This window comes from Bombina bombina, chromosome 1 (assembly GCF_027579735.1).
Source record: "Bombina bombina isolate aBomBom1 chromosome 1, aBomBom1.pri, whole genome shotgun sequence".
Classification (NCBI taxonomy): domain Eukaryota; kingdom Metazoa; phylum Chordata; class Amphibia; order Anura; family Bombinatoridae; genus Bombina; species Bombina bombina.
The window spans coordinates 872,419,663-872,491,751 of record NC_069499.1 but is presented as its reverse complement, the minus strand read 5'-3'; the positions used below and the strand labels follow the sequence as shown (position 1 = coordinate 872,491,751).

The 72,089-nt window shown below is 36.8% G+C and overlaps 1 long non-coding RNA gene across 1 annotated transcript; it reads left to right on the top strand.

Annotated features, from left to right (window-relative positions):
* The first annotated feature begins 51,536 nt into the window (after positions 1-51,536).
* Positions 51,537-65,324, top strand: LOC128640294 (uncharacterized). The gene is made up of 2 exons (XR_008399323.1): positions 51,537-51,657; positions 65,075-65,324. It is a non-coding gene; the product is annotated as an uncharacterized LOC128640294 (long non-coding RNA).
* The last annotated feature ends 6,765 nt before the right edge of the window (positions 65,325-72,089 follow it).

Here is a 72,089-nt window from a genome sequence, read left to right as displayed (position 1 = left end):
CGGATCAAGTCCGACAGACCTAGATAACTAGAGGCCATAATATCTAGCAACCTAAATGTTTTTTTGTTTTTGTATTTTTCCAGTAAGAGCAATCAGATTGCCTTTTCCTAAGGAGGTAGTGAATGTCAATACCTTAGATACATTTAAAATGTATTTGATGCATTTTTAGCTAAAAACAGAATTTAGGGATATGGTTGCTTGCATTAAATAGGTTAGCTTTTAATTGTATTAATGTAATTTCAATTGGCAGCTTCTTTTCTGTAAATCAGACAGGATCTGTAAAAAATTAACTTCTTTCTTCTTGCAGCCTCAGCTACCATGTTACTATGTTAGATGATCTGTTTAAATTACATTAAATATAGTAGAAATACGTAACTTATGCATAAAAATACAGTACAATAACAAAACACTGAATTAAAAAAAAACAGTAGATCTTTTGTTTTATTTCCCTGTCACCTGTACCCTGTAAAAGCCTTTACCCAATCACAGACACATAGTAGCTGTGAAAGTGTATACATAAAGACTGTGTATATGTTAGTATTGGAAGTAAGCTTCAAAGTGTTTTAAAATTGCATTTTCTACCAGAATTATTAAAGTTTAATTTGACTTACATGTCCCTTTAAGAGAAGGAGACCCTTTGACATTATGTGGTGTGGATGCATTTCAAGGGACATAACACTGTGAATAAATTCTAAATATAATAATATATTCTAAGCAAACATTAGTGTGAGCATAAAATTTAATATTATTTAGTCTTTAACCCCTTAATGATCAGCGACGTACCGCACTATTTTAACAAGCCTGCAGGAGGGAGGGGGTCTAATAGCGCTGTCTTCTTACAACCAGACAAACCCTTAACGACCAGCGATGTACAGGGTACATCACGGTCATTAAGGGGTTAAAATGACATGAGTTGTTTACATGTTGAAGAAATAAGTGTAACATTTTAGTTTCTATAAGATTATGGGTCCGACTATGTGGAAAGTTTACGTTATCTAATTTCTTCTGCTAAGGATAATGAGAGACAGAGAAAGTGTGAAAAATGTCAAAGTAACTGTATGTTTCTGGGTTTAAAGTACCTTTAAAGTGACAATAACACCTTGTAATTACAAGACATTCATATTGTGTTGCTATAAAATAACATTGTTCTAGTCATTTTTAAAATAAATTAACATCTATTTTCCTGAAACTGATTTTCAAAAGTCGAGCTCCACCAATCGTTTGCCTTATTTGGAGGAGCACATTGCTTTGCAGTTGCTATCAGTTACTGCCCATTAGCTATGTAGCAGGGTTAGCTTTGAGAAATCAGCAGGAAATTCTCAAAATTCAGCATTAAATTACATCAAAAAGGGTGGAGAATAATTATTATGGACCATATAAAAATTTACTTCCATTTTTTTAGCATTTCCAGTCATTGAGGGTTCCCATAAGACTAACACAATTTCCAGGATCAGGGCTTAACTTTGAAAAAAGCAGGAAACGTAAATTATAGTTGCCCTTAAAAAAAAAGGAAAAGAAAAAAAAGGCAACGCTTCATAGTACTTAAATTACATTTAAAAAAAAAATGGAGACAAAGAAGTCAGGGCTTGAAATTACTTATTGTAACCTTCTGAAGGCTAAAATTATGTTGCAATGGTTCAAACCTCTTTTACTTTATATTACCTTAGAGAAAAGTTATTCTGGCACAAACCTCCTATAATTTTTGGTAAAAGAAAAGGGGTATAGCTTCTATATTATTTTATTATTATTTTTTTAAGAAAGAACTTGAGAGAATATAGTTTTGGAATTTTCATATTGTTTTATTATACTGTAAACATATTTCTCAGAAAATAAATGTGTATTAGTATCCAAAATACCCAGAGTTAAATCTAATGAAGTTTACTTATAATAAAAAAGTCAGAACATAATATACCAAAGTACGACCTTGTCAGCAACCAAAACTACTTTGAAAGCTAGCCTACATGTCTGTTCAAAGATATACAGTATATACTTCCACATTTTAATCTGATGACATCACTAAGTATAAACAGTTTTTTAACCTTGAGTCTAGGCACAATTCATTACTATATAATTCATACTATATGATTTATTTCTTTTTCTGAAATGATACTTACCTAAAATATGATAATAAAAATAGCATTTTTCTTTCTCTTTCATTTGGTAAACTATTATCTTATATTATAAAGCAATGCAAATGAAAATTCTTTATTCAGAAATACAGAACACTTTTTTTTTTCTTTCTTTTGATAAGAAACTCATAACTAGGGATGGGTGAATGTTGAAAGTGTAATTCATTTGGTAGAATGAATAGTCCTATAGACATTAGTTTTGGACAATCAAATGTTGATAAGAATGAAAATCCATTAAAATTTGATAATCAAATGTTATTTCCGGTTTTCGAAGGTTGCTTTTGCTTTTGAATGTTCATAATTAGTTTGAATATACGCATTCGAATTTTTGAATGTAACATTTGATTTAACAAACACTATTCAGAAATGCAATAGTTTGTGTGGAAGGGAATTTAGTAAATTGATACATAATAGATACAAATATATCTATTTGAATGTTTCTATTTTGAATATTGCATAATTTGAATATAAGATTTAAAGAGAGCATTAGAAATACTATTACAAATATATCAATACAATTTTTTCAAATTTGAATACTGCAGTTTGAATCGAATTATAAGAAAAATTCAAATAGAATATTACATTTAAAGAAAGCATTAGAAATACTAATACATTAAACAAATGTTAGAATGTTGTACAAACATTCAAAATTTGAAACAAACGAATGTGTAAAATTTGTTTCATTTTTCAAATGTTGCAAAACATTCGCCCATCCCTACTCATAACCATTTCCCCTAATAACTAATATCATAGCTAAAGAACAAGAATATATGAAATGCCAGCAACAATGTGAATGGATTTCCAGTATAAGGTTCAAATGGCTGATTCAGAACTACAATATAATTTACAATAATGCAAATTTAAGTTAATGCAGTTACTTGAGGTTATAGATTGTAATTCTAGTAGTAGTTAGATGTAATATGGATTAAATATCAGAGCATCTTTTTTATGACATATACGATGCTGTTATATAACCAGAGAATATTTTAGTGGCAGTAAACATTTACATAAAATATATGTTGTTATAATATTCACATTAAAAAAACCTCCATGATTGGTTATTGTAAGTTATCAATGATCAATTTCCTTTATTGTCTTGTTGCCTATCCAATTTTTCTCCTACCTGTGTTTCTCCAGGTTGTGGCACTACAAAAATTGCCCCAGTGTTGACTGGATACACTGGGATTTCAAAAACAGAGAACGCAGTTCCAGGTTCCTGGCCTTGGCATGTCTCTCTGCTGGTAACAATAATGTCCTATTTGTCAATCAATGCATGAAATAGACAATTATGCAATTATGAAACGATAGACGTCATCAATTATTTTAAGACACAAATTCAGTTAAAATTGAGAGTATTTATTACATTTTTTAAAAATGACATTTATAGTGTTAAAGGGACAGTAAACACCCTCTATAATTCTGTTGTCTTGCTATAAAATAACATCAGTAAAGTCTAAACTTCTGAGAATTAGAAAAGCCACACATTTCAGAGCTAAATTATGATTAATATTAAAATCTCAAGGTGTTTTGTTGTTGTTGGTTTTTTTTTTAGAAAGAAGTCAGTGCTGCCTATGTGGCTTTTTGTAGACATTTTTTTCCCAACCCTGTGCTCACTAATAGTTTAGGAATTGTGTATATCTCTACCTGTGTATGGCTGAAGGAACCATTAATTGATCACCTGTCAGGGATAAGCTTAAACTATGGTCCTACTTATGGATATGGTTGTGAACTAACAGCAGTTAGTTTTGATTATTTGCTAAGAAAACCTATCAGGACTTGGTTACAATTTAAAAACATAAGTTATGATGCCACTGAAATAGATGTAACACAGCAGGTGTAGCTTTTTAAACAAATAAGTGTGTAAGTATAGAAAGCGATTCTGTAAAGAGGTAACAAAGATGAATCATCCTAAACAAGTGAGTTTGGGGTGATTTACAGGTGGGATTACACACAAGAACTCTTGTGAAATGCTACATTTTGATGCTGCGTTGCAAGTGCCAATCTCAGACAGACAGTACTGCTGCATTGAAATTTCCATAATAGGTGGTGATTTGTACAAGAATAGGTACTTCAAGTGACAAAAAAAAGTTAAAGGATCTGTTAAATAACATTTTAATACACTCCAGCAGGTAAAATGAATCACTGGGAACACATTAAAGGGAAGATCATTTTATAGTGTACTGTCCCTTTAACTTATTTATGCATAGAATAATTCAACTGTCAATGATACTGACATCAGAAAAGCTCCTTCAAAACAATATTTAACAAGTAAATTGAAATGTGGGGGAAATATGTCTTCTATAAAAGAGTCTACTATAACATACAGTATGTACAAATGAAAAATGTACAGTTTAATAAAAAGTGAACAATAGACACATTTAACACCCTTAAATTAAAATACCTATATTAGGCAAAGCAATCCAATATCAGTGCTATTGTTCCTATAAGAATTGCTCCCTAGCACGCTACATTAGGATGGTGTATATTTACTCGTTTTGCACAGGCGGTGGGGGGGGGGGGAATTATTCAGTGCTGCTCAAGTCTAAATTCTACTGCATGTGTTGGTCCTTTGAAGCTCTGAGACCAAGACTTTTTGATGTATTTACACATTCATATGGTCGTTAACCAGTTAATGATGTAAGGAAGAGGTAAGGGATTTGCTCTTCCATCCTTTTTAAAACCATAAAAATGTATTTATTCACTTCTTGTCCTGGTTATTTTTATGTTCTCATCAATGATATGTGAATTACATTGATCAAAGGAAATAATATTATTGTTATTTCTCATAGAATTTGTTTTTGATCGGTTGGACACATCTGAAAATGTTACTTTAGCAGATAGATTAATTCACTAATTGAGAGAGCAATCTGTTGTTCTAGGAATACATTATACATAAGTGTGTACATGAATTAGTCTGTGATGTTTTGCAGGATAGGAACGGAGTGCACTTTTGCAGTGGAGCACTCATTAACAGAAGATGGGTGTTAACTGCTGCTAGCTGTTGCGTGTTGTAAGTATCATCAGCCATTTGTGATGACAAGTGAGAGTAAGAAATATATATGTTTATAACTATACCTGTATATCGATTCCTCTAGAGATTTATAGGTATAGATATATATTTTACATTAACGTTATCAGATATATAAAAAAAATATATATTTAATAGTAAAAATGTATATGTGTAGAACCTAGGGCCTAGATTTGGAGTTCGGCGTTAGCCGTGAAAACCAGCGTTAGAGGCTCCTAACGCGGGGTTCTTACGGACTCCGGTATTTAGAGTTCAGTTACCGACACTCAAAAAAAACCTAACGCTCACATTTCTACCGACACCTCACACCCAGTAGTAAACATATACCGACAAAAAAAACATCCACAAATCAAATCAAAAATATTACACAAACTACACTTACAGTCATACAAACACTACACTATGTTTATTTTTAATATTTAATAATTTTTCATCAAAATACAAAGGATTAAAGTTGCGAGATCTCGGGTGTTTGAAAAAAAACAACACAAATCCATTTTCCCATTGACTTACATTGACACACGGGAAAAGACCCTCATATACCTACATCTAACTAATAACATTATCACAAACATACACTCATCGATGCATACAAACAATATACACCACATGACATACACAAAATATTTATTTATTACAAAAAGAACACGATTTAGTTACTTTTTCACAAAAGCTCATGACGTCACTCACTTTACGATGAAAACCAGTCTTAGAAAAAAAAAATGACCAATTTTTAGAGCCTCCATTGACTTCTATTGGGAAGACGTGCTCGTGCACGCGAAACCCTCATTTCCCTAACGCACGCAAATAGCGTAGACAGAAAAACTCCAAATACCAGCGCTAGAAAAGACATGATTTCATGCGTTAGACCCAGCTATGATAAATAGATCAAGAAATGACTATTTCCCTATGGTGGATTTATGGATTTTACTGTTTGAATATTCACAACACCATTAAATTCTTTCAGACTTTTATATTACATCAACTACAAATCAACATCACTAGTAACAACATTTTTGTTTTAAAAATATTACATTTAAACGGACACAAAAATAATGTCAACTTTTCAGGATTCACAAACAATACACAATGGGAAACAATTCTCATTTACCTTTATTATTGCATTTCAGTTATTCAACTCATATGCTTGCAGCAACAGCATATCTACATAGGCTTAACACATGATCACTCATGGATGCACATACATTACTTTTAACATTCACTCATACATGTGCATTCAAATGATGGGGGAAAAACACATTACATTCTCTAGAGGAATCACAAAACACAACATATGGATTTTACTGTACTTTTAACATCATGATTCCATCACCAGAAACCATTAGGAATTACGTACAACAAGAACATCATTACACCAGATTACAGATGTCACTTTATGGGAAGGAACAACAATGCCAGACCGCTATATAGAAGTCAGCATATGTGGGACACAATCACAATATATACGTACATGTACATAACACGCATCACCCATCACGCAACCACAAAGCACACATTTAGATTTTATTCAGCACACAATAAAAATGTAGCACAATACAACAACACAATGAGGATTTCAGAACTACATAGGCAGGTTAATAATATCATGACGTCATTAGAAGATTCAACCATACACATCACAGATTCACCACTGTACCGCCCCTTTCGGAACTTTAACACTCAATACTACAATACAACATATACGTAAACATCAGTTTGGAACAGCATTATTAAGGCGATTTCAATGGGACAATTAATAAATATTGTCAGATCGCAAATCACTTATATATATAATACTACAGATGACAGCCGGAAGTTCTTCAGTATTAGTGCCATTTGAATGGGACGCATACAATATTGACATCTCGGCAATCACTTATATATACAATACTACAGATGGCAGACGGGAAGTTCGGAATTATTATTGCGATTTTAAAGGGACGCATACAATATTGACAGCTCTGCAATCACTTATATATATAATACTACAGATGACAGCCGGAAGTTATTCAGTATTAGTGCCATTTGAAAGGGACGCATACAATATTGACATCTCGGCAATCACTTATATATACAATACTACAGATGACAGCCGGAAGTTATTCAGTATTAGTGCGATTTGAAAGGGACGCATACAATATTGACATCTCGGCAATCACTTATATATACAATACTACAGATGGCAGACGGGAAGTTCTGAATTATTATTGCGATTTTAAAGGGACGCATACAATATTGACAGCTCGGCAATCACTTATATATACAATACTACAGATGACAGCCGGAAGTTATTCAGTATTAGTGCGATTTGAAAGGGACGCATACAATATTGACATCTCGGCAATCACTTATATATACAATACTACAGATGGCAGACGGGAAGTTCGGAATTATTATTGCGATTTGAAAGGGACGCGTACAATATTCACATCTCGGCAATCACTTATATATACAATACTACAGATGGCAGACGGGAAGTTCGGAATTATTATTGCGATTTTAAAGGGACGCATACAATATTTACAGCTCGGCAATCACTTATATATACAATACTACAGATGACAGCCGGAAGTTATTCAGTATTAGTGCGATTTGAAAGGGACGCATACAATATTGACATCTCGGCAATCACTTATATATACAATACTACAGATGGCAGACGGGAAGTTCGGAATTATTATTGCGATTTGAAAGGGACGCGTACAATATTCACATCTCGGCAATCACTTATATATACAATACTACAGATGGCAGACGGGAAGTTCGGAATTATTATTGCGATTTTAAAGGGACGCATACAATATTGACAGCTCGGCAATCACTTATATATACAATACTACAGATGACAGCCGGAAGTTATTCAGTATTAGTGCGATTTGAAAGGGACGCATACAATATTGACATCTCGGCAATCACTTATATATACAATACTACAGATGGCAGACGGGAAGTTCGGAATTATTATTGCGATTTGAAAGGGACGTGTACAATATTCACATCTCGGCAATCACTTATATATACAATACTACAGATGGCAGACGGGAAGTTCGGAATTATTATTGCGATTTTAAAGGGACGCATACAATATTTACAGCTCGGCAATCACTTATATATACAATACTACAGATGGCAGCTGTTACTTTATCGTTTACAAACAATATTGCAGCAACATTGATCGATCACATTCGATGCACATTATACACAACTATGCACTTTCATTCATGTTAGCCTGGACGTGTGCTTGTTACTATAAGATCGCGTTTAAGAAATATTGATTACGCATATGAACAAACATTACAAACATGCACTGTATGTGTGATATTTGACATATTGAGAATCATTGTTTGAAAATAACATTTCAGCAAACAACAAATAAACGCCCACTGTGAAAGCATTCGCGCCGCTCACATACAAACAGGTGAATACAATCAGCAATCATTACAAACTCACTACCATTGGACTAATTGTACTATAAATCCCCCAAACAACATGGCCAATGCATCACTTGTGATCCACATCAGATCAAGTGCTTACCTTGTTACGCTGTTTTGAAAGATGGATGACGATGACATGGTAGACGCTGCTGGTGCTGCTATTGGCGAACTAGCTGTTGGTCGAATCAGGCAGCCTCGGCGGCTCAGACTGAGACGAAGGGGTCATCTGGTTCGAGGTCCTCGTGTCTACAGGGTGAGACCCACCTTGGAAAACATGAGCGACTTTGAGGTTTTTGATAAGTATCAGCTCGATCGCGAACAGCTCATTGGCCTTTACGATCTTCTTAAACCTCATTTGGAGCCACGTATAAGAATAAGGACTGCTGTTCCCGCCATGAGTAGGATGCTAAGCTGTCTATACGTCCTGGCCTCCGGGAGTTTTCAATCCGGAGAACTGTACATGCATGGCCTGGCTCAAGGTACATTCTCTGGGGTGTTTGATAACTTTCTGGACGCCATGGTACGTATCAGTAAGCAATACATAGGATTCCCACAGAATGATGGTGATTGGAGGCGCCTGACGCGGGAATTCTTTGATATTGCTCAAATGCCCAATGTCTTGGGAGCCATAGATTGTACCCACATTGCGCTGCGTGCTCCAATTGATGACTCGCCCTTCAGAAATCGCAAACATTTTCATAGCCTCAACGTGCAGTATGTTTGTGACGCACAGATGAGGATTATGCATGTGTGTGCGAATTTTGGAGGAGCTTGTCATGATGCCCGCATCCTCTCTCTGTCGTCCCTGTGGAGACAGTTTGAGGAAAGACAAATGCCCCCTGGTTATCTCGTTGGTGAGTATTTGTGCACAACATGGTTAATTATTTTGACAATTGCCACTGTAGTTTTAAAATGTTAGCGTAATGTTCAGCTATAGGATGCAATTTAACCATATATTTCCCCCCCGCTAATGTCTACTTTTAGTTCAATGCAGATATGTAGCATGTCTTACCTTAAATGCTCATATAGAGAATGTAATGTAACCATGTAGTTAGCATTTTACACAAGGCTTGATTTAGGAGAAATACGCATATGTAGCATGTCTTAGCTGAAATGTGAAGATATTAGCTAATGCAATTTAACCATGTCATTGTCTCTTTCCGCAAATGTCTTTTAGTTCAATGCAGATATGTAGCATGTCTTACCTTAAATGCTCATATAGAGAATGTAATGTAACCATGTAGTTAGCATTTTACACAAGGCTTGATTTAGGAGAAATACGCATATGTAGCATGTCTTAGCTGAAATGTGAAGATATTAGCTAATGCAATTTAACCATGTCATTGTCTCTTTCCGCAAATGTCTTTTAGTTCAATGCAGATATGTAGCATGTCTTACCTTAAATGCTCAGATAGAGAATGTAATGTAACCATGTGGTTAGCATTTTACACAAGGCTTGATTTAGGAGAAATACGCATATGTAGCATGTCTTAGCTGAAATGGGAAGATATTAGCTAATGCAATTTAACCATGTCATTGTCTCTTTCCGCAAATGTCTTTTAGTTCAATGCAGATATGTAGCATGTCTTACCTTAAATGCTCAGATAGAGAATGTAATGTAACCATGTAGTTAGCATTTTACACAAGGCTTGATTTAGGAGAAATACGCATATGTAGCATGTCTTAGCTGAAATGTGAAGATATTAGCTAATGCAATTTAACCATGTCATTGTCTCTTTCCGCAAATGTCTTTTAGTTCAATGCAGATATGTAGCATGTCTTACCTTAAATGCTCAGATAGAGAATGTAATGTAACCATGTAGTTAGCATTTTACACAAGGCTTGATTTAGGAGAAATACGCATATGTAGCATGTCTTAGCTGAAATGGGAAGATAGAGAATAATATTGAACTAGATATTTTAAAGTTAAAATAAACATTTGTTAATGGATTATCGTGTACAAAACTTTTTATTGTACTACAAATACTATTTTGAGGATTCTGTTGGAATTATGTTCTGTTCATAATTTATAGGTGAATCTGGGTACATGAGCCAGCCTTGGCTCATTACCCCCTTGCGTAGCCCGACTGATGTGTCTGAGGAGCACTACAATAGGGCTCATAAGAGAACCAGGGCGGTGGTTGAATGGATGTTTGGGCTCCTGAAGATGAGGTTCAGGTGCCTGGACAGGTCGGGAGGAGCCCTCCAGTACAACCCAAAGAAGGTGGCTAAGATCGTTGTAGCCTGTAGCGTCCTGCATAATATTGCACAGCGGGCTGGGATGCTGCAGGCCGTCCGGCCGGACAGAAACCTCCTCAGAGATGAGGAGGATGATCCTGTTCTAGAGGGGCCATTCCAGGACGAGGGGCTCAATGTCAGAGCAGACATCATTAACCGCAACTTAAGACGGTAAAGAATAGAAGTTAGACTGGAGTATTATCAATAGATGTGATCTGTAGGGAAATGACAAGTAGAGAATTGTGCAAACATGTTAGGATTGTTCATCAAATGCTAAAAATGTGTTTCATTTATTAATATAGGTGATGCTCTGGCCATTGGGTCCTGTAGCGAGTCTTTGCCACCTGGTTTTTAAAGAGGACATCAGCTGGTAAGTATAAATGTCTGGACTGTTGCTGGCATGAATTGTACACAAAGACATCATATGGCATACATTTTCTAAACTAGTATTTAGTTTACACATTATTTAAAATGAAAATACTCAGAAAGGGATCCTCTAGCATGACTATGGTTCAATGTCACACATTAGAGGTTTGTTATGCTCAATATGACTCATCTTCACACTTGATAGAACATAACACAAGATGCTACACAGTAAGCTAGTGACAGAAATTTCTTATGAAATGGGGGGTGGGAGAGGGCTAGAGAAATGATTCACACACTTGTAGTAATTTTGAATAAACCTTTTATGCCATTAGGGAGCTGACTTAATCTAAAGACTGAAAGGGAAGAATTAGAAGCCTGACAGTGAAGATTGCCCAGACTGACAGTGGAAAAAGCCAAGATTGAAATTGAAGTATACCAATGGGATCATGTCTGGCATTATCTTTCAAATCTGCTGACCTTGAAAAGCATACAAAGACATGTTCACATGGTAAGTGCCAACTATTTAATAGAATAAGGCTGTTGAGGCATCCTATTGGAGACACTTAGATGATGTTCAAATTTTTAGATGGTATTTCACAGTCCTCTATTTTTGAAATGATGAATAAGACACCTATTGAAGATCAACGTTTTACCCCTGAATTGACTTTCAAAGACCATGCATTATCCAGGTTGGTGTACCAATGCATGCTAGTTAAGAATCACAGGAAGAATGTTGAATATTAGTAGCTTCCATACATTAGTCATATTTAGTTCTTAATTAGATATTTAGGGATCACAATCAGACACTTAGATGAATTTCTAATTTTTAGATGGGATTTCAGTCCTCTATTTTTGAGATGATGATTAAGACACCTATTGAAGATCAACTGTTTAGCCCTGAATTGACTTTCAAAGACCATGCATTATCCAGGTTGGTGTACCAATGCATGCTAGTTAATAATCACAGGAAGAATGTTGATTATTGGTAGCTTACATACATTTGTCATACATATTTCATAATTAGATATTTAAGGATCACAATCATAAAAAGGAATACATATTATAGTTGATATAGAGGTATTTGAATGGACATGAAATATGACATTTATGTTCAACATATATATTATTGAAATGTGATATACATATTTATGTATAATACGAAAATCATATTTTTAAAAAAAATATATAATTAATAAATATCTTTAAAAAATGTTGAACAAAGTTAGAGCATAGACACAAGATGATTGTAAATGTATTTTATGATTCTTTGACTACGTGTGTATTAACTTTTGTAAACATTTTTTTTACATTTCAGATTGGCATCTGATGACTTCCAGGAATATATTTTTATTTTTGTTCAGAAACTATTACATTTTAAAATGGTAATAATAAAAAGTTTAGTATTAAATACACTCTTTGGAACAGATTATAATAAATATCCATATAATCTGTCAATAAAAATCAATTTGACTCCCATGACTGGTAGTTGTCTATTTGACAAGCACATGCATAAGATCAAATAATGCATTAATTGTTGAAAATCCACTGATTCAGAGAATATTACATTAAACTATCTTTTTTAACATTCATTGGGGAGTGAGATCCATTGATGCTTTTCTTTTGAAATTCTTAGATGTTAAAATAATTTCGGATATGTAGTCAATTTCACAAAAATTAATTTTTTTCACTTTTAAGAAGGGGAAGTGGTTCAATTACAATAAAGTGACAGTGTTGTTGAATGTAAAATTAATTTTATAAGATCTTGTATCTTCCTTAGGTATCTCAAAACATTATTTGCTAAATTATTTTAATTTTTACATTTATAAATGGTAGGTCATTTAACTTGATATTTTTCACAAGCTAGTTATTGGATGGCAGGTTAATCGATTTGATTTTCTAGTGGAGTCATTTAACTATAGTTAATAATATTATGTAGTTTTTAAAATCTTACCTCTTGGGTTAGACATCACATATCTATATATAATTTTCATTCCCCTTTAGTTTATTTTGACAATGTTAAATCAACATTCCAAATGTTTTGGTCCTTAAAGGGACATTCACAAAGTATATTGTGTATTGATTTTTAAATAATTCATAAAAGAATTTAAACATATTTAGAAAGTACTATAGAATTACATTCAGTCTTTAAATATACTTTGTAACAAAAAAAAACAATGCACATATCTTAGTCAATTACATAAGGTATCTATGTGCAACCAACAATCAGCATCAAAATAGCCTATGTAGATATGTATTTAATCCAAAAATATATATAATTACAATCTAATGATTGAATACCAAAACATATTAAGTTGTTCAAATATTATAATCTTATCCAAAATGCATACATAACATATAGCTTAATGTCCCTCTAAGCTGAAGACTCCGAAATACCTCCTTTACAATATATATTTCAGTCAGTATGTAAAACAATCCAGAAGTTAATCTAAATTTTATTGACTCATATGTTATACTAATTTATCAAAAGGAAGGTGCCTAGGTTTCTGATATTTCAAGCATTATTGTGAAATGTTTATTTAAAGGGACATGAACTAAAAATATACTTAAAGGGAGACAGTTAAAAAATTAATGATTTATACATTCTGAATGAGTATTCTATTTTAAGCAACTTTAAAAATTGTCTCATATTATGAATGCTCCTTGTGATGTTGCTATCATTACTTTAAAAATAAGGCATTAAATAGATAATTTATTAGCTTCAGTACTCTGGACTGAACTTGTTTTTTTGTGGTGGATTAATTTATCCAACAATCATCAAGGACAACCCAGGTTTTTGAAACAATTGTCCGTAATCTCACATATCATTATTGATTTGCAAAGAAAGATAACAAGATAATTGTTAACATTTGAGAATCGGATTAAATTATAACGTTGATTAACATTTCATGCTCAATCTGAATCACCAACGCTAAATTTGTTTGGACAGTGTCCCTTTAAGAGATTTAAAGAGTGTATTTACTTCTCTTCCTATCTTGACATACTTTGCTTGAAAACCATATCGAGATAGGCTCAGTAGATGAAGATTGGTGGATGCACATAGATGCCTTATGTGATTGTCTCAACCATGTGCATTTAAATTTCTTCTGTTGAGGATATCTAAATACTAAGATAAATTGATTTACATTTTAAAGTCTAAACAATTTTCTATCTCTACAGATCATTTGATACAATTGTTTGTTTGTAATGTCTATTTAAAAATAAAGACGCCATTGCACAATAACATATATGAGCACTTCAGACAAATACAAGCTCGAGGTTTATTTACTAATAACAAACAAACCTGTAGTTTAACATTTATAAACAGATTATCCAAGTTACTGACCTTATAACCTGAATTTGAACATTCAGAAATATTGCGTGGGAAACGCATCTTGAAACACCAGATTAGCATCTTTAAACATTAAAGTCTAATGTCACGCAATAGCACACAATCAATGTGCATTATGAAATACATTTAATAGAGCAATATCAATACTTCACAATAAGTCAAGAAATGGATTTTATGAAAAATAAAGACATACAATATTAAATGTGTATTTGTATTAAAGAAACAGACCGTTATTAAACCGATAAATGTCTACAACATTTAATAATGTGACAGTATTAGATTTTAAAGAGAATTTAATCATTAATATTTAACGGATCACGGATATTAAATCTGCGTCACGCATATCCGCGTGACAGGCCCATGAGTTACAAATAAGTCTACATGAAAAATGAAGTTACAGCACCACCATGAGGTATGTGTAAGGAAGTTACTAAGATATGAAACATTAAGGAACGGCCAATCAGAGTTCATCACACAAACACAACTTGAGTCAGGATGGTCTCACAGACATTCTAACAATATTTCAAACTTTTATCCAATCAGATGTACAGATAACTTGTCCCATGGTGCATCTCATGTTTACTTCACCATATAAAAGTCCATTACACGTTGCCATCTTTGTCAGTTCTCTAATGCCTGCAGGCAATATATATATTTATATATTTATATATTATATTAGCAAACCGAGCAGGCATGTCAGCTCCCAGGTTCACCAAGGAGGAGAGCGCTGCACTGGTCCACGCCGTCAAGGACTTTTATCCCCAGCTGTTTGGGAACAAGAGGAGGTTGACAGATGCGCCTGTTAAGAAGGCCCTCTGGGAGTCTATCACCAATGCGGTTAGATTGGTGTGTGACGTCCAGAGGACCCAGGATCAGATCATGAGGAGATTCGGAGATATGAGGTTGCGGTTAACCAAAAAAGTCAACCTCATAAGTGACTGGGTACAAGCCCGTAAAAGAGGTGGCAAAAGAGAGGCCCCGCGGAAACTGTACCTACTCCCTTATGAGGTGACTTTATGCGAGCTCCTCAATCTCCTGGTCCCCAAAAGATTCAGAGACTCGCCATCCTCGGCCTCCTCTTCTTCCCTCCCAGCTGCGGGATCTGAAAGTCCTGACGCGGGGGCCAGGGCAGCTGCTTCTCCGTCCGGTGGCCTGGGAGGAGATGGAGAATCTGAACCAGGTAATTATCCAACTTCATATAATATCTTAATATTTTTTTTTTAATCAAAAAATGTGTATATAGTCAGATACTAAACCTATACAGATCTCACAACATACACTACATATGATGTTTAGATATCTGATTTTAGATTAGTGACACATGAAATAGGAATGATGTGTCTTGCGCTCTACAGAATATGCGTCACAGAGCGAAAATGGAATTGCGCATACACGTTAACATGGCTTTGCTGTAAGTGGCATTGCTTTATACATGTTGGTCAAATGATGGATGCGTAATTCCACTTTGAATCATTGCGCAATGATCGCGAAAATGGAATTGCGCATACACGTTAACATGGCTTTGCTGTAAGTGGCATTGCTTTATACATGTTGGTCAAATGACGGATGCGTAATTCCGCTTTGAATCATTGCGCAATGATCGCGAAAATGGAATTGCGCATACACGTTAACATGGCTTTGCTGTAAGTGGCATTGCTTTATACATGTTGGTCAAATGATGGATGCGTAATTCCGCTTTGAATCATTGCGCAATGATCGCGAAAATGGAATTGCGCATACACGTTAACATGGCTTTGCTGTAAGTGGCATTGCTTTATACATGTTGGTCAAAATGAAATGTGAATTATTATATATGTGAAGAATACAGTATTCTTATTTTCAATATTATACATAATAAAAAAAGAAGAATCCAAATAAATTATAACATATGCACATCAATTGATGAGAATGAAATAACACCAAAAAATAATTAAAGCTACAGTAAACAACACAACTGATTGAAAATAAGAGTACAGGATATATTTATCATGAATTGAATTGAGGAAACAATTAACTCATGGGACTACCAAAGGATTAATAGTTTTAAATTGATTTGCTAATAATGTAAAGATTTTAAACATGGCATGATTTGTATTAATGATATGCAATCCTCATTTAATATATTACAGATATGGATGTTGCTGCTGGATCCTTAAGGCAGGGCTTGTCACAGTATGGTATGTCTCATTTTAATTGACATTTGTCTTAGAAACATGGACAGAACATTACATACTAAATCCACATTGTTCAATATTTATATGTAATGTCCCTTTAATAGATGAAAATTAAAAAATTCTTCGGATATCCTTAAATAACATATTAGATTTGAATTGCATGCTCAATCCCATTCATTACATCAACATATGGAGTAGAGAATTCATTAACACCAACATTGTCAAATCAATATAATTTTATATTAAAGGGATACTGAGCTACAATTATTAATGTTGTCATTCAGATAGAGTATGCAATATTAATAAACATTTAAAAATAATACTATCATCATATGTGAAATATTCTATTGCTAAATGTATTTTAAAATCAAGAATGTATGTTTATCTGCATCTCAATTTTGGTTGAACAACCTGGGTTTTTATTGATGATTGGTGGATACCTTCAACAAACAATATTTATTGAATACAATATTGCTTATCTGCCTTTAAGATTAAAATGTAGCAACATTCAAATTATAATAGGAGTCAATGTTAAATCATTTTGAACAGTTTGAACAGAGAAATCAATGATTTAAATTAATCATGTCAGTGTCCCTTTAATAAACAATAGATTCATTCATCTTTACATTCTTTGGATTAAACAATATTGATATATAATTCACATATTCACTGTTGGAGTTACTTTATAGATATCAGCATACTCTAACAGCACCATGATTACATATTTGTACTAATCAATTTGGTTTTGTATTGTGATAAATATGTTTTGTGTCCTAAACAAGATTACTGTACATTGCACAAATGGCTCGATGTGCCACATGTGTTTGTTTAGATTTGTCAACAGCTGCTCTTCAAAATGTGGTTTGTGTGTATTCTTTTAAGAACATTGATCAATGGGTATATTTAGATATGCAATAGCATCGTATGAGATGAGTTTGATGTCTAATATAGTCTGAAATTAAACATATGTTCAATACATCATTTTTAACAGAATCCCCTTGATTCAATCAAGCATTTTCTGGTTTAATGACTGCTCTATTCTTCACATTTTCAAGTTGATTAATCTTAAAATTCGATACAGATGTGATTTAGTGATATCCCAAATGTGTTTCCTAATATATATCTATATCATTCATAGAGAGAGTTGGTGTGGTGAGCCCACAGGAATCCAGCAGTGACATAGAGCCGCCTTTGCGGTCTCCTGGTAAGTCCATTGACTCATTTATATGTCATTGAAGGTGTATTGGTAATCAATATTATGAGCATGATTCTGATGAAGCATAACATTTGAAACAAACATATAATTTTCTCTTCTGATTATATATTAATTTTCTTTTAATATTGAAAGATTAATAATTAAAACTTTATTAGTCTACACATTTGTTATTCAGAAGATGTATAGCATATGTTTGTTTCCATGTTCATTTTTGACAACAGTCATCAAGTGATACACACACGAGAAATCTTAAATGTTCTATGTACTATGCTTTTATGATTTTTAAATTAATACAAACAATACATCGAAAATATGAATCATTGAGAATAACAAATCTAATGTAATTTGTATGATCCATCAAAATGATGTAAATCATAACTTTGGGTGTGTATATCTTTAATGCAACATTGATGTGTGTCTTTGAACAACAGTAACATATGTTATAATATCTGTTCTTAACGTGTACACAACATGTTATGTTTTACAGAGATTGATTTAACATATGTGACGGAGGAGGAAGAGGCTGCCTTGGAGTCTAATGGTATGTGAAATATATCTATCATGTTTCCAACATGTTGCTTTATTTGAAATCATTTCATTGAAGACATTCAAAGTCTACAGCTTTTGCACTTTAAAAAGGAATATTATTTGTCTGTTCAAATACACTACTGCCCCCTTTCTATATCAGGCAGCATGAATTTTTTTTTTTTTTAAATGTATAATTCATGCCATCATTATGTCACATGCATATTCCAGGCCAAAACACAATAATAATGTTATAATTGTACAGACAGTAATTGATATTCATCTGAGTGCCTATATGCATACCATATCCTCATTTCATAATTGTTTACAAATTCAAACACACTTCTAAGTATATAGAAAACATAATCAATTTGAAATGCGTTGATTTGATTTCATGATGTATGAGATGTTAATATATATTTATTAAATTTTCAGATGGATCCACCACTTCTGGTCATCTGGTTTCCGCCCCTGCCCAGTCCCCTGACCAGTCACAGACCCCTGCCCATGCCCAGACCCCTGCCCAGACCCCTGCCCATGCCCAGACCCCTGCCCATGCCCAGACCCAGACCCCTGCCCATGCCCAGACCACTGCCCATGCCCAGACTCCTGCCCATGCCCAGACCCCTGCCGGCCCTTCCCATTTATCATTTCCTGCCCCTCCCAAAAAACGACCCTACAACCCCCTTCACCGTTCTCCCCGTATTATGGCCCGTACAGCTGCCCAGACCCCAACTCCCCACTCCCCAGCTGTACGGCCTACCCCGGAGCATCAGCTCATCCCTCCCCAAGCCAATCCCATCCCTCCCCAAGCCAATCCCATCCCTCCCCCCTGTCTCAACCTTCATTGTCCTGAGTGTCGGATTGTCCTTCCCAGGCACAGCTGTAAGTATCATTCAAAATCAACATTATAAGATACTTAAAGGTACACTGAATGAAAATATTTTCTATTGTGATTCAAATAGAGCATGCAATGTTAATCAAATTTATAATTTACTACTCTTATGAATTATTCTTCATTCTCTTGATATCTTTATTGAAACAAAGAAATGCCTATAATTATTTTAAAAAATAAAATAATTGTGGACATCATTTCTTTATTGTTGGATGAATGTATCCATCAACCAGCAGGGACAAACAAAGTTGATAAACAAATATGGCTTGCCCTAAAAACCGACATTCTTGCATTCAAAATCTAGCTATAGAATTCAAACATTTAAAGAATATGTGTAATTTTTAAATATTTGTAATGTCATGCTCTATCTGAATCAGTCAATTAAATATTTAGGTTCAGTGTCCCTTTAATTGGATATCACTACATATACCAATCACCACTACTTGGATCCAACAATTAATGTACAAATGTTTATACATTATCTCTTGTCTAACCCAGTGGGAATGTAATTTCTTCAGGTTGCTATGTTTACACAGCTTGTCCTCAATGCCCAAATGTTTAAGGATAGGTGTGCCTACCACAGTATAATTAAAATATTTAAATTGCTAATATCAGTACAATGTAAATCCTTTAACAAGATTTGATACACTCAAGCTGTATAAGTGGATCATCTAAAACCAATTAAAGGGGACAACATGTTTGACTGTCCCTTTAATGATTTCGGTCTGTCTGAATAACATAATTCATGTGTAAAGAATAAATTTAAACTAATTGATGTAAAGAATGATTTGTCTTTATGATGACAATGTATCTTTTCTATTTTTTTCGTCTGTTGTGTAATTATCATTAATATTTAATTTATTCTTTATTTTAGGCTGTGACTCAGCATGGCTCATGCTAGAAGGTATAGCAAGAGTAGAGCAGGCCGTGTTGAGGAACGCAGCTGTCCTGAGAGGGATGAACGACACCATGCAGGCCCAGCTCCGGGTTCAGGACTTGACTCTGCGTGAAATTATGCGATTAAGTTCAAGGCCTGAATCTGGAGCTGGACATGCACAGGACAATGAAGAGGATGACCAGTAAGTGGAGGATCTGGAGATGCTCTAAGGTGGCAGATAAGAATCCTCCGTCCACATGTTGATGTTTTTTTTTATTGTTGCCATTTGGCCTTTTTAAAAGTTTATTGTTGTGCCTGTTGCACTCTTTTACCTTGTCATATGTCTCCAATGGGGCTATGGTGGCCCTTGGCAACTCTCTTCATGCACTGTGATGCACTGTGTTACCTTGTCATATGTCTCCAATGGGGCTATGGTGGCCCTTGGCAACTCTCTTCATGGACTGTGATGCACTGTGTTACCTTGTCATATGTCTCCAATGGGGCTATGGTGGCCCTTGGCAACTCTCTTCATGGACTGTGATGCACTCGTTTACCTTGTCATATGTCTCCAATGGGGCTATGGTGGCCCTTGGCAACTCTCTTCATGGACTGTGATGCACTGTGTTACCTTGTCATATGTCTCCAATGGGGCTATGGTGGCCCTTGGCAACTCTCTTCATGGACTGTGATGCACTCGTTTACCTTGTCATATGTCTCCAATGGGGCTATGGTGGCCCTTGGCAACTCTCTTCATGGACTGTGATGCACTGTGTTACCTTGTCATATGTCTCCAATGGGGCTATGGTGGCCCTTGGCAACTCTCTTCATGGACTGTGATGCACTGTGTTACCTTGTCATATGTCTCCAATGGGGCTATGGTGGCCCTTGGCAACTCTCTTTATGGACTGTGATGCACTGTGTTACCTTGTCATATGTCTCCAATGGGGCTATGGTGGCCTTTGGCAACTCTCTTCATGGACTGTGATGCACTGTGTTACCTTGTCATATGTCTCCAATGGGGCTATGGTGGCCCTTGGCAACTCTCTTCATGGACTGTGATGCACTGTGTTACCTTGTCATATGTCTCCAATGGGGCTATGGTGGCCCTTGGCAACTCTCTTCATGGACTGTGATGCACTGTGTTACCTTGTCATATGTCTCCAATGGGGCTATGGTGGCCCTTGGCAACTCTCTTCATGGACTGTCATGCACTCGTTTACCTTGTCATATGTCTCCAATGGGGCTATGGTGGCCCTTGGCAACTCTCTTCATGGACTGTGATGCACTGTGTTACCTTGTCATATGTCTCCAATGGGGCTATGGTGACCCTTGGCAACTCTCTTCATGGACTGTGATGCACTGTGTTACCTGGTCATATGTCTCCAATGGGGCTATGGTGGCCCTTGGCAACTCTCTTCATGGACTGTGATGCAATGTGTTACCTTGTCATATGTCTCCAATGGGGCTATGGTGGCCCTTGGCAACTCTCTTCATGGACTGTGATGCACTGTGTTACCTTGTCATATGTCTCCAATGGGGCTATGGTGGCCCTTGGCAACTCTCTTCATGGACTGTGATGCACTGTGTTACCTTGTCATATGTCTCCAATGGGGCTATGGTGGCCCTTGGCAACTCTCTTCATGGACTGTGATGCACTGTGTTACCTTGTCATATGTCTCCAATGGGGCTATGGTGGCCCTTGGCAACTCTCTTCATGGACTGTGATGCACTGTGTTACCTTGTCATATGTCTCCAATGGGGCTATGGTGGCCCTTGGCAACTCTCTTCATGGACTGTGATGCACTGTGTTACCTTGTCATATGTCTCCAATAGGGCTATGGTGGCCCTTGGCAACTCTCTTCATGGACTGTGATGCACTGTGTTACCTTGTCATATGTCTCCAATGGGGCTATGGTGGCCCTTGGCAACTCTCTTCATGGACTGTGATGCACTCGTTTACCTTGTCATATGTCTCCAATGGGGCTATGGTGGCCCTTGGCAACTCTCTTCATGGACTGTGATGCACTGTGTTACCTTGTCATATGTCTCCAATGGGGCTATGGTGGCCCTTGGCAACTCTCTTCATGGACTGTGATGCACTGTGTTACCTTGTCATATGTCTCCAATGGGGCTATGGTGGCCCTTGGTAACTCTCTTCATGGACTGTGATGCACTCTGTTACCTTGTCATATGGCTCAAATATTCCTTATTTTTACAAGATTATTTCTAAACGTTGTTGATGTTTTCTTACATACTAATAAAAGACATGTAATTGCACGATTCTTTGTCCTCATTCTTCATGTTATTTTTTTAAAGCTCTAGTTTATCTTGTTGATCCTTAAAGGGACCTACCAAAAATATTTTTTTATTAAAAATCATATATGTAAGACAATTGTAAATGACTTTAAGATTAACATCTCCAATGTAATCTTATTATTTGTCTTTATATATTTTTCTCTTAGCTTTATCATTGCATGATTATGATTAGCATAGTAATTTTTTTATATATGTATATATAGATTGTTATTTGTGTATATATGTATATTTCAATTTTCACATCCATGTGTGTATTTAGAAACTCTGCATGAATTGATGCACCTTTAACAAATGATCTGAGGATTGATACAATGATATAATCCCTGTAAAGTGTTAATTTTATTGAAATAATATTGTCTATGTGTATCCTCTTTTAAAAAACAAAATAATGTCCCTTTAAGGGATGGTGAGCACAATTGTTAATGAATGTATTTCCATTTCTAAAGCGTTTTTGTCCTTTTTACATGAACAAGGACATATAATCTTATTAATAAACAATCTTATTGTAATGTTGACAGCACATGTATTTCATTTTCTATTCTATCTTATTGTAAAAGTGTAACCAAATAAATCTCTGTGTGTAATGCAAATATTTTAGATGATTAATATTTTTTTAAAAATATGTTAACAAAATAATTCTCCTCCCATATATGGCTATAGGTAGGCTGACCATATTTAAACTTGAATAAATGACACGTTTAATCAATCCATGTATCATTATTGTTATTCCAAAACAATCAAAACATATCTTAAAACATCAATGGCATATGTATTTCTCATGTGTATCTTTTAAATGTTAAAGATATACACCATAGCTATAGTTCAAGGGACAGTCAAGTCCGAAAAGATGATTCATGATTTGGTGACATTCCTAGATAGCAATCTAGACACATACTAGTTCCTAAAATATAAATACGTTTCTTAGTGATATGCCAAGCTGTCAACTGAGTCCTTGTATTGGCTGCGGTTTTTCAGCGATCTCGGATGCGCCATGTTGCTTAAAACGTCACCTGCCAGGCTGTCCAATGATTCCTTGTATTGACTGACGTTCTTACGTGATCAAGAATGTGCCTTTTATTGGATGGCGTTTTGACGCGATCAAGGATGCGCCTTTTTTTTTGGGCGTTCTTACGTGATCAAGAATGTGCCTTTTATTGGATGGCGTTCTTACGTGATCAAGGAAGCGCCATGTTAAGACGTCACATGCAAAGGTAAAAAAACGTATGATTGGATTACGTAGTCCCGCAATATTTGTTTGTGCACGTTAAACACGTTTGTGACTGCAGCCAATTTTAAAAACCTTGCGAATATGTATTATTTGCATCATGTTACATTGTTGACCCGTAGCTGATAAAGACCACCACATTCTCTTTTGCTAGATGTCTGGTTGAATAAACGAACGAAAGCAAAATGTTTTCATGCATATGATATTTCGAGGCAAGTGCAAATCTCTATAGTCCATGTTGTTTAATATGTTTGTCAACAATATGTTCCTTTTTCATAAAAATGACTGTTGTTTTTAATGTTAAAGATATCTAATTAATACATATGCGCTATTGTGTTAGAATAAAGTAATCAATATGCATTTAGCTTTATCATATGCTAAATATATGATGCCGACTTCTTCTAAATGTAATTTCGTTGTATATTTTATTAAAGGTTCATTAGACACTCACATTATAAATCAAAACTTTTTATTTTGTCTCTAGTTAGATAGTCCATTGTTTAACAAATACACGTTTCATTTTGCTTCTGTTCAAAGAAAATGTAATTAATTTTCAGACTCCTCGCCCAGCCTCTGAGTTTCATGTGAGTACCATCTCCAGCTTTCTCCTGTTTGTGTAAAGGGTCTTTTCATATGTTAATGATGGGGTATTGTCTTGTTTTACAGTTGTAATGGGGGTTCATCTATATTTTCAATAGAGCTAACCCGATTTTCTTTGAAAGTGTTTGAAGCTTTGTAATATTGATATCAGTATATGTTAATCTTGTTGTTTGTAGTAGTGTCTATTACATACAGTTCTGTTAAAAATATAGTATACTGTCCCTGTAATGCAAATGTTGATTTTTGTATCATGTATGAGTTCCACATTGTTTAATCTTCAAATATATTATTGTTAGCATATTTTCACCCCCCACTCCTAAAAGGACTTTAAACCATATTCATTGTTCAAACAAATGTCTTTCTAAAAAAAAATTAACACAATAATGTCTCTTTAAGAAAATATACTTTATTTAACACGTCTGATTTCAATATTTAATTTTTGACCAAGTACATGTAGATATACCAACAAGCTTCAAATATGTGTTAGCATATGTAATTTTGTTAAAGGGACAGTTTAGAAAACAAATAATGTTTTGCATTATTCTAAAAGTCAATTTTGTAATATCAATGATATCAAAGGTTTCTCACCAATTAATCATTTGTCTTTGTTTATTTAAATTTGCTAGATAAACCTATGAGGTTCGTGTGCTCATTTCTTCGAGCTTGAAGAGTGCATGTAATCATTATACAATTTGACCACTAGAGGGCATTTGGATAGCATTTGTATATGTAAAACCTTGTGCTCATACAGCATATTATTTACCATGTATTGATCATTGATATCTAAAAGGTTGTTATGTCAGAACAACAAATAAGTGGTCATTTTTCCTAGTCATAGATACAAGGTTAAGCACATAAGTCACACATATTTCTCCATGTTTTGTTGTTTCCAACTTGATAATGCGTAATACAGTGTTTTCTTTGTAATCAATAATTTTCTGACTGTCCCTTTAAGCTGTGTTATTGGCATTCAAACAGTAATATGCCATCATGGATAATTGTAATGGTAATTTTGTTTGCGATTCGGGAAACAGTTTGGACATCACATCACAGAAACCAATCAATATCATGAACAAGGATAGGTATGTGATGATGTGGTTTTCACACACTTATAACCCACACTCTGCAAACAATCTTCCTCCATGGACCCGGTCCCATAGAAGTAGATTATATACAGAGTGTGGTCCACAAGTGTATGAAAACCACATCATCACATACCTATCCATTACACATTAAATAAAAAAAACATTAAAGATGAAAATAAATACTTACTTCCTCTTCCTTCCCCTCTTCCCACGGGGCTGAGGCTCTGGGAGGGGCAACTGCCGACTCCGAAGAGTTCTCCTTGGAGATGTTGTGGGAAGAGTGGAAAGAAGAGTACTGGGACGACCAAGGTGAGGAGGAGAAGATGGCTGAGGAGGAGAAGATGGCTGAGGAGGAGAAGATGGCTGAGGAGGAGAAGCTGGCTGAAGAGGAGGAGATGGCTGAAGAGGATGAGATGGCTGAAGAGGAGTAGATGGCCCGGCAGGAGTAGATGGCCCGGCAGGAGTAGATGGGCCGGCAGGAGGAGATGGGCCGGCAGGAGGAGATGGCCCAGCAGCAGGAGGCCCAGCAGCAAGAGGCCCAGCAGCAGGAGGCCCAGCAGCAGGAGGCGGACCAGGAGGTAGACCAGCATGCGCCTCCCGGAAAAAATTGAACATCTCTTGGTGCAGATTAAAGATTCTGTTTTGGCCTTGTTCGATTCTATTGAGTATGTTTATTATTTGGTTTTGTTCTTCAATTATTTGATTTTGTCCATCAAGAATTCGAGTGCGGCCTTCGATATTTTGTATCCGGGAGTTACGCATCTGGTCTATGTAGTCCAGTAGAACCCGCACCTCCGCTATTTCCTCTTGTTGTGCTTGGCGGGGTACCCGTGCACGGCGGGGTGCCCGTGCACGGCGGGGTGCGGGTCCTTGAGGGTCCTCTGGTTCCGCGGGCTCCTCCTCTGCTTCCGGGGCCTCTTCATCAGCTTCCGTGCGCTATTCGTCACGGGGGGCCTCTTCCCTCCGAAGTGGAAATTCCTCCCCACCACTCTCATCCCGGGGAGATAGATGAGGCTGTGTTTCTTGTGCTGCCTCCTCCCCAGACTCTGTATATAAAAAAAAAAAAAAAAAATGTATATATTAGCATATTTGCAAATCAAGCTTTAAATGACTTAGCTTACGATACAATTACAAATGCAGAATCATTAATCCACTTTGAAATCTAACAAACAATCAATACGATTTCCGCTTTTTCAAAACCGTGTTTGTGATATCTCTGGTCAATCTGAATGTTTTCGCGTTTGTTTTCAGTCTGTTTAAATGCACACCTAACCTATAGCCTAGATAGTGATGTAACCGCAAAGTAATTGAATGCGTGTAAACAACGTTATAGCATTAATCTGATCCTTAAAGGGACATGAAACCCAATGTTTTATCTTTCATGATTTAGAAGCATACATTTATTATCAACTTTCCAATGTACTTTTCTTATCTAATTAGCTTCATTCTCTGGATATTCTTTGCTGAAAAGCATATCTAAATATGCTTATAAGATGCTGATTGTTAGCTGAATATAGCTGCCTCCTGTGATTGTTTCACCGTGTGCATGGCTATTTCTTAATTAAAATATATATCAAGAATGATTCAAATTAGGTAATATAAGTACATTTGAATGTTTTGTCAAATTGTATTCGCTACCTCAATCATGAAAGTAAAGGTTTGCGTATAGTGTCCCTTGAAATACATTCGTATGTGAAATTCTTGTTCAATGAGCTTACCGTCAGATGAGAGTGGCAGGTTCCCGGTATCAATTCCTCCGATACCGACTATTTCCACCTCGGAGATGCTGGGCCGCAACATTTCCTCCCATCGGCAGTACTCTATTTCCAGGGCAGGTCCGCCACCGGTTCCTGCGGCATGTCGGGCCTCCAGGCTTCCTGCCCCCCTTCCTGCCCCCCTTCCTGCCCTGTTCCTCTCCCCCTCCCTCTCCTCCCCCCTCTACCTCTCCCCTGCCTGGCCTCCATCTGTTCCCTAAACTAAACCCCAAATAATAAAAAAAAAAGTGAGTGTGATGAAATGAAAGGGGGTCAAAATAAAGAACTAAAAAGACAAAAAAGTGCTGAAAGTGTGAGAGGGATGTAAAAAAACAAAGAGGGTAAGGAGTATTTAAATAAACCAAAAGAAGAAGAAGACTAAAAGGAGGATATGTAAACTAAATGTAACTAGGGGATGGGTATGGGATGGGTATGGGGTATGGGATAAGAGTAAATGGGATGAAAGGGAATGGGACTACAGGGAATGGGGTATGGAGTGTAGTATGAGGGGGTATGGGGTATGGAGTGTATGTAGTGTTATTGATAAGTGTATGTATGTATTGAATGTGTTTGCGTGTAAATGTGTTACGTGTACAGAAAAATCACTCGCTCGCTAACTCACACTACTACTAATTCTCACTAACACACTACTACTAATTCTCACTAACAAACACTCCCACTAACTCTCACTAACTACCACTAACTTACGCTCCCACTAACAACTCTCACTAACGACTCCCACTCCCACTAACTCACTCACGCTCCCACTAACAGACTCTCTCCCACTCCCACTAACTCCCACTAACTCACTCATGATAACACTAACAACTGACTCTCTCACGCTAACACTAACTCACTCACAATAATGCACCAACTCTCTAATCTTAAACCTCCAATCTCCAAAGACCCACCAGCAACACAGTCAAAGAAGCCCTGCTTGTGTGGTAATTATATACCCTGTGTAAATGTTTAATGATGTACCAATTTCCGTTGTAAATTGTGTTCAGGTGTGCTTTATTAGCAATTAATATTAGTGCAATGTGTATAAGTTGTGTGAATTTGCACATGCTCATTTTGAGTTAGTATTTGTGGAATGTGTAGAATGCGATGATGTCATAGTGGTCGTTTTCTCTAACATTGTCCAATAGTATTCTTTTTAAATGTGAATTTGCGATGGTGTGTTATTAGTGAAGTGTTGTATATGTATGTTTGTCCTAATATATAGTGATATTGAATGCGATTATTTTTCTAGTGTATGTATATATTTTTTATTCATTGTTGTTATTTTGCGATTTTCCGCATCTTAAAGTATATGCGTATTCCCCGTATTAAATTTTATTTCAAATCCCCCCGCTTGTGAATGTGTAATGCTTGTGTGCTTTGTTGATTGATTGTTGTTGTTACATTTGCGGCGTGTTATTGTTGTGCATGATGTGGTATGCGTCATATGACCGAGCTGTGCGTAATTCTCGCGAGATCGAGTGTTAGTTGAAAAAAGCTATTTTTTTGCTTTCCCATTGATCTCTATGGGAGACTGTCTTACGCGGGCAGTATTACGCGTGTGACATACACGCGTTAGGAGCATCGTTAGATGGTCTGTTTTAAACTCTAAATATCGGAGTCAAACAATGCCGTGCGTTAGACATAAACACGCGTGGCGTTAGCAACCCATCTACCGCCGAACTCCAAATCTAGCCGTAGGAATGTAAATATAAATAATGCGCTTCATATTTCAAGTTTTCGTTCTAACGTGGTGTCGGGTTAGAGCACATGAAAACATGAAAAATACTGCTAATAATTCTAAAAAAATATTATAAAGATTAAAATATATATATATTCTATGCATTACTTAAAAAATGTTACAGTCTCTATAATCATTTTTAATAAATATTAATATTTTTTAATATTTTACATGTAATATTTCTATATTTCTATAATATATTTTAAGATAACTAAGTTTTCATCGGAAGTCTGTTCTGCATATTTTCCATTCCTATTTTTTTCAAATTATAAAAAATTATCTTTAATATTAAATATATATATTTCTACATATATATGGTAATGTTAAATAAATATACTGTACATATATTTATACCTATTTATCTATATGAATATATTTTAAGGTATAAGTATATACACACACACAAACATATATATATATATATATATATATATATATATATATATATATATAATGTATTTACAATAATATCATATTCCTGTATATGAAGGAAATTGGATTGTTAAATATTTACAGTAAATACACTAAATAATCAAATAATCATTATGTAAAGAAAAGTAAATGATTATTATGGAATTCTTATTTAGACACACACTCAAAAACACAAATACATGGCCATATAGCATATACTGTTAAACCCTTATAAATATTTATTATTAATATTTATGTGAATCATTTTTATCATATCGTGTAACAGTATATTTTAATGTATTTATGTTGTGTTTGGTGGAACTTTTTTTTATCCCTAACTAGTGTTTCTTCTAATGCCTGTTTTGTGTGTGGCCCAGCAGAGAAACATATAATAATATGAAAACCATACCTTGTAGTCTACATTGTGCAATGTTTGCTAATTGCAGAATGCGGGCTAGATTACAAGTGGAGCGCAATATATCGCTTTCATGAAAGCAATATTAGCGCTCTACTTTGTAATACAAGCGCACAATAATGTGCGCTGGTATTACAAGCTAGCTGTAATGTGAACACAGATGGAATCAGAACTTCAGCACCAGTGAAGGGGGTAAGTCGTGCAATGATGGGCAGCAATCAAATATTATGTATATTCTTATATGCATAATATGTAAGTGTTAATATGTGTACCCCACTCCCAACAATGTTAATCCCAAAATACTGCCTAGTGCAGTCATTTTTTTCCAACTTTCTTTTTATTTGTTTTGGTGAAAGAGAGATAACAAAAAACAAGTCAGTTACATAAAATGTTTCAAACAAGGATGAACATAATCCAGTATTAATCTGGAGACGCAGCTCCACTATTATATTTCACAGTATCAAAAAAAAATATATATTTTTCCCCCTTTTCTCTTCTTGTTACCCCCTTAATACCCAGGAGTCCCTTCCCCCCAAAAAAAATTATCTTGGTTTTTATGTCAGTAGCCAGCTGTTCAATAATACATTGTTTTCTTAGATAATTTTTTTATTTCCGTGATACTAGGAATGGCTCTTTCCCTCCATTTCTTAAAAAATAGGTTTCTAAGTGCCAGTATTATTACATTAAGGATTTTATTGTCATCCAGTGTTTGATTCCTTCTATTCTATAAGAACAAATACTTTCCCTAGTGATATATGGTTGAAATTAATCTTGAGGGTGTTAGTGGCCCAGTACTCTAGTCTATTTTTTTCCAAAGTTGTTTGATCTTGGGACATGACCAGACCATGTGAATTAAATACGCTGCCGGCAGGGTACATTTTGGGCATTTATTAAATCTAAGGTTATGCCATTTGAACCCTTCTCTGGGGTATAATATGTTCAATACATTAATTTTAGATGTGACTCTCCAATTCACAGACAGTGTGGTTTGAAGGATCAAGGTTAGGGATCTTTTTATATAGTCTGGGGGATTAAACCTGCCCATTTTTGAGCGATATCAGTTATGTTCAAGTCGCCCCTTTGAGAAACAAGGTAATCATACCAAGTTGAGATCGATAAGAGGCCATAAGAGGCCATTTCTAGCCAGTACTGGCCAGCCGTCCAGTTTACCCCAAGAACAATTACAGGTAAAATTATTGACTAAATTAGACACATAGGGCTAGATTTATCAATGCTGAGGCATACAGGGGCACGTATATGCGCCCCTGTATGCCTCAGCTCGCCTATGGCGGGGCGAAATTACCCACAGGTAATTAACATTGCACACGAGCGCAATTTTGCGCTCGCGTGCAATCCAGCCCCCTGCCCGTGCACAGCCAATTATGCGCGGGCAGGAGCTGTCAATTTCCTCGGTTGGACTCGACCGAGGAGATTGAATTTCGCCACAATAGAGGTGGCGTAGATGTTAGGGAAGCAGCGGTCTGGTGACCGCTGCTTGATAAATCCCGGCGAGCAAGTTCTTGAGAGAACTTGCTGCCGTAGGGGCTTAATAAATCTAGCCCATAGTGTCTTACTTGTAAGTAAGCAAAGAAGTCTCTATTTTTAAGATTAAATTCCTGTTTTAATTCCTCAACAGATTTAATATTTTATGCAACCTGATTTATAAATTGTGCTGTAAAGTGTAAGCCTTTTCTGTGCAAGTTGCAGAAAACTAAAGATTGAATGCCCTCCTGAAACTCTGGATTACCCATGATTGTCTGGTATTTAGGTATGTTCATATTTATTTTTAAAAGTGTTCCAATTTTTTTCCATGCCTTGATTATGGTATAAATGGATTTAATTTGTTTCAACTGCTTAGGAATTAGGTTAAGGGGACAGTAAATAAGAGAATTAGGTTAAGGGGACAGTAAATAAGAGAGATAGGGAGAAAGGGATATATCATAGTTGTTTCTAAACTATTATTTGTAAAGTTCAGGATCCAGTCTATGGTGATACGGCCTAAGAAAACCAAGTTATAAATGTAGTCTGGGAGAGCTAAACCGCCAATTTTTTAGGAAGGGACAGTTCCTTAGAAGAAATTCTAGGCTTTTTTTTATGCCATATAAAGTAGCGAAGTGCAGTGTTGAGGCCTTCGATGTCCTTACTTTTTAATTTAACTGGGACACTCTGTAAAATGTATAAGATTTTAGGAAGAAGCACCATTTTAAACAAGGCAATTCGAACTGAGATGGAGAGTGGTAGATTTTGCCAATTCTTCATATAGTCTTTAATCTGACTAAGGATAGGGAGATTCCAAGGTATCTAAATGAATTAGATACTATTCTAAAAGGAATTTCTACAAGAGAGTCTTTCGTTCCCTAATCAACAATAGTTCCAATTTTGTGGTATTAATTTTATAACCAGAGAATAGGCCAAACATATGTATCAATTTAAATAATTTCAGAATATTGACTGAGGTATTAGATGTGTAGACAAAGAGATGATCAGCATAAAGCACAACTTTTAGATCCTTCTTCCCTATTCTTATTTCTTCTAGTCAAAAAGTAATGGGGAAAGGACACACCCCTGATGTGTACCCCTTTTGAAGTGTATGGTGGGAGATTCTGTGCTATTGATAAGTAATTTGGTAGATGAATGGTTATATAAATTCTCGACCAGGCTTAGGAAGTTATTTATAAATCTGAACCGAGACATTGTGTTTAACAGATGATCATAATATACGGAATAATACGCCGATCCCACACCTGCAGGTCCTCTGTACTTCGTCAGCAATGACGAAGCCAGCTCTCTCCAATCACAGCTTCCTCCCCAGGAGCGTTCATCTGGTGAGGCCATACCATGATTGGAGGAAGCCGGTTTCGTCATTGCTGGGTAAGTACAGCAGGAAGAAGCAGACAGGGGGGATTGTCGATCCAGCGTTTCAGGAGAAGAAGGTGAGTATTTTGAAAAATCTTGTGCAATGTAAACTTTCTTGAATGAAAGTGCCCCTGTTTTTAATAGTTTTTTTAAAAAACGGGCACTTTATCATGAACGTTGACATTCACTTTATGTCAATTCTGGAGAGAGATTTAAAAGCTCTTGAGTAACAAGTATAGTCTCGAGTGTCGGGGTTATGCGATCTCCAAACATCCCTGACAGCAAGATTTTTAAAAATAGTTCTAAACATTTTATTTTTATTTTTAAATGATCTTTTTATTGAGGAAGCAAAGACATACGGTTACAAGCAAAATAAACAGAAATACATAGGGTTTCACATAAGTTGACAAAGTAAATATCGTATCATGGTGAAACTGTACAAGGCAGTCTTATAGGACAGATTTTCCTGCTCCTCATTTTGTTTTTTTGTTTTAAGGCTGCATCGTGTCATCTATGACAACCAGATCCACTGGTGGGATCATACTCTGCAAAGTTCAAGGAGGACACATAGATCACGTACAATTAGCATCAGTTAGCCTCAGACAAAACAGACTTGTTAATGTAACATGTCCAAACCGTTATAACAGGAATAATAAGCTTTAAGGATAATAGTGAGACCGTTAGTTCTGAACGAACTCCTTATAGCCTTACAAGCATTAGGAAATTGTGGGAACAAGCAATCTATGAATAACAAGATATATAAGGATAAACACAGTAATTATTTCCGTGATAGGGCCCAGAGAGTCATATTACATTTATATGAGGACAAACTCAAACATAGGCTCTACGGACTGGGCAGAGACTGCAAAAGCTATTTATCCCTCACCGCACAGAAAGGATGGGGGGGCATAGAAAAAACTCCCCCTCCTTTATATAGTCTCCCGTCAAAGGAGGAGCATATTAATTAAATAAGTACCCTTTTCCCTTTTTTTCTTTTTTCTTTCCCTTTCCCCTTTTTTATATCATATATAAGACAGTAAATTAACATTCTTGTTAGCTAAAAAAGATCCTTGTCCTTATTGAGATGCTTTATAATAAGCTAGAAGTACATAGCCTTGGTATTCTTATAATATTGTCACCATTATTGCTGAGCCTCAGCTAGACCCGCACTCCTAAAGGTAAACTAGTTCAAACACGATTCAATGGTCCAGAGTTCCTTGGCCAGCTAAAGAGTGCCCAATGTTATATGAGAGCAGTTTGGCTTTATAATACACCACTACCTAAATTTGTATCCACTGGGGCCAGTCTTAATCCTGAAGAGTACAATGAAGCCCCAGTAACTATAGCTTCAAGAAAGGTAGATAAGCTAGGAGGGAGAAGCATAAATACTTCCTGACTATAGTATATCTTTGAGCATTTTACTTGAAGCTAAGGCATATGAACAGCTGCACTGGGGTCTATTTATTAATGTGCGGACGGACGGACATGTCCACCACACATCGATAAATGCCGACAGTATACGCTGTCAGCATTTATCATTGCACCAGCAGTTCTTGTGAACTGCTGGTGCAATACCGTCTCCTGCAGATTTGCGGCCATACGGCCCCTAGCAGGGGGTGTCAATCAGCCAGATCGTACATGATCGGGTGGATTGCTATACGCCACCTCAGAGGTGCCGTATGAGTTTAGGAGCAGCGGACTTAAGACCGCTGCTTCTTAACTCCTGTTTCTGGCGAGCCTGAAGGCTCGCTTGGAAACAAGGGGAACAGGGGCCATCCAGCCCTTGATAAATAGACCCCTATATGTTTATATATTTTGAGTAAAAAATCTCTAGGTCAGGACAAACAACCTTTACATTCCAGGGTCTATGACACTTAAGCCACCTCTTTTCTCTATAGCTTAGTGGAGTGGGAAAAATAAATAATATGATAATAATGATTCAATAATATCAACATGGTGTTAGTAGTAAGCATTTGCAATACCTAGCTAAGCTGCAAAATCCTATGGGCGCTACACAAGTGAGGCAATATTTATACAGATAATGAAAAGAAAAAAATGAAGAGACAGTGGGACCAAAGAACTAACAAACCACTATTGAGCTAACATTTACAGGAATTGCCCTGCAAATAAATGTACAATCATGTTTGGCAAAACAACTCAGGGCTAAGCAGTTAGATCAGTTATTTCACAGTTCTAATAAACAGCTATACTAAACAAGTTATAGCATGCATGGTTATGACAAGATGTATCTAGCCTATTCCTTGTGTGCGGACTCCAGGATAAGGGTACGATAAACAGTCAAGGTCAATGCCAAGACTAGGCCCAAACGGACTGTCCCTCCTCTCATATGCAAAGCCTGTTCCGACTAACAGACAATACAGTACCTCTGATCCAACATGTCTTCCTCTCATCACCTTCTGCGTGTCTAGTATACCCAGAGTGGGCTTCTTTTGTTGAGAACTGTGGTACACTGCTTTGTTGGTAGCAACCTCCAGATCAGCTTCAGTTGACTCTAACTTTTTGGGAAGTAGGCTGATCCCACCCCGGGGGCATCTTCCCGCAGCAGGACCAACCTCCTCTGTCGAGACTTTCAATAGTGGCATGATTAGGGATCTAAAAGGCCTCTGAATCCTTTTCCTCTTCACATCGTATCGATCCCGCGCAATCCAGAGATCAGCGTTCTCAGTTGTCCCACTTGCCACACAATCTCCCTCCAGCTTCTCAAGGTTGGTTTGATGAGCGGGACATGTCGGTAGGCTACTGCAAGCATGTAAGGTCTCTGCAGAGAAATCTTGTTGCTTTGCAAGCAAGCTTCATCCGATCCTGAGATGGATCCGCTGTTAGATGGTAATTGTAGGTAGCTAATATCAGAGAATCTAGCTTCCTCTTTATTTCCATAAAATGGGTGTTTATTAACTGCAGAATGTGTTTTCTCTCTTGGTTACCACATCCATAATGAATGGAGGGTTTCGACAGGCCTGTAATAGCTCTTCCGTTTCTGAGAGCTCTATGCATCCAAAGGATCACTTAGGGCCCAAGCCAGCAATAAACAGGTTCTTTGAGATAGCTCTTGAAATCGGATTTCGCTGGAGTATCAGACGTACTCTGTAACCCAGTTACCTGGTGGAGAATTATTGCGGCAGCCCAAGCCACGCTGCAATATGGACAAAAACAACTTCTGGTTGTGTAGTTCCAAGTGGCTTTTCTGAGGAGCTTAGGCTAGACTTGCAGTCGGATATCATCTCCAAACTTCCACTATTAGTATGCAGCTTATGTCTATTATCATGTAGGCATGTTTGAAAAGGTTACTAATAGGTATATATATATATAAATTATTAGCCAAAAACAACTCTGAAGTCTTGAGCTTCACAGAGACGCATCTTGATGCTTAGGATGTAAGCTCCGCCCCCCTCTAAACATTTTAGACTCTAGGGCATCTCTTTTCATCTTATTTTAATTTCAACCTCTCCTGAGTCTATCTAGTGGGTATTGTGGAGACATGTTAAAGTCGCCAGCCATTATAAGGTGACCTTCCACAATATGCAAAATATTTGATTGGACAGAGTCCCAAAAGTTTAGATCAAAGTTGTTTGGGGCATATAGGTTACAAAAAGTGTATATAGAATTCTATCCGAGTCTGTTAATATTAATAAGGTTTCATATACCAGATTTTTACCTAGCAGAATTGCAACCCCCCCTTTCCTAACTATACTAGGGGTGGCAAAAACCTCTCTCTCCCCAGGAGGTTTTTAATTTCAAAGATTCCTCTATGCTTAAATGTGTTTCTTGTACATACGCGATATTAGTATTTAATTTTTTAAGATGAGAAATGATTGTTTTACATTTTATCGGGAATGTAATGCTACCGACATTCCAATATGTGATTATGAGATTCTTTACATTAGCTATTATTCAATGAGGATTTTCGGACAGCTATTGGAAAAAAATACAGACAAAAACCCCATGTAAATATATATGTTCAAGGATAGCTGGGAAAAATAAAACAAAAAATGGGAAGGGGGACATTGTAGGTTAAAATTTGTGCACATTCTTTAATTAACCCCATTTGGGGACTGACCATTATGTATTTCACAGGAAAAAAACAACAATTTTAGTTTTGGTTATGGCATTTTCTCGGCTTATAAGGCAGAGTCAAAAAATTGTATTTCACCATCTAAGACTACTCTGAATTTGGCTGGGTAAATTACAGTGGCCTGGAGTCCTGCCTTTATCATTTTGCCAAAGACTGGGGAGAGTTCTCTTCTCTTCATTTTCAAAAGGAAAATCTTGTAAAAGCTAAATTTTGAAATCATCAACAAATATTGGTTGATTTTTGCGAAATTGTTGTAGAAAAATTACTTTATCCTGAAACTTCAGGAGTTTGGCAATGATGGGCCTAGGTTTAGAGAATCCTTTAGGACTCAAAGTAAGTTTCTGTGTGTCCTTTCTGTGTGTCCTTTCGACTGTAATAGGCAGAGTCAAGGAAGTAATATTCAGTAGCTGTAGGAGAGTGTGGGATGTAAATTATATCAAATCTTCCTGTTGCTTACTTTCAGGAAGGCCAATGACTCATATTATTTCTCTTTAATCTATTTTCAATTTCCTCTATTCTATTCTGTAATTTGACTAGATCAGTATAGTTGCTTTCTATCTTTGAGTCATGTGATTCTGTTAGATCCTCTAAATCAGAGATTCTCTGTTCGGCTTCTTGAATTCTTTTGGAGAACTGTCTAACTTCCTTTGTTAATGAAGATACATCTTGTTTAGTTTCTGTTCTGAGTCAAATTTGGGGGTCAGGGCTTCAATTATATTATCAACAAGTGTTTGAGAGTCCTGAAGATCAATATGCTTTGTTGTGTTAGCTGCTGTAGGGTCAATTTCCACCATGGTCTAAAGAGTTTTTGGTCTTCCTTTCTCTATGCTTGGATGCCATGACTGGATTCAGAGTATAAGTGTACGTGAGTGGGCTAAGGAATTTATCCATATACAGTAATTCTAGTGACTAAAAACAATCCAGTGTGAGGGTAAATTTTTAGTGAGATAGAGAGAAAAAAAAGGGGGGGTGAACAAAAATTTGAGGGGGTCGAGCAAGAAAGTGATATTAAAAAATGTGACTGATTAAATGAATAATTCAGTGAAAGTGTCAGTGTATTGAAGACCAGTTATTGCAAGAAAGCACTCAGCTGACCAATTTATACAATTGTGTTTGTAAGGATTGTTATCTATGCTTCATTAGGGTGAGTAGGAAATCCCTAGTGAGTTGAGTTCTTAGAACAGGGTCTTCCACTATCTTCGCCCTCTTCTATCTCTTCCCTATCCCCCTTCCTCTCCCTCTACCCTCTACTATTTCAGAGCCTATGGTTAATAAATACAAGTGGATTTTGTATGTTACCTTGGATTGGTATTTAAGGGTATTCCACCCTCAAGGGATACACTGCGCTGAGGAATGTGAGGTTAAAGTTAACCCTAAACCTTATATTCAAGAAATAACTAATTGAGATAAGCGAATATTGGATGCTAATATGTCTCTGGTATTCAGAGTAATTACAGTTTCCCCTAATGTAATTTCTAATTCAACAGCCCACTTGAATACCTGGGTTGCTCTAAACCTGTTATAGACTTATAACACAGTTGGATAACAGCTGCAGGCTATATTGGTGTCAAGTTTTCTAACAAAAAAATAAACAAGTTCTATTAATGAGATGAATTTTAGACAGTAGAATAATTAGGGTGGAGTGACGAAACAGCAAGTAAGGAGCTATGAAAATATATATATTATCTCTTGGGTATTTAGAGGAGACAATACAGTTAGTTATGAAACGTTATGCTAAACTGAAGCTGCAGTATCATTTGAAATATCTCTTGTTTGTAGTAATAGGAAAATTAATTTTCAGCATTATAAAATAAACAATGTAACCTGTTTAGGTGGTATTAGCTTCCCAAGGCATTGAAAGACATTTTCTAAGCGGAAGTTCTGTTATAGATCAATAAATTCTTGAGAAATAAAAGACAAAAATCTGTTAAGGTAAGCTATCTATATTGCAGGAAGGTGTCCCTTAGATACAGGACAGTAAAGGGCAAAAGACCACCACTCAAATGTTCATGTGATTTCCTCCTCCTGGTTCCCTTTCTCCAGAGGCAGAGTTCATAAGTAATGAGCCATAGATTTATATACAGTTCCTTTACAGTTAGCCGTGTACTTGAGATTCTTAGTGTTTCTCTTATAAATACACTGGACCCTGAAAATTTTCAATCTGGTCTAATTTTAACATGTGTGTAACTAAGGGGGTAGATAAAAAAAAGCGTTATTCACTACTCACAGTTTTAAGTAAGCTCAGCCTGGAGTATGTTGGTGTAACCCAGTGTCCCAATGATAGTTGACTTGGAGTCTGGGAGTTTATCTGCAATGTTCCTTGATGTCGCTCTTAAGAGATGGCACTGGGCCCTTTGGGGATTGTCAGCTTAAAAATGGAGGAGCCAATTATAGCTTCTTGTAAGCTCAGAGTAATGACGGCTTGTAAAGAGCTCTGGCAAGTAATGCGCTGAACAGCGCTGCTGCAAGGAGTTCACAGCCTCTCTCACTTAGCCGCCAGAGAGACGATGAGAGGTAGATTTCCGATAGATGCCGGTGTTTAGCCTGTGTGTGAGAGCTGGAGTTTATTCGGGGATGGACCTGCCAAGGATGATCCTCCAGATTGTGCCTAGCCCACACGTCTTCTCCGCGCTGTGTGGTATGGTGATCCCCCTCATGCAGCACTGGTGGGAGGGGGGAAAAAACAGGAAGTTAGAAGAACTTGTTGTCAGACGGTCCCCAAAAACAAAGTGCCGATGGGACTGCTCTCCGTTGCATACAACATGGTTCCAATAACGCATGTGGAGAACCGGTGGCTCTTTGCTCTTGCCCTTGTTTGCCTGGGTCACTCAGGCTACCTGGCGCAAAGTCGATATGTCCTCCACCAACGGCTCAGGGCTGGGGTGCTCTCTGGTCAAAGCAGCGTGACTTGCTGTCTGACACCTCCCCCGGAACTCCTAGTGCACTAAATTTATTAAAACATAAAGATGCTGCCATCTTTATTTTTTAATAAACTACACTAGACAGTATTTTGGGGCCATTTGGGGCAGATTTATAAAACTAACCAGAGATCGGATCTCTAATTAATTTTATAAGCGCTAATTGCTACCTCAATCTTGCGATAGCAATAACAAGCCACTTGCAATGGCTGATAAATTAGCCCGTTTGCAGGAGCACGATAATTTAGTGCTCCACTTGTAATCTAGCCCTAACTTTTTCACTGCTGGGCTGCACACAAAACATGGAACACTGTCCCTAAACCTTTACACAAGTCCTTCATCCATGCTATCCTGGTACGTGTTAAATGTGATTACCCTCTTGTGTATACTTTCGACTTGCAATATGAATGCAAATTAACTCACCCAAGATATTCATATTGTGTGCTAACGTTAGCACGCCACTTGTAATCTAGTCCATAGTGTATAAGGTGTAGAATTATCTATATCCCTTAATAGAGAGGCATTAACCCGACTTGTAAATATATTTTTTTACTAACAGTATTGAATGTTGTATCAGTTTCAGAGTTTCAAGTACTGATGAATAAAAGGGAATGACAAAGGCACACAATATAGAGTTCTGTAGAGTATGTTTGAACATTCCCAATATAGATAATAATAATTCTGCTAATTTAGCACATTTGCTGTCATATTACTAGCACCTTCTCACGCCATTCTTCATTTCTGCAGGTACACTGACACAGTGGTTTTGGGAGAGTATGATTCAAACGTGAATGCTGAAGTCACCCAGCATCTGAGTATTGCTAGAGTAAGCTGTATTTATTATTGCATTTTATATGTTGTGGAGAATTTTTTTTATTGTAATATTACTTATACCAAACATATTCCTAAACTCTCTTACAAAATAATGCTACAAAACAGTTACAGCAGAACAGTGTAACATACGTATGAATATATGGCGCGCACACCCCTAATTACAACTAAATATCAATACAGCACTCATATGTTGATCCAGGGTCAAGTCCTACAAAAAAAGTGTGGGAAATCACCAAAACTTCCACCCCCTCACAATTAATATTGTTTTATACACAAACTGTATTAACAGTTTGGTTAATGAAAGAAAATTAAAAACAATGAAGAGTTGAATGGTTGCCTTGGGGCCTGAGACTCACCAACTTAATTGTAATTGTCCTATTTCTGCTGAGGGGCAATAAATAACCACAGAAAAATGTAAGCATCATGTGTTCCACACAGTGTGGGGTAAATACACAGCAGGACCTCTGACAGGCTTGCATTTAGTGTATTGCAGGAAGTGTTACTACCCATTACTAGAAGATCACACTATCCCTCTAACCAGACTGTTCTCCAGCTCCTCCCACCAGCAGCAGCAGTGTTTCTCTGTCCAGGGGGGAGGGGCAGGGGGGCTTAGTTACTCTGAATATTTTTAGTGAAATGTATACCTATACCCATATATCTATATAAATAAATACAAATATAGATATATATTGTATATACAGATATATATGAAGAAGTGAACATAGGAATTTTAAGTGTTTCTAATCAAAACACATTAAATCAATTAAAAATAAATACAAATAATATTGTATGTTTAATGGTATTCGACTGGGAAGGGTTTAAAAGTGTATTTTATATGTGTACATATGTGTTTCAATGTGTATATATGAATGTATGTGTACACATACATATTTACACATATAAACACATAAATACACATGTATACATATATTATGTATACACATATATAGACATGTATATACACATATTTAGACCTATATACTGTATACTGTACATTCAAAATAGTCAACAGGGTCGCAAGAAGCGTGTGGAAAAACCAAGGCGCAAAATAACTGCCCATGAACTGAGAAAATTCAAGCGTGCAGCTGCCAAGATGCCACTTGCCACCAGTTTGGCCATATTTCAGAGCTGCAACATCACTGGAGTGCCCAAAAGCACAATGTGTGCAATACTCAGAGACATGGCCAAGGTAAGAAAGGCTGAAAGACGACCACCACTGAACAAGACACACAAGCTGAAACGTCAAGACTGGGCCAAGAAATATCTCAAGACTGATTTTTCTAAGGTTTTATGGACTGATGAAATGAGAGTGAGTCTTGATGGGCCAGATGGATGGGCCTGTGGCTGGATTGGTAAAGGGCAGAGAGCTCCAGTCCGACTCAGACGCCAGCAAGGTGGAGGTGGAGTACTGGTTTGGGCTGGTATCATCAAAGATGAGCTTGTGGGGCCTTTTCGGGTTGAGGATGGAGTCAAGCTCAACTCCCAGTCCTACTGCCAGTTTCTGGAAGACACCTTCTTCAAGCAGTGGTACAGGAAGAAGTCTGCATCCTTCAAGAAAAACATGATTTTCATGCAGGACAATGCTCCATCACACGCGTCCAAGTACTCCACAGCGTGGCTGGCAAGAATGGGTATAAAAGAAGAAAATCTAATGACATGGCCTCCTTGTTCACCTGATCTGAACCCCATTGAGAACCTGTGGTCCATCATCAAATGTGAGATTTGCAAGGAGGGAAAACAGTACACCTCTCTGAACAGTGTCTGGGAGGCTGTGGTTGCTGCTGCACGCAATGTTGATGGTGAACAGATCAAAACACTGACAGAATCCATGGATGGCAGGCTTTTGAGTGTCCTTGCAAAGAAAGGTGGCTATATTGGTCACTGATTTGTTTTTGTTTTGTTTTTGAATGTCAGAAATGTATATTTGTGAATGTTGAGATGTTATATTGGTTTTACTGGTAAAAATAAATAATTGAAATGGGTATATATTTGTTTTTTGTTAAGTTGCCTAATAATTATGCACAGTAATAGTCACCTGCACACACAGATATCCCCCTAAAATAGCTATAACTAAAAACAAACTAAAAACTACTTCCAAAACTATTCAGCTTTGATATTAATGAGTTTTTTGGGTTCATTGAGAACATGGTGGTTGTTCAATAATAAAATTAATCCTCAAAAATACAACTTGCCTAATAATTCTGCACTCCCTGTATGTCTAAACATGTGTATGTATGCATATATCTATGTATATGTGTGTACATAAGTATTTATCAGCCAGATTACAAGTTTTGCGTTATGAGCGGCTCGGTAATAACTTGCAAGTTATTTCCACCGCTCAGCTTTAATAGCGCTGCTATTACAGGTTTGCAAAAACCCGGCGTTAGCAGGCAATATGGCAGCAATATGGCAGCATACAGCACACAAATACCAGCACTGCTTTGAGCTGGTTTTACGTGCTTGTGCACAATTTCCCCATAGACATCAATGGGGAGAGCCGGCTAAAAAAAAATCTAACACCTGCAATAAAGGAGCGTAAAGCTCCGTAACGCAGCCCCATTGATTCCTATGGGGAAAGAAAATGTATGTTTACACCTAACACCCTAACATAAACCCTGAGTCTAGACACCTCTAATCTGCCGCCCCCGACATCGCCAACACCTACATTATACTTATTAACCCCTAATCTGCTGCCCCTAGCATTGCCACCACCTACATTACAGTTATTAACCCCTAATCTGCCGCCCCCAATATCGCAGCCACCCACCTACACTTATTAACCCCTAATCTGCCGCCCCAATGTCCCCGCCACCTACTTACACATATTAACCCCTATTCTGCCGCCCCCAACGTCGCTGCCACCACTATACTAAAGTTATTAACCCCTAAACCTCTGGCCTCCCACATCACTAACACTAAATAAATATATTAACCCCTAAACCTAAATCTAATCCTAACCCTAACACCCCTAACTTTAATATAATTAAAATAAATCTAAATAAAAATTACTATCATTAACTAAATAATTCCTATTTAAAACTAAATACTTACCTATAAAATAAACCCTAAGCTTGCTACAATATAGCTAATAGTTACATTGTAGCTAGCTTAGGTTTTATTTTTTTCACAGATAAGTTTGTATTTATTTTAACTAGGTAGACTAGTTACTAAATAGTTATTAACTATTTACTAGCTACCTAGTTAAAATAAATACAAAGTTACCTTAACTTGTCTTACACTAACACCTAACATTACACTAAAATTAAATAAATTACATTAATTAAATACAATTAATTAAATTACAAAAAAAATAAACACTAAATTACTCAAAATAAAAAAGAAATTATCAAATATTTAAACTAATTACACCTAATCTAATAGCCCTATCAAAATACCCCCCCCCCCCTCAATAAAAAAACTCTAGCCTAAACTAAACTGCCAATAGCCCTTAAAAGGGCCTTTTGCGGGGCATTGCCCCAAAGAAATCAGCTCTTTTAACTGTAAAAAAAAAAATACAAACAACCCCCAACAGTAAAACTCACAATCCTATCTAAAAAACCTAAGCTCCCCATTGCCCTGAAAAGGGCATTTGGATGGGCATTGCCCTTAAAAGGGCATTTAGCTCTTTTTTGTTGCCCAAACCCCTAATCTAAAAATAAAACCCACCCAATAAACCCTTTATAAAACCTAACACTAACCCCCGAAGATCCGGTCTTCAGTTTTTGAAGACCGGACATCCATCCTCATCAAGCCGGGAGAAGTCTTCATCCAAACGGGCAGAAGTCCTCAACGAAGCCGGGAGAAGTCTTCATCCAAGCGGCAAGAAGTCGTCCTCCAGGCAGGCAGAAGTCTTCATCCAGACGGCATCTTCTATCTTCATCCTTCCAACGCGGAGCGGCTCCATCTTCAAGACATCCCGCTCGGAACATCCTCTTCTTTCTAATCCTCTTGAAGATGCCGTCCCTTGAATTCTGATTGCTCTGAATAAAAGGGTAAACAATCCTATTGGCTGATGCAATCAGCCAATAGGATTGAGCTGGCATTCTATTGGCTGATTGGAACAGATTAACCAGCCATTACAAGTGCTCAGCACTTATAAAATTAACCAGAGATCAAATATCTGGTTAATTTTATAAATGTGCACCAAATACCACCAAAATACAGTATAGTGTATTTTATTAAAAAATAAAGATAGCAGCATCTAAACTCGTAATACCAGCCCTAAACCCGACAAGTGCAAACCCCGCGATAAACTCCGTATAGCTTGTGCGCAAACATTTGTGCTCCACTTGTAATCTGGCCCTGTATATTCTAAGGGGCCGATTTATCAACCCCCAAATGCAGTTTTAGGCTCGCCGGAAACAGGAGTTCAGAAGCAGCGGTTTTAAGACCGCTGCTCCTTAACTCGTTCGCCACCTCTGAGGCGGCGGACCGCAATCATAACAATCAGATATAATCGGATGATTGACACGCCCTGCTAGTGGCCGATTGGCCGGGAATCTGCAGGGGGCGGTATTGCATAAGCATTTCACGAGAACTGCTTGTGCAATGATAAATGCTAACAGCGTTGGCTACAGCAGATCATGTCCACCCGCACAAAGATAATTCGGCCCCTAAGGCTGCACTTTTGCAGAAATATGCATGATAGGGGGATTAGTGTATAAACAGGCTGCTAGGCACTGAAAATATAATGACTTGACAATGTCCAACAAGAAATGTTGGTTATCGTTATTATCATTGACATCTTTTCTTAGCACCCCCAAATTATATTTTGTACCCCAAAATTTCATGACGTGTCAGTCAATTCATTATATATAAAATATAAATTTTAAAGGTCTACCAGCACCCTGAATGGAACTACGGCAAATTTGAATATGATATTGCCCTGATTCAGCTTGCCACTCCTGCTGTTTTTCGTAAGACTGTCTCTGCAGTTTGCCTGGCTAAACCTGGAAAAGCTTATACTGATGGGCACATGTGTGTGACTACTGGATGGGATATGACCAGATACAATGGTGAGAGAGCATTTTTGTTGATTGAAATTGTCACTATTAAAAGGACACTAAACCCAAATGTTTTCTTTCATGATTCAGATAGAGCATGCAGTTTTAAGCAACTTTCTAATTTACTCCTATTGTCAATTTTTCTTTGTTCTCTTGCTTTCTTCATTTGAAAAGCAAGAATAAAAGCATTAGGAGCCGGCCCATTTTTGGTTCAGCACTTGGGTTGCGCTTGCTGATTGGTGGCTAAATGTAGACACCAATCAAAAGTGAGAGTGGGTGGGGGTAGGGCAGAGTGTATTATAAACAAGAGATTAGTGGTTAAGGGCGAATAGCCCAATTTGAGTTTTATAATCTCCTAACCACTAATACCTCCTGCCACAGATTTAAAGTTAAGAGCAAGGTACAACTAACAAGTAATTGTAAATAGACTTACAAATAAGGATAGGTAACTTAAATCTGTGAGAAAAATTCCACCGTTTGTGCCCTATGAGAATCAGAGCTAGATTTGTATTTAGTTAGAAAAAAAATTTTTCTTATCCATTCATACACTAAAGTTTATTAAATCAATATATTTAACCACACATACATTTAGCAAGAGCTAAAAATTAAAAACACTGCACCCAAGTTGAGCTATATTTTTTAAATTAATCTGAAATCAGCATCAAAGGTATCTTGCAGCAGAATTATAAATATAGGCTAAGCCCTTACAATCCGAGGGCTAGTTTAAGTTTAAATTTTACCAAGTTTTAAAGCTGCAATTTACCAGACCAACAAGGGTGAGCAAGTTAAAAAGAAGGGAAAGACAAAGCTTATCCCAGAGGACCCCTGACGTACGTTTCACAAAAAACGCTTCCTCAGAGGGGTGTGGAGCCGCTGCAAAATTTCATATTTATGAGTCTTTGAGACCCTCCTCCGGTATTTGAGTGGGTATGCCTAATTGCCAAAGGTCAAATTGTTATTGGATTATGCATATGTCAATCACAGAAGTGACTGGGAATAGGGTAGGGTAGGGGGTAGTGGTTCTCGACGTCAGTGTTACGTCTGAAATGGGCGTATTTGTTTATATTTGCATCGCTAGTATAGTTCTCATTGGATGATTGCATTGAACATATGTTCTGCTGTTATACTAAGCCGAATATCTGACATCTTGATAGACGGTATAGAACATTTACTGCCGAGCACGGTCGTATATCATAGGCAGATAAATTTAACTTAATGCGTCCCCAATGTCTACTTCACAAAAGAGTTGTACCAGGCGGCTGCTGTTTAGCTGAATCACTGTCAGCCTCATTCATTCCCAGATCTAAACAATGACACATATAGAGGCATAACAATATATATCGGAGCACAGAATAGCCCTTTTTACATTTGTCAACAACTTGCTTTTATCGCTAATATAAAGGAATATGATTGATCGACTCAATTGAATGCTGAACTTCCCATATGTTTATGTTTAATCATAGGAGGCGTGCCAGAGTGTTAGTCATAGGGTCAGCTCGATAGGAGGATAAACTTCCCATATGTTTATATTAGTCATAAGGGGCGTGCCGGACCGCAATGTGTAGCCCTCTGATTGGGCAATACTGCATATTATGTGTTCTATCATATACATATTAGTGAAGTTTTATAGTATTCCCCCTATTAGGGATAATCTAATTAAAATATGTATCCATTTACTGATCCGCTTATTAAATAGGGGATAGAACAGCATCCTATTGCCGATTCTACAGGACATTGCGTCGATAGCGCCACTATTTGTTGGAAAGTGCATAGATATTAGAGATGATTTTTGATGATGTAAATATTACTTTCTGCGCAAATATGATAGGGTATATATTATTAGCATATATGTGTAGAAGATAACCATATTTTCTTACTATTGGGCACTAGTTTTAATTCCCAGGTAAATTCTTGGTGTACTTGTATCAGATAGTATGCTAGATTGTACTCAAAATGGATACTCTCAGTGTTCTGAATGGCAATTTAGTTGAATGATTGCTGTGCAGATCACTTGTATCTTATGTATATAAGTAGTGACTGTGGGTATCGTGATGAATGTGATGACATAGATGTGTGAAGTGTACTATTGAGTGCTCAAAAGTAATACATATTGAAAGTGAACAAAGAAAAAGGGGGGGGGGGGAAACAAAACGTGAAACATACATATCTTAGTGTGTATAGATTAACACAGTGAGTTTTTAAGCGTATGATGATTTTCGTATATATAACATTGTAAATTAAATAATCAAGTGAAGGATATAATTGCCACAAGATTAAATTTGTGAGATTAATTAAATCTTGGTGAGTATAGGTGGATCATGGTCTGAGCCATGAGTTATAAAAGTGATAAAAGGAAAGGATTTTTAATATAAGTGATACAGTACCTCACTTACAGATATACAAAATAATTATTGAAATCATTCATGCCATTTGGTTTTACAGAATTTAAACGATAAATCCATTTACACTTAAGTTTAAGTAATGTTTTCTCCAGATTGCCTCCTCGTATTCCTAGTGAGGCTTTTTGGATGACCATATATTTCAGGTTGGTAGTGGAACACTTATGATGTATTTGAAAGTGTTTTGCGACTGATGTTAACTTTTTGCCACGTGCTTCATCCTTATTGGCATTTTTTATATTATTAGCGTGTTCAAGGATACGTACCCTGATCTCACGGGTTGTCATGCCAACATAAATCATTTTACATTGGCAAAAAAGAGCATATACAACCGCAATAGTTCTACAGGAAAAATGGGAGGCTAGATTGTATGAATGGCCATCTTTATCTTGGATGGTTTTGGACTTCATTACATATGGGCAGGCAGAGCACGTCCCACAGGGATACATCCCTGGGTCAGTGTCCTTTTTCTTAAAAGATCTCACATAATGACTGGAAACAAGTCTATCCCTTAGATTTGTGGGTCTTTTGTACCCAATAGAGATTCTGTCACCAATAGTTTCTTTCAAAGAGGGATCATTTTGTAATATTTTCCAGTGTTGATTGATTATTTTGGTTACTTCTGGCATTTGTGGGTTATATGTGGTGATTAGTCTTGGATTGGATTCACTTGTGTTTTTGACCTTTGGGACAAGTAAATTATCTCTATGAATGTTCAGGGCCTTATATTTGGCTCGTTTGACTGCTTTCTTGCTGTAGCCTCGTGCTATTAATCTGTCCATTAGGGCTTTACTTTCTGTGAGATATATGTCAGTACTAGAGCAATTACGTCTTAGACGCAGAAATTCCCCAAAGGGGATAGCCTTAAGGGTGCATGGTGGATGAGCACTAGATCTATGTAACAGAGTGTTAGTCGCTGTTTCTTTTCGATAGATAGTGGTGTTAATAAAACCATCTTCTTTCTTGAATATGGTTATGTCCAAAAAGGAAATTTTGTGCTGATCAGCTGAATAGGTTAATTTGATGTTTTTATTATTCATGTTTACTTTTATCATGAACTGATCTAATTCCTATGATGTCCCTTCCCATATGAATAAGTCATCATCTATATATCTTATCCATAGCGGGATATAATCAGTGTAATGTTGTAATTCAGTTGAAAAAACATCAAAGAGCTCCCAATGCCCCAAGAACAGGTTGGCATACGTAGGTGCGCAGGCTGTACCCATTGCGGTACCTTGCGTCTGTAAGTAGTACCTATCGTTGAAGGTGAAAAAATTATGTCTTAGGACAAACTGCAGTAGTTGGATCACAAAATTGTTGTGATCTTCATTGTCATTAGTATTAGATGAAAGGAAATACTTGATGGCTGCTATTCCATCTGTATGTCTTATGTTGGTGTAAAGTGACTCAACGTCTGCAGTGACGAACCACATATCATCAGATAGCTGTATGTTTTGTAATATTTGTAGTACCTCCATAGTATCGCGGACATATGAAGGTAATGTAGTTAGGTACTCTCTTAACCTTTGGTCAACATATCTGCTGGCATTTTCAGTTAGATTGTCATTCCCAGAGACGATAGGTCTACCGGGGGGTATTTGGGAGTTCTTATGCACCTTTGGTAAGAAATATAATGTGGCGACTTTAGGATGATCTATGGTTAGGTACTTTTTCTCAGTATTTGTAATGATGTTATTTGCCCAAGCTTGTTTGACTAAGTTATTATATTGTGTCAGATATGAGCTTTGAGGATTGAAGATCAGTTGTTTATAGCAAGTAGAATTAAATAGCTGTCTTGAGGCTTCATCTATGTACATTTTAGATGGCCACAATACCACATTCCCACCCTTATCAGACGGTTTTATGGTGACATCTTTCCAAGATTCAATCTCATTCAGAGCTTTGAATTCTGATGTCGTCAAATTGTAATTCTTTCGAATAACAGGCAATTGTTCGATTTGGTGGCAGACCATTTTACAAAATACCTGAATTTCAGGTGAGTTGGACATAGAGGGAACATATTTGGATTTTGGTTTGAGTGTGGTTCTCCATGTATTAGAATTAGGTAGGGTTACATCATTGGAGTTAGTCATATCCTCATCACTGAGTTGTTCTAATAGTTCAACTGTACTCAGATCTGCTGTGTCTAAAACATTGGGATTGTAGGCATATATCTTTTTTAACATCAACTTGCGTGAGAATAAGTGTATGTCTTTTATTAATTCAAACTTATCAAGAGAATTAACTGGACAAAAAGATTATCCCTTTGATAGTACAGCTATATGATCTTGATTCAGTGTATGGTCTGATAAATTAATGACCCTTAATTTGTCATCCTGATGTGTCATTGTTTAGATCTGGGAATGAATGAGGCTGACAGTGATTCGGCTAAACAGCAGCCGCCTGGTACAACTCTTTTGTGAAGTAGACATTGGGGACGCATTAAGTTAAATTTATCTGCCTATAATATACGACCGTGCTCGGCAGTAAATGTTCTATACCGTCTATCAAGATGTCAGATATTTGGCTTAGTATAACAGCAGAACATATGTTCAATGCAATCATCCAATGAGAACTATACTAGCGATGCAAATATAAACAAATACGCCCATTTCAGACGTAACACTGACGTCGAGAACCACTACCCCCTACCCTACCCTATTCCCAGTCACTTCTGTGATTGACATATGCATAATCCAATAACAATTTGACCTTTGGCAATTAGGCATACCCACTCAAATACCGGAGGAGGGTCTCAAAGACTCATAAATATGAAATTTTGCAGCGGCTCCACACCCCTCTGAGGAAGCGTTTTTTGTGAAACGTACGTCAGGGGTCCTCTGGGATAAGCTTTGTCTTTCCCTTCTTTTTAACTTGCTCACCCTTGTTGGTCTGGTAAATTGCAGCTTTAAAACTTGGTAAAATTTAAACTTAAACTAGCCCTCGGATTGTAAGGGCTTAGCCTATATTTATAATTCTGCTGCAAGATACCTTTGATGCTGATTTCAGATTAATTTAAAAAATATAGCTCAACTTGGGTGCAGTGTTTTTAATTTTTAGCTCTTGCTAAATGTATGTGTGGTTAAATATATTGATTTAATAAACTTTAGTGTATGAATGGATAAGAAAAACATTTTTTCTAACTAAATACAAATCTAGCTCTGATTCTGATAGGGCACAAATGGTGGAATTTTTCTCACAGATTTAAGTTACCTATCCTTATTTGTAAGTCTATTTACAATTACTTGTTAGTTGTAGACACCAATCAGCAAGCACTATTCAGGGTGCAGAAACCAAAAATGTACCGGCTACTTAACTTAGACTTCTGCTTTTCAAATAAAGATAAGAGAATGAAGAAAAATTGATAATAGGAGTAAATTAGAAAGTTGCTAAAAATTACATGTTCTATCTGAATCATGAAAGAAACATTTGGGTTTAATATCCCTTTAATGTACATAAAGAATAATACTAAAGGTCAAAGATAGAGCAGCGCAGACTGCAAAATAACTGATAATTCCATGTTAAATGGTATGACCCCACTACATACAAATCTCTACTGTAACTTATTACATAGAGTTCCTCATTATGAATATTGGCGTGCCTTTCAGCATTAGTGACACTGTTCCATCTCTGTTTGTACAGTCTACAGAAGCACCAAGCTGCAACAGATCCTGATGCCACTGCTGAACGAAACTCAGTGCATGGGATCTTTGAGTTACAATATGAAGCAGACCATGTTGTGTGCTGGTGCTGGAAGCTCTTCACATTGTTTGGTTTGTATCTGTTAAATCCAATGAGAAATCTAGAATCCCCACCCCCAACATTTCCCTTATATATTTCTACCAGAGTCTAGGGACAAGGGCAGCACGACAAGGCAAACATGGATCATTGACTTTTAATACAATCAAAGGGAAATGCAACTATTTTTTTTTTTTATGATTCCAACAGAGCATACAATTAAAAAAAAAAAATGTTTTTTGCAAATGTTCTCATGATATTCTTTGTTGAAGAGAATAACTAGGTAGTGTGAATGTGTCTGGAGCACAACAACACTGCTGCACATAATGTTCTTGCAAATGTTTTATGTTTGTATTCTTGCAAAACTGCTGCCATAGTCCTAGATTTAGAGTTTGGCGGTAGCCGTCAAAACCAGCGTTAGAGGCTCCTAACGCTGGTTTTAGGCTACCGCCGGTATTTGGAGTCAGTCAGGAAAGGGTCTAACGCTCACTTTCCAGCCGCAACTTTTCCATACCGCAGATCCCCTTACGTCAATTGCGTATCCTATCTTTTCAATGGGATCTTTCTAACTCCGGTATTTAGAGTCGTGTCTGAAGTGAGCGTTAGAAATCTAACGACAAAACTCCAGCCGCAGAAAAAAGTCAGTAGTTAAGAGCTTTCTGGGCTAACGCCGGTTTATAAAGCTCTTAACTACTGTGCTCTAAAGTACACTAACACCCATAAATTACCTATGTACCCCTAAACCGAGGCCCCACCACATCGCCGCCAACTACGTTATCCCTATGTACCCCTAATCTGCTGTGCCTAACACCGCCGACCCCTGTATTATATTTATTAACCCCTAATCTGCCCCCCTCAACGTCGCCTCCACCTGCCTACACTTATTAACCCCTAATCTGCCGAGCGGACCACACCGCTACTATAATAAAGTTATTAACCCCTAATCCGCCTCACTCCCGCCTCAATAACCCTATAATAAATAGTATTAACCCCTAATCTGCCCTCCCTAACATCACCGACACCTAACTTCAAGTATTAACCCCTAGTCTGCCGATCGGAGCTCACCGCTACTCTAATAAATTTTTTAACCCCTAAAGCTAATTTTAAACCTAACCCTAACACCCCCCTAAGTTAAATATAATTTTATTCTAACGAAATAAATTAACTCTTATTAAATAAATTATTCCTATTTAAATCTAAATACTTACCTGTACAATAAACCCTAATATAGCTACAACATAAATTATAATTATATTGTAGCTATTTTAGGATTTATATTTATTTTACAGGCAACTTTGTATTTATTTTAACCAGGTACAATAGCTATTAAATAGTTAAGAACTATTTAATAGCTAAAATAGTTAAAATAATTACAAAATTACCTGTAAAATAAATCCTAACCTAAGTTACAATTAAACCTAACACTACACTATCAATTAATTAATTAAATAAACTACCTACAATTATCTACAATTAAACCTAACACTACACTAGCAATAAATAAATTAAATACAATTCCTACAAATAACTACAATTAAATAAACTAACTAAAGTACAAAAAATAAAAAAGAACTAAGTTACAAAAAATAAAAAAATATTTACAAACATTAGAAAAAAATTACAACAATTTTAAACTAATTACACCTACTCTAAGCCCCCTAATAAAATAACAAAGCCCCCCAAAATAAAAAAAATGCCCTACCCTATTCTAAATTACAAAAGTTCAAAGCTCTTTTACCTTACCAGCCCTGAACAGGGCCCTTTGCGGGGCATGCCCCACAGAATTCAGCTCTTTTGCCTGTAAAAAAAAACATACAATACCCCCCCCAACATTACAACCCACCACCCACATACCCCTAATCTAACCCAAACCCCCCTTAAATAAACCTAACACTAAGCCCCTGAAGATCTTCCTACCTTGTCTTCACCTCGCCGGGTATCACACCGATCCGTCCTGGCTCCAAAATCTTCATCCAAGCCCAAGCGGGGGCTAGACATCCATCATCCGGCGGCTGAAGAGGTCCAGAAGAGGCTCCAAAGTCTTCATCCTATCCGGGAAGAAGAGGCGATCCGGACCGGCAACCATCTTGATCCAAGCGGCATCTTCTATCTTCATCCGATGAGGACCGGCTCCATCTTGAAGACCTCCACCGCGGACCCATCTTCTTCTTCCGACGACTTCCCGACGAATGACGGTTCCTTTAAGGGACGTCATCCAAGATGGCGTCCCTCGAATTCCGATTGGCTGATAGGATTCTATCAGCCAATCGGAATTAAGGTAGGAAAATTCTGATTGGCTGATGGAATCAGCCAATCAGAATCAAGTTCAATCCGATTGGCTGATTCAATCAGCCAATCAGATTGAGCTCGCATTCTATTGGCTGTTCCGATCAGCCAATAGAATGCAAGCTCAATCTGATTGGCTGATTGAATCAGCCAATCGGATTGAACTTGATTCTGATTGGCTGATTCCATCAGCCAATCAGAATTTTCCTACCTTAATTCCGATTGGCTGATAGAATCCTATCAGCCAATCGGAATTCGAGGGACGCCATCTTAGATGAAGTCCCTTAAAGGAACCGTCATTCGTCGGTAAGTCGTCGGTGAAGATGGATGTTCCGCGTCGGCGGGATGAACATGGATCCGGAAGAAAGAAGATTGAAGATGCCGTTGATAGAAGACTTCAGCCGGATCATGGACCTCTTCAGCTCCCGCTTGGATGAAGACTTCAGCCGGATCATGGACATCTTCAGCCCCCCGCTTTGGCTTGGATCAAGACATCGGAGGAGCTCTTCTGGATCGATCGGTGAACCTGGTATGGTGAAGATAAGGTAGGAAGATCTTCAGGGGCTTAGTGTTAGGTTTATTTAAGGGGAGTTTGGGTTAGATTAGGGGTATGTGGGTGGTGGGTTGTAATGTTGGGGGGGGTATTGTATGTGTTTTTTTTACAGGCAAAAGAGCTGAATTCTTTGGGGCATGCCCCGCAAAGGGCCCTGTTCAGGGCTGGTAAGGTAAAAGAGCTTTGAACTTTAGTAATTTAGAATAGGCTAGGGCATTTTTTTATTTTGGGGGTCTTTGTTATTTTATTAGGGGGCTTAGAGTAGGTGTAATTAGTTTAAAATTGTTGTAATATTTTTCTGATGTTTGTAAATATTTTTTTATTTTTTGTAACTTAGTTATTTTTTATTTTTTGTACTTTAGTTAGTTTATTTAATTGTATTTATTTGTAGGAATTGTATTTAATGTATTTATTGCTAGTGTAGTGTTAGGTTTAATTGTAGATAATTGTAGGAAGTTTATTTAATTAATTTATTGATAGTGTAGTGTTAGGTTTAATTGTAACTTAGGTTAGGATTTATTTTACAGGTAATTTTGTAATTATTTTAACTATTTTAGCTATTAAATAGTTCTTAACTATTTAATAGCTATTGTACCTGGTTAAAATAAATACAAAGTTGCCTGTAAAATAAATATAAATCCTAAAATAGCTATAATATAAATATAATTTATATTGTAGCTATATTAGGATTTATTTTACAGGTAAGTATTTAGCTTTAAATAGGAATAATTTATTTAATAAGAGTTAATTTATTTTGTTAGATTTAAATTATATTTAACTTAGGGGGGTGTTAGTGTTAGGGTTAGACTTAGCTTTAGGGGTTAATACATTTATTAGAATAGCGGTGAGCTCCAGTCGGCAGATTAGGGGTTAATGTTTGAAGTTTGGTGTCGGCGATGTTAGGGAGGGCAGATTAGGGGTTAATACTATTTATTATAGGGTTAGTGAGGCGGATTAGGGGTTAATAACTTTATTATAATAGCGGTGCGGTCCGCTCGGCAGATTAGGGGTTAATAAGTGTAGGCAGGTAGAGGCGACGTTGTGGGGGGCAGATTAGGGGTTAATAAATATAATATAGGGGTCGGCGGTGTTAGGGGCAGCAGATTAGGGGTACATAGGGATAATGTAAGTAGCGGCGGTTTACGGAGCGGCAGATTAGGGGTTAATAATAATATGCAGGGGTCAGCGATAGCGGGGGCGGCAGAATAGGGGTTAATAAGTGTAAGGTTAGGGGTGTTTAGACTCGGGGTACATGTTAGGGTGTTAGGTGCAGACGTAGGAAGTGTTTCCCCATAGCAAACAATGGGGCTGCGTTAGGAGCTGAACGCGGCTTTTTTGCAGGTGTTAGGTTTTTTTTCAGCTCAAACAGCCCCATTGTTTTCTATGGGGGAATCGTGCACGAGCACGTTTTTGAAGCTGGCCGCGTCCGTAAGCACCGCTGGTATCGAGAGTTGAAGTTGCGTTAAATATGCTCTACGCTCCTTTTTTGGAGCCTAACGCAGCCATTCTGTGAACTCTCAATACCAGCGGTATTTAAAAGGTGCGGCCAGAAAAAAGCCAGCGTTAGCTACGCACCCCTTTGGCCGCAGAACTCTAAATCTAGGCGATATATTGCTCCAGATACAATGACACTCCTGATCTTACCTACCAGTTTTTTAACAAATGATTCAAAGAGAATAAAGTAAATTTGTTAAAAGAAATCATTTGGAAACATTTTGGGCCAGATTACAAGTGCAAAATTGTGCTTACGCTAGTACAATATTTGCGCTCCACTCAGTAATACCAGCGCACACAAATGTGCTCTGTATTTTCAATGTCAGGGCAATGAAAACGCAACCTCACATTGACATTGCAGGGAAGCATTGCACTAACGAATGGGAGCCTCATTCTGATGCCGATAGACATGGCAGATAACTGTGCAGTAAAGGGGATAAGTTATGCAGCGATGGGCAGCAAATGTAAAATATATATGTATATGAATATATACATATATGTTTATGTGTTTATAGTTGTATATAGACATATTAACACATAAATATATATATATATATATATATATATATATATATATATATATATTGTATATATATATATATATATATATATATATATATATATATATATATATATATAGTTGTATGCAAAAGTTTAGGCTATAGGAAGCGTCTAGAGGCTGTTATATCTGCTACAGGAGGCTCTACTAAATATTGATGCAACATTTGGGGTGCCCAAATTTATGCACCTGTCTAATTTCGTTTTGATGCATATTGCACATTTTCTGTTAATCCAATAAACCTAATTTCACTACTGGAATATTACTGTGTCCTTCAGTAATTTGATAGAACAAAATGAAATTGCTGATCCAAACACCCAATTATTTATAAATAAAAATCTTGGAAATTGTCAGGGGTGCCTAAACTTTTGCATATGACTGTATATATTTATATATATATTTATTTATTTATTTACAGTGAACAACAGTCCTCACAGATTGCAAAATAAACTTTTCACTGTCCTTTTTTTCTAACACCTCACATACCCTAACTTTACCTCCTAAAAACTAAAGTTCTTATTTTTTTATTTTTTTTTTTTAAATTTAAAGGCACCATACAGTTTATTTTGGAAGCAATTGGGAGACATTTTTAAAATTAACCAGAGATCTGATCTCTGGTCAAGTTTTGTAACTAATTGCTACTGCAAGCTTGCGGTAGCATTAACCAGCCACTTGTAATGGCTGGTTATTTATTGTGCTCAGCTAAACAGGCGCGCAATAAAGTAGCGTTCCACTTGTAATCTTAAATCTAGTCCTTTATTTTTTTAAATTGCGCGCTGTTTTTGAATTATAAAAGAAAAAAATGGGTTTTTATATCCCTTTAAAGAGAATACAAGTGCAGACCTACCCTTGAAAATGTATTGCCCCCTTAAATTCTGCTCCTCTAAGCACAGATTGAGTTGGCCTAAACCAAAATACACCCCTAATTAAAAAACATTGTGGATCTAACTCACTAGACATCATATTATTTTATTATTTTTTAACTGCTTTCTATTACCTTAAGTTTTAGAAACATTAAAAAAGTATACACATAGATTAGGCTCACATCCCGCCCCTTAAAATTATTTAAACAAATAGTAAAACAATCATGTTGGTTGCAAATGAAGTTCTTTTATAAACAAATTCCCTCATTTACTAAGGTAAGTTTTTTTTTTTTTTAAAAGGATTGTGCTCGCCCCCATAGTAAGGAACTACAATGACACTTTATGCAAAGGTCCTATGTAGGTTTTGAATTTGGTTGTGTTAAAGGGACACTGAACCCAAAAATTTTCTTTCATGATTCAGATAGAGCATGCAATTTTAAGCTACTTTCTAATTTATTCCTATTATCAATTTTTCTTCATTCTCTTGCTATCTTTATTTTAAAAAGAAGACATCAAAGCATTTTTTTTATTCAGAACTCTGGACAGCACTTTTTTATTGGTGGATGAGTTTATCCACCAATCAGCAAGAACAATCCAGGTTGATCACCAAAAATGGGCTGGCATCTAAACTTACTTTCTTGCATTTCAAATAAAGATACCAAGAGAATGAAGAACATTTGATAATAGGAGTAAATTAGAAAGTTGCTTAAAATGTCATGCTCTATCTGAATCACGAAAGAAAACATTTGGGTACAGTGTCCCTTTAATGTAAATACATATACATATTTCATATAAAATTGAAGAAAAAAAAGTTGCACAGCAAGCCTAGAAGGTTAGTATATGCATAGATAAGCCCTATACAGTAAAGCTATGCCCCTACAGACTATAGCCATAATTACTAATGTATGCTAGGAGACAAACAATTAAGGGGACGTGTTATTCATAGGGTAAATTGCTTGAAAGTGGTGCTGCATAGCTATAAAAAACACTGTCAAGAAAATATCACATGAACATCTCTATTCAAAATTTCAGATTCAGAGTTAGTGCACTGTAATCCAGAGCTCACTGTTTTACTGTCATCTGCAAGGTGAAAAAAAAAACCAGCCAATCAGCATCATCATTGTTAAGACTAAAGTTTGCTTTACTGTGATCCCATGGGATTTTACTATAATCTTGCAAGATTTCATAGTAAACTTCCTTAAAGAGATATTAAACCCAATGTTTTTTTCTTTCATGATAGAGCATGCAATTTTAAGCAACTTTCTAATTTACTTCTACTATCAACTTTTTTTTCGTTCTCTTGGTATCTTTATTCGTTAAAGCAATAATGTAAACTTAGGAGTTGGCCCATTTTTGGCTCAGCACCCTGGATAGCACTTGTTGATTGGTGACTACATTGGCTATACCAATCAGCAAGCGTTACCCTGGTACTGAACCAAAAATGGGCTGGCTCCTAAGCTTAAATTCCTGCTTTTTATATAAAGATACCAAGAGAATGAAGAAAAATTGATAATAGGAGTAAATTAGAAAGCTGCTTAAAATTCCATGCTCTAAAAATTGGGAATTCCTGATTGGATGCTGAAAGTTCCTTTACAATACATTGGTATGTGGCTACTGAGGAAGTTTCGAAGTAAAATACCTTTTTGTTTTTTACATAAAAAACATAATTTATGTAAGAACTTACCTGATAAATTCATTTATTTCATATTAGCAAGAGTCCATGAGCTAGTGACGTATGGGATATACATTCCTACCAGGAGGGGCAAAGTTTCCCAATCCTTAAAATGCCTATAAATACACCCCTCACCACACCCACAAATCAGTTTAACGAATAGCCAAGAAGTGGGGTGATAAGAAAAAAGTGCGAAAGCATAAAAAAATAAGGAATTGGAATAATTGTGCTTTATACAAAAAAATCATGACCACCACAAAAAAGGGTGGGCCTCATGGACTCTTGCTAATGTGAAAGAAATGAATTTATCAGGTAAGTTCTTACATAAATTATGTTTTCTTTCATGTAATTAGCAAGAGTCCATGAGCTAGTGACGTATGGGATAATGAATACCCAAGATGTGGATCTTCCACGCAAGAGTCACTAGAAAGGGAGGGATAAAATAAAGACAGCCAATTCCGCTGAAAAATAATCCACACCCAAAACAAAGTTTAAATCTTATAATGAAAAAAACTGAAATTATAAGCAGTAGAATCAAACTGAAACAGCTGCCTGAAGTACTTTTCTACCAAAAACTGCTTCAGAAGAAGAAAACACATCAAAATGGTAGAATTTAGTAAAAGTATGCAAAGAAGACCAAGTTGCTGCTTTGCAAATCTGATCAACCGAAGCTTCATTCTTAAATGCCCAGGAAGTAGAGACTGACCTAGTCGAATGAGCTGTAATCCTTTGAGGCGGAGTTCTACCCGACTCAACATAAGCATGATGAATCAAAGACTTTAACCAAGATGCCAAGGAAATAGCAGAAGCCTTCTGACCTTTCCTAGAACCAGAAAAGATAACAAATAGACTAGAAGTCTTTCGGAAATTCTTAGTAGCTTCAACATAATATTTCAAAGCTCTAACTACATCCAAAGAATGCAACGATCTTTCCTTAGAATTTTTAGGATTAGGACACAATGAAGGAACCACAATTTCTCTACTAATGTTGTTAGAATTCACAACCTTAGGTAAAAATTTAAATGAAGTTCGCAACACAGCCTTATCCTGATGAAAAATCAGAAACGGAGACTCACAAGAAAGAGCAGATAATTCAGAAACTCTTCTAGCAGAAGAGATGGCCAAAAGAAACAAAACTTTCCAAGAAAGTAATTTAATATCCAGCGAATGCATAGGTTCAAACGGAGGAGCTTGAAGAGCCCCCAGAACCAAATTCAAACTCAAAGGAGGAGAAATTGACTTAATAACAGGTTTTATACGAAGCAAAGCCTGGACAAAACAATGAATATCAGGAAGACTAGCAATCTTTCTGTGAAAAAGAACAGAAAGAGCAGAGATTTGTCCTTTCAAGGAACTTGCAGACAAACCTTTATCCAAACCATCCTGAAGAAACTGTAAAATTCTAGGAATTCTAAAAGAATGCCAAGAAAAATGATGAGAAGAACACCAAGAAATGTAAGTCTTCCAGACTCGATAATATATCTTCCTAGATACAGATTTACGAGCCTGTAACATAGTATTAATTACGGAGTCAGAGAAACCTCTATGACTGAGAATCAAGTGTTCAATCTCCATACCTTCAAATTTAAGGATTTGAGATCCTGATGGAAAAAAAGACCTTGCGATAGAAGGTCTGGTCTTAACGGAAGAGTCTACGGTTGGCAAGTAGCCATCCGGACAAGATCCGCATACCAAAACCTGTGAGGCCATGCTGGAGCCACCAGCAGAACAAACGAACGCTCCTTTAGAATCTTGGAAATCACTCTTGGAAGAAGAACTAGAGGTGGAAAGATATAGGCAGGATGATACTTCCAAGGAAGTGACAATGCATCCACTGCTTCCGCCTGAGGATCCCTGGATCTGGACAGATACCTGGGAAGTTTCTTGTTTAGATGAGAAGCCCTCAGATCTATTTCTGGAAGTCCCCACATTTGAACAATCTGAAGAAATACCTCTGGGTGAAGAGACCATTCGCCCGGATGTAACGTTTGGCGACTGAGATAATCCGCTTCCCAATTGTCTATACCTGGGATATGAACCGCAGAAATTAGACAGGAGCTGGATTCCGCCCATACCAGTATTCGAGATACTTCTTTCATAGCCAGAGGACTGTGAGTCCCTCCTCGATGATTGACATATGCCACGGTTGTGACATTGTCCGTCTGAAAACAAATGAACGACTCTCTCTTTAGAAGAGGCCACGACTGAAGAGCTCTGAAAATTGCACAGAGTTCCAAAATGTTGATTGGTAATCTCGCCTCCTGAGATTCCCAAACCCCTTGTGCTGTCAGAGACCCCCAAACAGCTCCCCAACCTGTCAGACTTGCATCTGTTGAAATCACAGTCCAGGTCGGAAGAGCAAAAGAAGCCCCCTGAACTAAACGATGGTGGTCTGTCCACCACATCAGAGAGTGTCGTACAATCGGTTTTAAAGATATTAATTGAGATATCTTTGTATAATCCCTGCACCACTGGTTCAGCATACAGAGCTGAAGAGGTTGCATGTGAAAACAAGCAAAGGGGATCGCGTCCGATGCAGCAGTCATAAGACCTAGAATTTCCATGCATAAGGCTACCGAAGGGAATGATTGAGACTGAAGGTTTCGACAAGCTGAAACCAATTTCAGACGTCTCTTGTCCGTCTGAGACAGAGTCATGGACACTGAATCTATCTGGAAACCTAAAAAGGTTACCCTTGCCTGAGGAATCAATTAACTCTTTGGTAAATTGATCCTCCAACCATGTTCTCGAAGAAACAATACAAGTCGATTCGTATGAGATTCTGCTAAATGTGAAGACTGAGCAAGTACCAAGATATCGTCCAAATAAGGAAATACCACAATACCCTGTTCTCTGATTACAGATAGAAGGGCACCGAGAACCTTTGTAAAAATCCTTGGAGCTGTTGCTAGGCCAAATGGCAGAGCCACAAACTGGTAATGCTTGTCTAGGAAAGAGAATCTCAGAAACTGATAGTGATCTGGATGAATCGGAATATGCAGATATGCATCCTGTAAATCTATTGTGGACATATAATGCCCTTGCTGAACAAAAGGCAGAATAGTCCTTATAGTTACCATTTTGAATGTTGGTATCCTTACATAACGATTCAATATTTTTAAATCCAGAACTGGTCTGAAGGAATTCTCCTTCTTTGGTACAATGAAGAGATTTGAGTAAAACCCCAGCCCCTGTTCCAGAACTGGAACTGGCATAATTACTCCAGCCAACTCTATATCTGAAACACATTTCAGAAATGCTTGAGCCTTCACTGGATTTACTGGGACACGGGAAAGAAAAAATCTTCTTGCAGGAGGCCTTATCTTGAAGCCTATTCTGTACCCTTGTGAAACAATGTTCTGAATCCAAAGATTGTGAATCGAATTGATCCAAATTTCTTTGAAAAAACGTAATCTGCCCCCTACCAGCTGAGCTGGAATGAGGGCCGCACCTTCATGTTGACTTGGGAGCTGGCTTTGGCTTTCTAAAAGGCTTGGATTTATTCCAGACTGGAGATGGTTTCCAAACTGATACTGCTCCTGTAGGGGAAGGATCAGGCTTTTGTTCCTTATTGTGACGAAAGGAACGAAAACGATTAGCAGACCTAAATTTACCTTTAGATTTTTTATCCTGTGGTAAAAAAGTTCCTTTCCCCCCAGTAACAGTTGAAATAATAGAATCCAACTGTGAACCAAATAATTTATTACCCTGGAAAGAAAGGGAAAGCAAAGTTGACTTAGAAGACATATCAGCATTCCAATTTTTAAGCCATAAAGCTCTTCTAGCTAAAATAGCTAAAGACATATACCTGACATCAACCCTAATGATATCAAAGATGGCATCACAAATAAAATTATTAGCATGTTGAAGAAGATTAACAATGCTATGGGAATTATGATCTGCTACTTGTTGCGCTAAAGCTTCCAACCAGAAAGTTGAACCTGCAGCAACATCCGCTAAAGATATAGCAGGTCTAAGAAGATTACCTGAACAAAAGTCAGCTTTTCTTAAAAAGGATTCAATTTTCCTATCTAAAGGATCCTTAAAGGAAGTACTATCTGCCGTAGGAATAGTAGTACGTTTAGCAAGAGTAGAGATAGCCCCATCAACCTTAGGGATTTTGTCCCAAAACTCTAATCTGTCAGATGGCACAGGATATAATTGCTTAAACCGTTTTGAAGGAGTAAATGAATTACCCAAATTATTCCATTCCCTGGAAATTACTTCAGAAATAGCATCAGGAATGGGAAAAACCTCTGGAATAACTACAGGAGATTTAAAAACCGTATTCAAACGTTTAGATTTAGTATCAGGAGGACCAGACTCCTCTATTTCTAATGCAATTAAAACTTCTTTAAGCAAAGAACGAATAAATTCCAATAAATATGAAGATTTATCAGTATCAACCTCTGAAACAGAATCCTCTGAACCAGAGGAATCATTATCAGAATCAGAATGATGATGTTCTTTTAAAAATTCATCTGAAAAATGAGAAGTTTAAAGACCTTTTACGTTTACTAGAAGGAGCAATAACAGACATAGCCTTCTTAATAGATTTAGAAACAAAATCTCTTATGTTAACAGGAACACCCTGAATATTAGATGTTGATGGAACAGCAACAGGTAATGGAACATTACTAAAGGAAATATTATCTGCATTAACAAGTTTGTCATGACATTCATTACAAACAACAGCCGGAGGAACAGATACCACAAGTTTACAACAAATACACTTAACTTTGGTAGATCCAGCATCAGGCAGCAATTTTCCAGAAGTATTTTCTGATTCAGGGTCAATCTGAGACATCTTGCAATATGTAATAGAAAAAACAACATATAAAGCAAAATTGATCAAATTCCTTAAAAGACAGTTTCAGGAATGGGAAAAAAATGCCAATGAACAAGCTTCTAGCAACCAGAAGCAAATAAACAATGAGACTTAAATAATGTGGGGACGATAATGACGCCCATATTTTTTAGCGCCAAAAGAGACGCCCACATTATTTGGCGCCTAAATGCTTTAAGCGCCAAAAATGACGCCACATCCGGTAACGCCGACATTTTTGGCGCAAAAACGTCAAAAAATGACGCAACTTCCGGCGACAAGTATGACGCCGGAAATAACAAGAAAATTTTTGCGCCAAAAAAGTCCGCGGCAAGAATGACCCAATAAAATGAAGCATTTTCAGCGCCCGCGAGCCTAACAGCCCACAGGAGAAAAGTCAAATTTTTAAGGTAAGAAAAAATTGATTATTCAAATGCATTATCCCAAATAATGAAACTGACTGTCTGAAATAAGGAATGTTGAACATCCTGAATCAAGGCAAATAAATGTTTAAACACATATATTTAGAACTTTATATAAAAGTGCCCAACCATAGCTTAGAGTGTCACAAAAATAAGACTTACTTACCCCAGGACACTCATCTGCATGTAGTAGAAAGCCAAACCAGTACTGAAACGAGAATCAGTAGAGGTAATGGTATATATAAGAGTATATCGTCGATCTGAAAAGGAGGTAAGAGATGAATCTCTACGACCGATAACAGAGAACCTATGAAATAGACCCCGTAGAAAGAGATCATTGAATTCAAATAGGTAATACTCTCCTCACATCCCTCTGACATGCACTGCACACTGAGAGGAAAACCGGGCTCCAACCTGTTGCAGAGCGCATATCAATGAAGAATCTAGCACAAACTTACTTCACCACCTCCATGGGAGGCAAAGTTTGTAAAACTGATTTGTGGGTGTGGTGAGGGGTGTATTTATAGGCATTTTAACGTTTGGGAAACTTTGCCCCTCCTGGTAGGAATGTATATCCCATACGTCACTAGCTCATGGACTCTTGCTAATTACATGAAAGAAATGTTTATGTAATATTATCTAGCCAACTTTCTACAACTATTCTGCATCACTTTCAAATGATTCAACATTTTGGTATCATGTCCCTTGTATTGAGTATTCATAATTTATTTATATGTATCTTCTTTATGCATTTTCTTCCTTTCTTTCTCTCTTTCAGAGAGACTTAGGTGCCCCTCTTGTGTACAAAGAAAATGGCACTTGGACCCTGATCGGCATTCTCGTATTGGCATTAAACCCCTGTTCTGCATCCACTCCACTTTACTACAGCCGTGTTGCATCCTTCGATGATTGGTTCAACAACATCTTTTCTCAATATTCGTTTAAATGAAATATGTATTCAGATACATCTGATAATAAATATCAAAAAATTTAATAAACGAGTCAAGACACTTTAGCATTCATGGAAATGATGCTTCTTGTTGCATTTTTTATTTATAATACATTGTTATTTTAGACAGAAAAAAGGTGATAAAGCAATTTCAGAGCAATGAAAGAATGTATCTAAACCCCATTCAAGTGATGGTAAATTTTGAAAGATAAGTTTTTCTTAACTTAAAGAGCATGTTTAAATTATGCCAGTCCACTTACCAATTTCGTCCTGAGTTAATGTTTTCACTAAATTCTTCATATTTACACAGCCCCCCTTGCTAGTCTATTTTTTTTTTCTTTTTCTTATGTTTCCTTATTCTAGCCAATCACAATCATTGTCATGTGACTCTCTTTTTTCAATGTGACCCCGGCATCAGCAAATAATGCATGTGCAGCAGCGTTATCCTTGGTTAGAAGCCATTAGCCAACCATTGTAGTTTTAGGCCTGACTCGTGCATGCTAATAAACTGCTCATGTTATTATAAGGGATTGCTCACTCGCTATGTGTTTTTATTCATACGCTTCATTCAAGTAAACAGTTATGCTTGTGATTCACTGTTTACTTGAATGATGTAGCCGGTGTTCTGTAATATATCCCTACCTTGTTACGTTGTCCTACCTACGTAACGCGTACGGCCAAGCCTACATCTAGATAGAGAACTTTCATATCCGCCATATTTGTTTTAAAAGGAGGCTGATGTGAAAATAATGATCGGATTCAGTATAATTTTTCCGACCACATTATATTTGGCTGTTTTGGAGTTCAGAGCTCGCTCAAACATAAAAAATTAAAACCTAAACACAAAATATTATCAGCTAGATTACGAGTTTTGCGGTATGAGTGAAAAAGCAGCCTTAAGGCTCTTTTTCACTACCGCTGGTATTACGAGTCTTGCAGGTATATCTGTACCGCACACGTTTTTGGCCGTAACGCAACATAACTACCGCAACTTTCCAAAAGTACTTTTTCAATAGGACTTCCATAGCGCCGGTATTACTAGTCTGCCTGGGAAGCCAAAAAGTGTGTGGTACACCCTATACCATCAAGATCTATACCGTAAACTGAAAGTCAGTAGTTATGGGTTTTATGCTACAACGCCGTAACATAAAACTCATAACTAAAGTGCTAAAAAGTACACTAACACCCATAAACTACCTATTAACCCCTAAACCGAGGCCCTCCCACATCACAAAGACTAAAATAAAATTATTAACCCCTAATCTGCCACTCCGGACATCGCCGCCACTATAATAAACATATTAAACCCTAAAACGCCGCACTCCAGCATCGCAAACACTAGTTTATTATTATTAACCCCTAATCTGCTGTCCCTAACAACGCTGCAACCTACATTACTGTTATTAACCCCTAATCTGCTGCCCCCAAAATTGCCGCCGCTATACTAAAGTTATTAACCCCTAAACCTAACCCTAAGTCTAACCCTAACACCCACTAACTTTAATGTAATTAAAATAAATCTAAATAAAACCTACTATTAATAACTAAATAATTCATATTTAAAACTAAATACTTAACTATAAAATAAACCCTAAGCTTGCTACAATATAACTAATAGTTACATTGTAGTTAGCTTAGGTTTTATTTTTATTTCACAGCTAAGTTTGTATACTAGGTAGACTAGTTAGTAAATAGTTATTAACTATTTACTAACTACCTAGCTAAAATAAATACAAATTTACCTGTAAAATAAAAGCTAACCTGAGTTACACTAATACCTAACCTTACACTACAATTAAATAAATTACATTAATTAAATACAATTAACTACAATTACAAAACCCCCCCACTAAATTACACAAAATAAAAAACAAATTATCAAATATTTAAATTAATTACACCTAATCTAATAGCCCTATCAAAATTAAAAAGCCCCACAAAATAAAAAAACCTAGCCTACACTAAACTGCCAATAGCCCTTAAAAGGGCCTTTTGCGGGGCATTGCCCCAAAGAAATCAGCTCTTTTACCTGTAAAAAAAAATACAAACAACCCCCCAACAGTAAAACCCACCACTTACACAACCAACCCCCTCAAATAAAAACCTATCTAAAAAAAACATAAGCTTCCTATTGCCCTGAAAATGGCATTTGGATGGGCATTACCCTTAAAAGGCCATTTAGCTCTTTTTCAGCCCAAACCCTAATCTAAAAATAAAACCCACCCAATAAACCCTTAAAAAAACCTAACACTAACCCCCGAAGATCCACTTACAGTCTTTGAAGACCGGACATCCATCCTCAACGAAGCGGCAGAAGTCTTCATCCAAGCGGCAAGAAGTCCTAAACGAAGCCGGGAGAAGTTATATTGGCTTTTTAAAATTCTATTGACTGATTCAATAGTAAAAAAATAATGCTATCATCACAAGCTAATAACATACATAATTTTATTTTTATTATGTTTTAATGTTTTATATTTGAGCGAGATCTGCACTCAAAACAGTCAAATATCACCATCCCATCAATATTTTGCTATCAGCCTCCGTTTCAAACTAAAATGGCAATATGAAAGTGCTCGTACGTGTTACGTAGGTAGAAAAAACATAACACAGTAGGCAAATATAACAGAACACCGGAGATTTACAGCATACACAGTTGATAACCTGCTCGGGATCAATCATCTAAACTCTCTACACTCACATTTTTTTTATTCTGCTACTCCGTTGCGTGTAGAGTGATCCCGCCCTCTCTATACTTCACATAAGTGAAGACAGGAAAATGAAATGGACGGAGAGAAGGTAATGGTGGTCATATTCTAAATATTGCTTTATTTTAAAATGTATACATTATTTTATAATAATGCAATTTAAGTTACAAATCTTAAAGAGACAGTTTCCCACACAACCACACACAAAATCCATGTACAACTCACAACACGCTGGACAAGCACACACTCCACACACACCCTTCCCTGGTACAACCAACACAAGTGCACAAACATCCAAGGTAAACAGCTTTAAATGAACAGCTGACATCATCCACAGTCTTTAAAGGGCAGGTCAATTCATCAAAATTGACATTTCAAGCATTTTCTTCAAAAACTTACCTTTTACTCCTGAAAGCTGCTCCATCGATTCCCCCGGCCGTCGGAAGCCTCTGCTTACGTCAGAAATTACAAATCCAGCTTCCTCCAATCATGGTGATCCCCCCCGGGGGGATCATGGCCTGAGGGAACGCTGTGATTGGATGAAGCCGGATTCGTCACTATGCACCTGCGAAGAGGACTTGCGATGGGCAGGGGAAAAACACTTGAAATCTCAATTTTGATGAATTAAAGTGCCCTTGTTTTTAATAGGATTATTAAAAAACGGATACTAATTCGTCTAAATTGACCTTCACTTTAAACACTAAATAAATGCTAGATAGAATGATACATTCAAAGAAAAGATTAGTCTGAGAATAACATGAAGATGGATTTTTTAAAGTTTCATTAGCTGTTTAAATATTGACATAATAAGTGTAAAGTTTTAGTGTCTATAAAGCAATGGGAGCTACCTGCCATGTTTTACCTCTGTGAGCCTCTGCAGACTGCCCCCTTACTTCAGTTCTTTTGACAGACTTGCATTATAGCCAATCAGTGCTGACTCTTAAACAACTTCACGGGAGTGAGCGCAATGTTATTTATATGACACACATGAACTAGCAGTGTTTAACTGTGGACAACTAAAATGCACCGTGATAAGTCAGTTTTTCACAGTTTTGACATTAGTTTGAGCCTACCTAGGTTTAGCTTTCAACACATTATACCAAGAGAACAAAGCAAATTTGATGATAAACGTAAATTGGAAAGATTTTTTAAAATTGCATGCCCTATCTGAATCATGAAAGTTTAATTTTGACTAGACTGTCCCTTTAAAAGAACAGCTCATGAAAGGGGCATGAAACCCAAAAAATGTTATTTCATGATTCAGACAGAGCATAGAATTTTAAACAACTTTCAAGTTCACTTCCATTATTAGCTATGCTTTATTCTCTTGGTATACTTTGTTGAATGAGCAGCAATTCACTACTGGGAGCTAGCTGAACACAACGATAAGCCAATGACAAGAGGTATATATGTGCAGCCACCAATCTGCAGCTAGCTCCCAGCACCTGGGCCTACCAAGGTATGCTTTTCTACAAAGAATACCAAGACAGAGAACAAAGCAAGCTATATAGCAGCAGTAAAATTGACAGTTTTTTAAAATTGTATGTTCTATGTGAATCATGAATGGAAATGTTTTGGTTTCATGTATCTTTAAGATCACAGTATGAACAAAATCATGCACATCACACACAGCTTTAAAGGAAAAGCTCCCATCATGTGCACAGAGTCCTTAAGGTACAGACTCACAAACTTTAAAGGGATTGGTCAGCTCACGCTAATTGAGCCGCACACACACTCAGAGCCTAATTTTTAAAGCTCTCTGCTCTAGCAAGATTATCTAAGAAATCTCATCAGTACTGCAGGGTCCCTCAATTTTTTAAAGGGGCAAATTTTAGCTTGAGAGCTGTTTATCTCTCTGGGTAGTGTCCAATATGCAAAGGAGAGACCCCTACAATATAATGCATTAAAACAAATGCATGATTTCTCTCCATGCAAGGGAGCATTTCATCATTCGGCCCACAATATTAAAGGAACATCTTAGAGCACACACATAGATACAACCTTTAAAGGCCCAACTCATGGCACATATACACACACAGAGACTTAAAGGGACATTAAAGTCATAATTAGACAATCATTATTTAGACAGAGCATACAATTTTAAACAATTTTACAATTTACTTATATTGTTTAATTTGCTTCCTTCTCTTGTTATCCTTTGCTGAAAGGTTTATCTAGGAAAGTGCAGGAGCAGTGTTGAAAATAATAAGCAATATCTGTCTCTGTTTTTTGCAGTGTTTTGTGAGGTCTGAATGGGTTAATTTGTATGCTGGCATTATTAGACAGGATAGGCCAGTCTTGTTTAATGGGGCTATAACATGTAGCTAGTTCTGAGTGTATGTCTGCTTATTTATTTCTAAATCTAATCTTTTTCTATCCTTGTTTAAATTCTTGCATTCCAGCTAGTATCAGTAAACACTTAAGTTCCTTGTTATCTTGATAGGCCAAATATGTGTGTATATGAATGTATGTACACAACTCTTTGTAAACATAAGGAATGTCTCATAAAAAGTAGACACTAGTTCATTCCTGACCTTTGCCCTTTTTCATGATATATGGTCAAACACAGTAAAACCTACAATTCTGTAAACTGTTATTTACTTATGTTGTAACCATATTTGTTAAAACCCTTGCATTTTTTTAGCTAGCCAATCATAAACTGTAATAGCCTAGATGTGTAGTGTATAAAAACCTGGGATGGGAACTGACCCCCCCAGAGAAAACTTTGTATGGTTTCTCTCCATACTGCATTGTGTAATCAATAAACAAACTCTTTTTAACCTGTCTTGGTCTGAAGAAGTTATTCAGTCCAGGGTGAGTATATCACCAACACATGGCGTAGTCGGCCGGATGGCAAAATCTCAGACAGCAGTCCAAGTGGCAAAGACTTTCTGCTCCAGGGACACTCAATTAAGACCTGTCTTCTGAATGGTAAGAACATTTTTGTTTTTAGTTTAACAGTAATTGAGTGTCTCTGGGTGAGGGGTCAGAGCTGTTTGGCGTTCTAGGTGACGCTATCCTAAGAGGCTTTGTTTATTGATTTATTAAAGTTATGTGTTGTATTGCGTAAATTGTTTTTGTAAAAAAGTTAAAATTTGTGACCTAGGAGGGTGTCTATTTAAAGGCAACTGGGATTAGGAGACTGGGTTTACAGTTCTAGCCGCCCAAACCTGACTGCAAGTCCCACCGGAGGTTAACCAGTCAGTGTTTGAATGCAAGGGGAACTATGACAAACCTATATCCGAAACTGTGACCTGGCAGACACCTTAAGAGGGAACATAGTTACCTGTTATCTTATTATTAGTTTAGGAAAACCTTCTGGATAAGTCCTGATTAGACAGCTTTATTTCTTGTATGAGCACTGATAGTATTCCCAGTGAATGTATGTAATAGACACTACTATAAAGAATAAGATTGCACAGATACTGATATAAAAATCTAGTATAAAACTGTTTAAAAACTTACTTAGAAGCTCTCAGTCTGCTCTGTTGAAAAGGTAGCTGGAAAGCCCACTGCAAGTGGGAAATAAGACACACACCCCATCCCCCTTCTTTTTCATATGAAAAGACCCTTTACACAAACAGGAGCAAGCTGGAGTAGGTATCTGTCGGTATTCTCATAAAACTTTGGGGCTTGGTTAGGAGTCTGAAAATCAGAGCAATGTTATTTAAAAATAAGCAAAACTATACATTTAAAAAAAAAAACAACAGCAACTTTATGGGCTATATAAATAGATAATCTACAAAACATTAATGCAAAGAAAAAATTAGTGTATAATGTCCCTTTGAGGGCAAACACGTGGTGTAGTATTGCCAGGTTGGGGTGAAGGTTCCCCTGATACAATACAATTCTCTTTTAAGTAACATTTAAAAAAAAATAGTAAAAAGTAAAAAGTCAATTTAAAATGGGACATAGTTCCTCTAAAGGCTATTCCACTAATCCTAAATGACTAAAAGGTTCCCCAGCAGATTATATGAATCAACACCATGGCCCTTTTTGTAATAAGTATCATACTAAATGGTCCCGACTAACTCAAAACAAAGGGTCCAATATATGGCCACAGGGGGTGGCTCTTGGAACCTAGATAAAATAAATACCCTAAGTAATGTTTTAACAGAGGTTTCAAAAAAGAACAACCC